At 42.1% G+C, this 65594-nt stretch overlaps 1 non-coding gene, 1 pseudogene and 8 gene segments (V, D, J or C); 6 read left to right on the top strand and 4 right to left on the bottom strand.

The window, feature by feature from the left end:
- The first annotated feature begins 6866 nt into the window (after positions 1–6866).
- On the top strand, positions 6867–7021 carry LOC115825806 (uncharacterized; annotated as a pseudogene).
- A 17166-nt stretch (positions 7022–24187) lies between these two features.
- LOC115825619 (Ig kappa chain V region GOM-like) lies at positions 24188–24727 on the bottom strand. The segment is given in 2 exon segments: positions 24188–24489; positions 24679–24727. Coding segments are annotated over 2 exon segments (351 nt in total).
- A 746-nt stretch (positions 24728–25473) lies between these two features.
- LOC115824896 (immunoglobulin kappa constant-like) lies at positions 25474–26009 on the top strand. The segment is given in 2 exon segments: positions 25474–25504; positions 25687–26009. Coding segments are annotated over 2 exon segments (354 nt in total).
- Positions 26010–32527: 6518 nt separating this feature from the next.
- On the top strand, positions 32528–36144 carry LOC115824897 (immunoglobulin kappa constant-like). The segment is given in 2 exon segments: positions 32528–32563; positions 35818–36144. Coding segments are annotated over 2 exon segments (363 nt in total).
- A 1073-nt stretch (positions 36145–37217) lies between these two features.
- LOC115824898 (immunoglobulin kappa variable 1-6-like) lies at positions 37218–37757 on the bottom strand. The segment is given in 2 exon segments: positions 37218–37519; positions 37709–37757. Coding segments are annotated over 2 exon segments (351 nt in total).
- A 682-nt stretch (positions 37758–38439) lies between these two features.
- LOC115824899 (immunoglobulin kappa constant-like) lies at positions 38440–38937 on the top strand. The segment is given in 2 exon segments: positions 38440–38458; positions 38631–38937. Coding segments are annotated over 2 exon segments (326 nt in total).
- Positions 38938–40329: 1392 nt separating this feature from the next.
- LOC115824900 (immunoglobulin kappa variable 1-6-like) lies at positions 40330–40866 on the bottom strand. The segment is given in 2 exon segments: positions 40330–40628; positions 40818–40866. Coding segments are annotated over 2 exon segments (348 nt in total).
- Positions 40867–42748: 1882 nt separating this feature from the next.
- LOC115824901 (immunoglobulin kappa constant-like) lies at positions 42749–55144 on the top strand. The segment is given in 3 exon segments: positions 42749–42849; positions 53890–53924; positions 54822–55144. Coding segments are annotated over 3 exon segments (459 nt in total).
- Positions 55145–56167: 1023 nt separating this feature from the next.
- On the bottom strand, positions 56168–56704 carry LOC115825733 (immunoglobulin kappa variable 1-6-like). The segment is given in 2 exon segments: positions 56168–56469; positions 56659–56704. Coding segments are annotated over 2 exon segments (348 nt in total).
- A 3575-nt stretch (positions 56705–60279) lies between these two features.
- Positions 60280–60351, top strand: trnap-agg (transfer RNA proline (anticodon AGG)). The gene has a single exon. It is a non-coding gene; the product is annotated as a tRNA-Pro (tRNA).
- Positions 60352–65594: the final 5243 nt, after the last annotated feature.

Here is a 65594-nt window from a genome sequence, read left to right on the forward strand (position 1 = left end):
CCTATTACTGGCCTCTGATCAGGGTTGTGTCTCCTTGTGCTTGTGTTGCTTGACCTTAGTGCAGCTTTTGACACCATTGATCAAACTATTCTCCTTGATAGACTAGAAAATGTTGTTAGAGTTAAGGGAACGGCCCTCTTGTGACTCAGGTCTTTCTTTACTGACTGCTATGAGTTTGTTGATGTGAATGGTGACTTCTCCACACATAAGAAGGTAAAGTTTGGAGTTTCGCAAGGTTCTGTTTAAGGCCCATCGCGTTTTTCTTTATGTATTCTACCCCTTGGTAATATTATTCATAAACATGGTATTAACGTCCACTGCTGTGCTGATGACATACAGTTGTATGTCTCAGCGAATCCAGACGAGAGACACCAGCTTAACAAAATTGAGGAATATGTAAAGGACATGAGACATTGGATGCTTATCTACTTCCTACTACTTAAGTCTGACAAGACAGGAGTGCTTATGCTAGAACCACACAGGGCTGGGCGGTATTTCGGTATTATAGCTGTCTACGGTATTATGTCATGCCACCACATGAATTTTGCAATACCGTCAATACCGGGATATTTTTTAAAAGCATGAAATAAAGCATAGGGACTTCCCAGAATTCTGGCTTTCAGAGAACTGATTGGTGTAATCAGCGATTGCATCGGAACATCTGTAAAGTGAAGGGATACTGTTATGACCCTGAGTCAGAAGTGTGTATTATTTTTGTGTGCTGTTGTTTTTCTCCCCCTGCCTGTGTGCGGTGCTGTTTCCTCCCCTGTCTGGTGTGTTTTCCCCGTATGTCTCTCTGTCCCTTTAATGTGTTGATTTGCAGGTGGCGATGGGGGACTGGCCCACAGCCTGACGGCGCCGGTTTTAAAAAGACGCTACCTCCAGATGCCGGTTGCCCTCGCTTTTCCTGGCCAATTTGACCTGGCCAAATGTCCGAATGCAGCTGTTAGACGGAGGTTTTCCGGCATCCGCGTGACCACAGTCGTTAGCTGATGGCTTGGTGCTAATAACAGTCAGTGGTCTGGGTGGGATTGGGTACAGAGGCCTGCCCCCCTTCCTCGCCGTAGGAAGTCTAAATGAAAGACTCATTAATTACATATTTGATGGTTATGCAACTGTACTTTACTTGGGGTCAAAGGTACAGGGTGACCAGATGCAAACAGACCAAATGGGGGACAAGTAGTAAGTTTGTGTGGGTCAATGTGGGACATGTTACTAATGCTGAGAGATAAGGTAAAACTTAGATATAATGTCAGTCTAACTGAATATGAAACACTTGTGTAAACTTGATATATTGATAGACACCCAACATGCATTGGCCATTACAGGCCAATTAATGGCAACTGTACTTAAGCAAAGCAGCAGGCATCATACAGCTCAAGTCTTTCAAGTTAAACCCCTGACCAAATCCAACTATAAGAATAAATAAGGCTCAAAATAAAATATTACATAAAATAAAACAATTTCAATGCAAATCTTTATATCAAGCCAAACTCTCTATTGGATGAGTAGCATGGTCAGAAGGGATAAAAGATCTTTTTCTTTTCTTTTTGACCATGACGTCGGCTGACAGCGTTTACCTTCATATCTGCAAAGTTTTACTAAGTTTGTTTTTTGTGACGTAGCAAAGAAATTCGTCGGCCCCACAGCTGCACAGTTTGATTGACGGGCGTCACAGCCTCTTGATGACCGCCCTCAATGCTCTCTTCTCAGCCACTGGGTAAAAGCAAGGCTTTTAAAAAAAGGGCTCCTCTATTAGGTTTACTGCTTACTCTGAGTTAACAAACTGAGTTTTCACTAAACCCGCTTTGTGGACCCCTGTACATAGGAGAAGCAAGTCACAGAAGGATTACAGAAGTTGTACTCCGCATCCTGTTGATAGTGCGTATTTTGAAGATGACTTGCAAAAGAACACTTGAGTTTTCGAACGGACAGCGGAGTGGAGAGGCTACTCGTGCGCCGGGAATATCCACTTTTTCTAACACCGAGTCTGAACGAAAACAAACAACTGCTGTCCCCGTTAAATGCATTTTTAAGAAGATGTCTGAACAGCAGTAAACGTTGGAGAATGGAGAATGTTATTCGGCGGTTGGACAGGATGGAGTCCAGTCTGTTACACACAGGACAATGTGATCTGTTACACACAGGACAATGTGATCTGTTACACACAGGACAAACTGGTCTGTTACACACAGGACAAACTGGTCTGTTAAACACAGGACAAGACATCAAAGAGGCGCAAGAGGAATCTGCCCAAAAAAGAAGACGAGTGGGAAATAACTCTTTCTGTCGCCCTCTGGCTTTTGTCTTTGACTTATTCTGATACGTTCGCATTTCTCTATCTGCTTTATACCTACAATCTCACCTGCCATCCCCACAGTGTGTGTAAACCTCAAGACAGAATAATCTCTCTATTTCTGTAATTCAGCAGGACTTCACAGCAACTCTGATTCTCTTACTGAAGACAGGGCTGAGCAACTCCAGCTTTTAACATCTTCAGCCTCTCTAGAGGAAATGCACAAACAGGCACAACAGTGATTATAGTTATAAGCACCTGGACACACAGAAGTGAGTGTCTGTGTGTGTGTGTGTGTGTGTGTGTGTAAGTTCAGTAGATCTCCTCAGTGATCCATATCATTATCTTCCCCCTCAGCACCTGCAGTAGGTTCCAGCTGCAGCAGTGCAGTCTCTGTACAGTCTGACTGAGGGAGGTTTTTGTACGACTCAGTATCACTGTGTGAACACAAGTGTCTCATGGATGGAAGGTGCTCTCATACAGTAATAATCCCCAGCATCATCAGCCTGAACTCCACTAATGGTCAGAGTGAAGTCAGTGTGGTCAGTGTTCTCACTGCCACTGAATCTTGAGGAAACTCCAGACGCTCTGTCTGATGTCAGTTTAATTAAAAGTTTTGGAACTTCTCCAGGTCTCTGATGGTACCAGGACACATAGTACTTACGTTCGCTATTGTAGCAAGAAACAGCAATTCTGCTTTTGCATTGAATAGAAACTGTTTGACCAGGCTGAACAAAGAGAGCTGATGACTGAGTCACTGCATCCTGCCCCAGTGAGCCTGCAGAGAGAGAAAGAGAGGTTGGAGGGGTAGTGAAACATACAACTCTGTAAGTTACACAACCACACATAAATTCAACATCAAAATTAAACCTTACGACAGAGGTATTTCTGAAAAGCAGAAATTTCATTCATAAGTTGTTTAACCCAAAGAAAGCTTCGCAGTTTAATGGTAAGTAATTAAGTAAACATGACAAGGTTAAATGCAGAATTACATTCACCATCACAAAATACATATTTAAATCTTTACCATGATTACACAGAAGTGTCCAGATAAATATTGCAGCCAGACTCATTGTTTCCGTGGGTTCTGTTGTCTTGGAGAACAGCTCTGGGTCTTTAAGTGTTGAACCTAGAGGGCTATAAACACTCATCTCTTTTCTCCTCTAAAAATAGTAAAGACACCCAGGAAATCTTTAGAATGTCATAATTAGGATCATATTCTTGAGAATTTGTTAAAAAACAGAGAAATTACTGGAACGATATTTTAATTAAAACACATTGCATACCCATGTTACATTTACATAGATGTTTATTCAATTTACAGACACTTTTATCCAAAGCAACTTCCTATACAGACAGAGAACAAAACCAAGCAAATAATTATTGAGGATTGTTGCATAAGTGCCACTGCTAAGTTCATTATTAGACTAGAGACATGCAAGTAAGATAAAGGAAAATAATAGAGTGAACTACAAGTGGGCCAAAAAGGCCCCAATACATGAACTTTCACATGCCGAGTACCAATTGAATGCTAGATTAATCTACATTGTAAAAAGAGTCAGTGCTCATTGGTCAGTATAGGTATAAGTGTGGTGTAGTTAGTTAGTTAGGGTGGTTAGTTAGTGGCTGGTCGAGGTAAGGGTTTCAGAGAAAAGGTGAGTCTTCAGGTGCTTCTTGAAGATTGCAAGGGAATTTGTAGACTGGATGGAGTTGAGCAGCTCAGGATGAGCTGAGATGATTGGAAGGACTGGCTGGGGTGACCAGGAGTTCTGTTTTAGACAGGCTGAGTTGGAGGCTGTGCTCCTTTATGCAGGCTGCAGTGTCAGTCAGGCATGCAGAGATCCGTGCTAAGATAGTGGTATCCTCTGGGAGGAAGGACAGGTATACCTGGGTGTCATCAGTGTTGCAGTAGTAAGGAGAAGCTGTGCAGCTGGATGACAGAGCCCAGTGAAGTGGTGTGCAGTGAGGTGGTGTGCAGTGAGGTGGTGTGCAGTGAGGTGGTGTACAGTGAGGTGGTGTGCAGTGAAGTGGTGTGCAGTGAGGTGGTGTACAGTGAGGTGGTGTACAGTGAAGTGGTGTACAGTGAGGTGGTGTACAGTGAGGTGGTGTGCAGTGAGGTGGTGTGCAGTGAGGTGGTGTACAGTGAGGTGGTGTACAGTGAAGTGGTGTGCAGTGAGGTGGTGTGCAGTGAGGTGGTGTACAGTGAGGTGGTGTGCAGTGAGGTGGTGTACAGTGAGGTGGTGTGCAGTGAGGTGGTGTGCAGTGAGGTGGTGTACAGTGTTGCCAGATGGGCTGTGGATACTGCACCTCTTCACAATACCATGTAAGATCTTCCTGAGAGTTAAGGCTCAAACCATCAGAGGGCCATTCCCTTTAAGACAAGCTGAGAGAGAGTGGACAGGAGTATCTGTTGATTAACAAGTAGAATGAGGACTGATAGCTTGAAGGCTGCCCTTGCAGCCTGCAGGTTGTCCACAACGATGAGCAGGACAGTCTCCACAGATTGAGCTGAATGATAAAAGCACAAAAAGAGGATAAAAGAGTTTGATACTTAAAATGGCATGTTTTCCTGATTTACGTCACCTCCTCTCAGCATCACAGAGCTTAGAGGGAGTTGTGCATGCTGGGCTGGACGCAAGTGGAGAGAGGCAATCCATGCACGAGGGAAGGGCTGAAATGACATGAGAGAAACAGCACTGTACGGACAAATGAATTTCATTACTCAAAAACAGCAATAAAGGAATGGAAATAATATACAAAAAGAAAGCAGGTCAAATGGAATCCTTCAGAGTGAATAAACAGGGCAATTAAGATAGAAGAAACACACCATAAAATGAACAACAGTGAACTGCAGAATGCTGAACAGACTTATACCGAGTATAAGTCGAGGTGATCAGAAATAACAATCAGTAAAAAAAAAAATGATGAAAAAACAGAGGTCTCTGGAAGGTTTGGTTTAACACGCTCCAAGCTTATTTGTGAGTTCAACCGAAATATAGCTGAAAGGATACAATCACCAGGAGAGCTAAATATTACTCATGTCAATGCAAAAGAGAAAAGGGGAGGTTGGCTTTTGCTCTGACTCATCACAATCAGGTCTCAAACTTCTCTGGAAAGGAGAAGATGATTGTTTACAACTCGAGATTCGAGATTTTTGAGGTTTTGGAGGATAAAGATACATGTAGAGTTCCGGGATAAAGATATGTCAATTTTAAAGTTACCACACAAGCAGGGCTTTTAGTTACCACACAAGCAGGGCTTGGATTTTTCCTTTTGTAATTTTGCCAGTGAATGATGATTTCTGTGTTGTGGCATGTAATTCTGGATGCTGTCTGTGCCATATGTGGTAGTGCCTTCAGTTTGTCCTCTGATTGCTCTTTAAAATGCATTTTAATGTTCTTTATTTGGCTTTTCTAGATATTTGTTTTTTTGGTTTTTCAATGGTTCTGCCAAATTTTGTCTCCATAAATCTTGTCCTTGAATGCCCAATAGGTAGACTTTTCAGAAACTCTTCATTTGAGTGAGGTTGTATCTGGAGAAGATCTGTTTGTTCTCAGTTTGTGACTGTCCTTGATTTTATTTTTCTTCCTCCAGTCCTTGCTTAAATTTTACAACTGAGCACACGGCAGCAGTGATAATGGATTAGACAGTGCAGTCATGTAATAACAAGTTTAAAATACATTTATTTTCATGATCGTTAAAAACTACATTTCAATACAGTAAAATATACATTTTTTAGATTATTATTTCAACAAACGATTGTCATCAATCCAAAAGGAGACTTTCAGGTCCTAATTACTTTGTACCATCACCAAATGACAGCAACTGTGTTGCTCTTGGTCCTGTGTAAACAAGAAGTGGGTCTCTCTCTCTTTTCGAAGGACTTTATAATCCTGCCCCCTATCAAGTAACTCAGTCTTTCTAGAGGAATACAGCAGCAGACCTGATGAAAAGGACACTAAGTTATCAATTCTCCGGTTTAACAATATACATTTCTTCCAGCTTTCCTCCATTTCAGATGTGACATTAAACAGATGATCCCAGAGATCCCTGGCCTGAGAACAAAGTTCTCACAAAAACAGGCAAGCAGATTCCTCAAATTCTCATATTTTTTGGTGGCATTTTGTCTCATTTTGTCAGTGTATGAAATAGAAACATGTTTTCTCCAGTCAAGTATTTCTATCACTTAATGTTCACAGAGAGCAAACTCTGTGTATGGTGGGAGAGCACCTACATGATTTTAATGTCTAACCAACAGCAATCGTCCCTCCTGGAGAACAATTTCTATATGTACTTTACATGGACAACCCAATTACAGTACTACATACTGGGTACTGCCAATCAATCACACTGAAGTTGAAAATGTAACTTTTATTCAACTCTTATTCAAGTTGTAGCCTATTACTGCGTTGGGCTTTCATGATCAAATTGAACGTTGGAGGCCGGTCAATATGACTGCTGAATTATTTCAGAGGCAACATGTTTATGAAATAAGGTCCATGTGGCATTATTGAAACCACCTCTCTTCAATTTTTTTTTCTTTTTTTTTCAAAAGTGTGTGTGCTCGCAGATAAAGGGGAGACACCATGATCACGAAGGTGGTTCACCCAGGGTGAGGCTTAGCCATTGCACTTTGGCTATGCTGACCTCTGCCAATTCCCCAAATGCGGGAATCTCGACTGCATAATTTGTGGTAGTGGGGGACTGCATTCACGCTCTCCCCTGATCTTGATCTCCCTGGTGGTCTAGTGGCTAGGATTCAGCGCTCTCACCACAGCGGCCTGAGTTTGATTCCCGGTCAGCAAAGCTGCTTTTTGGGCAGCCGTGGCCTAAAGGTTAGAGAACCAGACTTGGTTCGATTCCCAGAACCAACACCCACGGCTGTGTGCCCTTGAGCAAGGCACTTAACCCCAGTGCTCCCCGGGCGCTCCCCAAGGAATGCTGCCCACTGCTCCTGCGTCTGGAGTTCACTACTGGTGTGTTGGATGGGTTAAATGCAGAGGACAAATTTACTGTTCACAGTGTGTGTGTGCAATCACGGAGATTTACATTTTTACATTTAAATAAAATGGCCTGCATAGTTCTCAGCAAATTTGCAGCCTCCTGTAGAAAAAACGGAGGATTCATTTTAGGGTAACATATTGTGGTAGGAGTGTAGGCTGATCGTAATGTTATCCTTAAACCCTGTTTTTTATACTTATCTTTTCCCCTTAAATGTGCATCGAATTGCACATATACTCAAAACTTAAACTGGGATCATGTTGAAAATATTGCACTACATAAAGAAAATTTGAGTACTTTGTGACAGAGTTTACTGTACAGCCATGAAACCGTTTGACATCCCCGCGGTACACTCATTTGAGACTGCCGAATCTCAGTTGGAAGCAAGTTTCTTTTTTCTCTTTAAAAAATATTCACTTTACGTCAACTAAAGTGTCTTTTTCTGGTATTTTATTTAATTGTTTTTCTGAAGTACCCATATGAACTTAACTGGTAATGTGACTTGAATTCCGATCAGAACACTCATGTATTATGACAGCCTACAAAGTCTACAGGTGTATAAAAACCATGAGATCAAGTCTGGGTTTGAGTTTCAGTGCTGAACATTTCAAAAGTGTTTGGTCATAACTCAGTTTTCATGTAAGGATCCCCATGTAAGTTTCTCTCTATCCATCCTGCTGATTCCATATTGACAATTATTAAACAGAACCTAATCGGCCTAAAACTCTTGTTAAGGACCATGCTTTCCCACTCAGCACCTGCAATGGGTCCCAGCTGCAGCAGTGCAGTCTCTGTACAGTCTGACTGAGGGAGGTTTTTGTACGGCTCTCTATCACTGTGTGCGCCTATCATCACTGTACACACCCATACAATAATAATCTCCTGCATCTTCAGCTTGGACGTTACTGATGGTCAGAGTAAAATGAGGTTCAGATCCACTTCCACTGAAACGATCTGAAACTCCTGACTGACGTGTGTTTGCACTATAAATGAGGAGTTTAGGAGATTCTCCAGATTTCTGCAGCTACCAGCTGAGATCACTACCTACTCCACTACTCCCTGTACACTGAATAGAAGCCTTTTGTCCTGGAGTAACAGACAGATACTCAGGACTCTGGGTTTCCTGATAGGACACTGAAAATAAACAACACAGAGAAAATATCAATATATTTCACTGCATTATAAAACACATTTATTGAGTCTCCAACAGCACAACAGTGAACTGGACAACAGATATGAACCATTTAAAATGTTGTCTGAATAAAATCATATCCACACACAATGATAATAAAGGATCTGAGAAATGATTTTAGCTGATCTCACCCTGAGTGAGGAGTCCCAGTGTCCCCAGCAGTAGAATGAGTGACATCATCATTGTGCTGTGTGTCAGTGACTCTGAGAAAACTGAACAGTCACTGACCACCACTGGAGTCTTTAACCCTCATATGGTGTTCAGGGGGGTATTCCAGAAAGCAGGTTTAACAAACTCTGAGTTTAATCCTGAACTCTGAGTTGATGAATCCTGAGATGGGAAACTCCGAGTTTTTGGTTCCACAAAAGCTGATCTGAGTTAGTTCAATCAACTCTGAGTATGTTAACTCTGAGTTAAGCACGTCCATGATGATTATAAAAAGCCATCATCAATGGAGCTCCGATACTACGATTCCCCATGGCAACCGGCGAAAACGAAAAAAAAAAGGGGGGGGGGCAACACAACTGCATCGGCAAAGGCGAGATAATTGGCGTGGGAGAGAATTGCTGCCCAAGTCAATGCGTAAGTCTGAATGCAGAAGTCTATTCATTTAACATTTAACCACACTTTCTTTTAATATTACAGGTGAAAGTGGTAGATTGTAATTGAATAAAATTCTATTTTCTTTTAGGAGCAATCCCATTGGCACAAAGCGCACTTGGCAGCTGCTGAAAATGAAATATAAAAACATTGTTCAAACACGTAAGGCACATTTTGCTTAGGCCTATAGGCTCATGATTGTACCTCATTTTGGTTTTAATCATATTTGACATATTTAACAAAGTAAATGTCATTCAGTGGCTATTTCAGCTTTGAGTAGCTTTAACCCCCAACAGAATGCTGTTTTTAAGACACACAAATGTCCTCTCGCCTAATATCCTGCTTAGCAGCTTAACATTTGGGCTGTAAATACTCCCAGAGATTTTGCCAATTATAGTAGTTTAAAGTATACTGAAACAGAAAGCTCTTCATCAGAGGATAATGATGAGGACACGTTGTCTGCTGCCACAGAGAGGGATTCAGAAAGACCTACAGATGTAAATCTTAATATTAAGTATGGTAGCTACTGATATTTCTCTCCCCATTTAAATGTTTTTACATTCTTGTGTGGAATTTTGAGTTTAAAATGCACATTGAAGGGATGACACATTCTTATCCTTTTTAACAGAGCATGACTGGGCATCACGAGGAGGAGAGTCCATCAACCTCCACAGCACAGACTGACACAATGAGATGTTCAGTAAATGCCAGGTTAATTCTGCATGTGGAACTGTAGAATTTAATGTCATCCTTATTTTTTCTCAGTTACTGATTAAGGAGTTGTAAAAAATGCATCTCCTGAAGAAAATGGCTAAAACTGACTTAGAAGCGATGCACTTGCAGTGGCAGATTAAAAGGGCCTATCTTGAAATTGAATTACTGGAACACCAATTACAGGTGGGTGCATGGTCACAGGTGAATTGTTAATTGTTGGAACAATCTAAATACAGTAATTGTTGCATTTGTAGGAAATAAAGAAGACCAAATGAAATGTGACTGATTTTTCTTTATTTGACTGCTGGGGGTGGTGGTATCTTAATCTGTGAAATGATTTTGGCAAATTATGTCTCGGACGGCTCCTCTATCCAGGACATCTGCAGGGTGGATGGGACTGTCTTCCTCAGGATCGTTCATTTGTGCAGCAGGGTGCTGCTCTCCTCTAATTGTGGCAATATTATGGAGAACAACACATGGCAAAATAGTGTTGCACGCCTATTGTCATCTCAACCCGGTCTCTAGTCCTGCAGTGGGCCACACTGGAACGTTGTTGGGGGCCCAGCTCAGAGTCAGGGTAAGGGCTCAACAGAGAGGGCTGGCATGGGTACTCTCGGTCACCCAGCAGGTGGCCATCAAACCCTCCTGTAATTATACAGTGGATACATTTTAAGGGTGTTAAAAGAGGGAGACAAAGGAATGATATTTGTGCAAGGCTTTACTTCCCATGTACAAATCTGTTGCTCAGGGTACACTAATGATACATTCATACATCATGCACAGAGCCAGGCCAATTGGCTTCAACATTTGTGATAAAGTGCACTGCATCACATATGATCTTGACAGTGCAGAGAATGAGATATATTACTTGCAGTATATTGTGATGTATAGTCTTTGTTATTGTAAGACAATAGTCAGTGTACCTGCACATTAATGCTGTGGAAAGACTTCCTATTCACATAGTCAACTTCATTAACTGAAGGAGCAGTGATAGGGATCTGTGTGCCATCGATGCAGCCCATGACACTGGGAAACGCTGCAACATAAAAACTAACGACTGATCCCAGTCTGAGGTCGCAGCAGAATGTCATGAACACGATGTAATTTAAAATATCATCATTAACTTCAACTGAATGATTCTACACCAGTCACCTGATGATCCTTAGAGGTCTGTGCCCAGGAGACACCACAAAAATGTGCAGTAGCCGTTTAAGTACAAGGGACACTTTTTTACGGCTCTACAAACAGTTGCTTTCCCGATATACTCAGCGCAGCCAGTGCTATAAAGTAAACTCCTGTCGGCAAAAAAAATGAAGAGCAACGCAAAGAATTTGTTCTGATCTGAGAGCAAGAAGTCCACTGTGTCTAATATTAGAGATGTAGGCTGGAGTTGTTCGGATAAATGATAGATTGTGATGAAAAACGGTAACACTCGATTACGTAGTCATCCGAGAATGATAATACATCTAATCGGGGTCTCAAAAACCTCTCCCGACATAAGGCTATGTGAATTAATTTGGCTTCAATGCCGATCGGGTTAGCGACGAAAGGAGACGCCATGTTTGACAGCTGCTTCAGGTTCAGCCGGAGGGAGGAGTTAGGGAGAAACTCAGGGTTTGTTGAAGAAAACCTGCCAGTGAGCAGGTTAGGTTCACAGAGTCAGTTACCATGGTAACTGAGCCAGAGTTTGAGTTAGCTCGCTTTCTGAAATGGAAAACCCAGAGTTTCCTTCATCTCAGGGTTAACAAACTCAGAGTTTTCACTAAACCTGCTTTCTGGAATACCCCCCAGGTCTGTGGGACCCATTTTCAATGTATACTCAACCATAAATGATGCAATGAATTATTTTTTCAACCTAAGACTCATTGGCCTTGGCTCATTTTCTGTGAAGAACATGTAAAAGAACGCATTTTTACTGAGTTCACACTGGGCACCCCCCTACACATTTATATTACATTCGTGGTGTACAGGTCCCTTGGACCCAAGGGTAGTAAAACTGGGGCAATTGTAGATGAAAAGTAAAGAAATGATTGTAGAGGAGAGGAAAGCTTTCGAAGATGAGGATGAAGAGTTTTCAGAATATAAGGTTCATGTTTCTGTCATGTTTCTGTCATGTTACTGTCATGTTTCTGTCCTGTTTCTGTCAGTTCAGAAGAGGATGATATTGAGCCTCAGCCAGCCTCAGGACCAGCACAAGATCACAATTTATGACAAAATACTAATAGCGCCCTTACTGATATAGATAATCAAGCAGAAGTAAATGGCAAATATTAACTATATATGCTGTTTATATTGCTTGTAATTGTGATAAAGTCAACATCTGTATATCAGTATTTTAACACAAATTTTGTGGCTGTATTGTTTTACAAACCTGTATGCCTCAACTCTAGTCCATGACATATCAGTGATCAGTGTGTGACATGTTCACCCAATTTATTACTGACACTTTGTGTGGCGTGTAATGGCATTCTGGGATCATCTGTGGCTGTGTGTGTATGTGTGTGTGTGTGTGTGTGTGTTAGTTCAGTGGATCTCCTCAGTAACCAGTATCATTATTTTCTCTCTCAGCACCTGCAGTAGGTCCCAGCTGCAGCAGTGCAGTCTCTGTACAGTCTGACTGAGGGAGGTTTTTGTACGACTCTCTATCACTGTGTGAACACTGCTGTTGAATTGATAAAGTGCTGACTCTGACAATAGTAAACTCCTGCATCTTCACCCTGCACCTCACTGATGGTCAGAGTGAAGTCAATGTGGTTTCCTGCCTCATGTCCACTGAATCTGGAGGAAACTCCTGACGCTCTGTCTGATGAGTAGTATATGAGGAGTTTAGGAGTTTCTCCAGGTCTCTGATGGTACCAGGACATACAGTACTTCTTTTTAGTTGCTGAATCAAAGCAGTTTATTGCAGGGCTGTGTTTACACTTAATAGTGACTGTTTGACCTGGTTGGACATTTTGGTTGTCAGACTGTGTCAAAACAACCTGCCCCAAAGACCCTGCAAAGAAAACCAATAAAAAGTTAGAGAGAAAAACTTTAAAAATAGTGAATAATATTAATGTAGAGGAGGTGTGAGAAAAATCTATATTCTCTAGTCCATGGTTTATCAAACCTATACTTGATTAAATGAATCTGAAATTATTGAATTCTAAAAGAAATTATTTGAAACAACATATTCCACTGGTGGTGATGATGGTCATTATTGTAATTATTATTATTCTTTTTATTATATTGTTATTTTTGTATTATTCTTATTTGTACTCATAGAAACACCCATTTACCATGTGAGCAGCAGACCAGAGTCCAGATGAAGACAGTGGTCAATGTCATGGTTGACATGGTTTCTGTTGTCATGGAGAACAGCTCTGAGTCATGAAGTGTTGAACTCACAGGGCTATAAACACTGTCAGAGCACTGAAGCATGTGCTGCCAATGCAAAATGACATTTATTCAAATTCTAAACTTCTATGAAAAACTTACATTACCAGGAGACAATGGGTTTTGAGAAATAGTTGCATAATACATTAACACATGCTTGTCTTTCCCTCCTGTTCTCTGTTATACTCACTAATTTACACACAGACTATAACAGTAGAGGGCACATTCTTTACTGATATTAATTATCTATTTACATTTATACAATAAAATGTATAGATATATAAAAACAAATGGTTAAGCATTTTCATTCTTGTGTTTTTTGGTTCTTTTGAGCATGATATAAATCTTTGAATGCTTATGTGATAAGAGTGATTTGGTGGCATGTGTGCTCTCATTTCAGACGTCCCACTCATACTGAAATGGGACCACACAAAGAAATCCAGACCCATACCACCCAGATTAATTTGTCATATTGTCAGTAGGGCTTCACAGTTTTTACCATTGATTCGCTATTTAAATAATAGTTCTCCTCCGTGGTTTTATGAACAGCCCAGTAGATGTGTGAAACTGACAAAGGCAGGGGGGTGCTCCAGAAAGCGGGTTTAGTGAAAATTCAGTTAGTTAACTCAGATTAAGTAGTAAACCTCCTAATAGAAGAGCCCTAGGCTTCATTCTCCTAGCAAAAAATAGCCATAGGGCTCCTCTAGGAGGTTTACTACTTCCTCTAATACCCCTTTTCCACCTACAGGGCACGGGTTCTGGAACCGGTTCCATTCAGGATTCTTTGAGCCTTTCTGCCTTTTAGCGAACCAGCCCGCATTTCGACCAGTTTTGAGTTGAACCATTGTAATCCAGGATGTCATCAACGAGGGCCTTGCACAATGCACAACGGAAATAAACAGCAGTAGCAAGATGGCGGATTGCATTGATTACCTGCAAGCTTTTGTTATTACAGATATTTGTTTTCATCCAAAAAACAAGCATGGACCAACTATTAATGATAAAAAGGTGTAGAAGACTATTACATGCAAGACAAAAGGTAGGTATGTGAAAAAGTTTTCTTTGCAGATGTATTGCCTTCACAAGCAGTGTTTCTCAACTATAGTGCTGGGGGCCCACTGTCCTGCACGTCTATGTTTTAACTCAGGACTGACACACCTGATTCCACTGATCAGTTAATCATCAAGCCCTAGATTAGCTCAATTAACTGTGATAACGAAGAGTTAAAACAAAGACATGCAGTACAGTGGGCCCCCAGGACTGGAGTTGAGAAACACCGGCCTACATGAGTGTAAATGAATGACACGCCCACTGATGTCATCACAATTCGCCTTGGAAAAAACTATTTTTTGGGTCCAGCTCGGAACCAACATTTCAGGTTCTGAACCAATTTATTTTAAGTCAAAATGCTCCAAATGGTTCAAAATTTGATGCGCAAACCAGAACGGAACTGCTCCCTATGGATGGAGAAGGGGTAACAATTAACTAACTCAGAGTTTTCAAACCTGCTTTCTGGAATACCCCCAGGGGACTCTACTACTTACTGCCAGTGTTTTCTGTGGCCACTATCACCACAGAAAATTTTGAATACAACATTTGGAAGTGTGTTAGACTCGAAGACATGAAGTGTGCGTGAATGAGACAATGAGGAATGTAAATGCCATAATCATGTTTTACACTTTAAATGTTTGTCACAGTTTACCCTCTTCAACACTCCCCTGACCCCCTTGTGCATTTCCTCCGATCTCCACTGAGGGGCGACCAACAATCTTTTGTCAAGTTCTCAAGTCTCAGAGGCCGGCGCTTGGGGAGGGTGTGTATAGTGAGTTAATTGGCTTGTATCACTGTGATGGACTTTCGGCGGAAGGACCAAAATGAGCGTTAAAATGTAAGTCAGCATAATTAATGAAGATGATTGTTTATTATCAGCCATGTGTAGCATGTTTTTTTTTAAATTCAAGATATGGTCAACATGTCCATGCTACGATAATAAATTTAACTTTTAATGTAGCTCCCCTGTGTGTATCTCCTTGAGAACTCTTATATTGTCTTCCTCACATTTTTAAAATCAGTTTGTTGTCTGGTTAAATATGTGCTGAAAATATAATCAACACCGTAACGCTGACAAAAACGAAGAGTTGAAGGAAAAAAGAAAAAAAGGAAAACATCAGTAGGGGCTTCGATTCAAGAGTTTTTACCGACCGACACAGTATCACATATAGGCCTAAATCAAATTTATATTTTACATTAATCATGTTTATATCCATAAATTGTATTTATACAGTTAAAACAGACGTATATTAGGTGTTTAAAGGGAAAACATCAAACACAATTCGACAGAAAACGCGCGTAATTTGCGACAGAGGTTTTTGTACGGCCGTTGTATGGGTTTGTATCACTGTGGTACACTTTCGGTGGAGGCACCCGACTTTCAGTTGGAAGTAAGTCTCTTTTTCCCCTTTCTTCTTAGTTTTCTGTTTAAATCGGCTAATTTTGTGGAAAATGTGGAAAATGATTTCTATACTAATTATTTTTATTTATGAACCCACCTGGTGATATGACTCGTGTTCTCGGTTCAGAACTGTCATATGTTATAAATGCCTGTGGTTTTCCACTGGCTTATGATGACGATATTAACCAGGTCCGTCGATTTGTCAGGCTTTCGGCGTTGAATGCTGTAAAAATGTTTTTAAATTCGGAAACCGTTTTACTTCCCTACGATGAATGATATGGTTTTTGATGGCATTGACCCGGTCCTTAATGTACTGTTAACAATAAAATTAAACATATTAAAAACCAAACATGGAAGTTACATGAAAAAATACTAATGTTTCAAATAATTTAAAACTATGGAAAAGAGTTGTCGATCTGAAAATCTGTTTAAACGGTCTGTTGTATTTAAATCAGCTGATTTTGTGGAAAATGAGAATGTGTTGATTTTGTAATAATTATTTTTGAGAAATATTATATTTATGAACCAAGTTGGTGATGTGACTCGTGTTCTCGGATCAGAGCTGTCGTATGTAATTAAGCTTATGGTTCTCCATTGGTTTATGATGACGATACAAACCAAGTCTGTGTATTTGTTAATGTTTCGGCGTTGAACGTTTTCAAAATGATTTTAAATAATTAAAAACTTCGGAAATCGTTTTCCTTCCCTTCGATGAATGATATGTTTTTTGATGTCATTGGCCCGGTCCTTAATGTACTGTTAAACAATAGAATTAAACATGTTAAAATCAAACATGAAAGTTAGATAAATTTTAAAAAACTTATGTTTCAAATCAATTAAAACAACAGGAAACGACTTGTCGATCTGAAAATCTGTTTTAACGGTCTGTTGCGCGTAGTTCTGCCTTGTGAGCAGAGAAGTTTTTGTTCTTAAAAATAAAACTCTCAACTTCCACCTGTCACTGAGTCAGTTCTGAGTGTATGACACCAAATTCGCGGCTGTGTTTTCGTCTTGTTGATGATGTTGATGTTGTTTAAGTGAAACTGCCCATTTTACCGTATGTCACGTAGTAATGCTGAAATATTTTATTATGACCATAATTAAAGGTGTAACAATACGAAAAAAAGCCGAGTGAGCTTATCAAGACTTATTAAGACATCTCCCATTCGGTACACTGACAGTTTGATGAGCAAAAACGGAAGTGAAAGATGCAAAACGGTGCAAACTCTCTGCTTGAGTGGAACTTTCTGACATCTCCATCTCTCTCTGTCTCCCTCTCTCCTTCTCTCTCTCTTTCCCTCTTTCTCTGTCTTTCTCTCTCCATCTTGCCCAGGTAACACTCAGCCCACCCTGACAATCCTGCCCCCCTCCAGTGAGGAGCTGCAGCAGGGGAAGGCCACACTCATGTGCCTGGCCAATAAGGGTTTCCCCTCAGACTGGAAGCTGAGCTGGGAGGTGGATGGTAGCAGCAGGAGTTCAGAGGTCACTGTGATCCCTGGGGTCCTGCTGAAGGACGGCACCTACAGCTGGACCAGCACCCTGACCCTCAGCGCTGACCAGTGGAGGAAGGCAGGGTCAGTGACCTGCCAGGCCACCCAGAGCTCTCAGAGTCCAGTCAGCAAGACACTGAAGACAGACCAGTGCTCTGAGGAGTGATATGTCCCTCTGTGTCTCTGTTTCTCACTCACACATATACCCACATTTCATTTCACTTTTTGCAGAATTAACTCTGTCCAAATAATTTGATACTTTTTTCCTGAACTGATAACCTGAAGACAATTACATTTTCAATCTGTATTATTGATGTAATTTCACATTTATGAAAAATAAAGACTTATTTTCATTGACATTGTTTTTGTTTTCCTTTGATGACATTTATACACCTACATTACATTTTCTGATGCAGACAAGAGTGAACTAGATATTATAGACATGAATGCAACATCGAGGTTAAATATGAATTTTCTCTGTATTTAGTGTTAGGATCTAACTATTAGTGGGTAAACCACTATAGTGTGTACAGGCTGATTTTAAAAAGCATTTGTTTATGCTCAAAAAAAAAAAAGAAGATTCAAAATGTTTATATGGATTCCGTGTAATACATCCACTCTGATTTGCTCAAATAAAGACCAGAGCAAATGACACATAATTTATATGATTTCAACTGATCACAGAGGTAAAATATAAAACCTGTTCTGAATTTCTTTTAAATGGCTTGAATATTTGGGGTTGAAGCACGACAAAGCTGATTAAACTCAATAAAAAAAAATTCTGTCTATATGTGGAAAGTGTTTGTATCGGTTCAGTAAAACTGAGGAGACCTGAGAATGACACAGCACAGCATCACATTCTATGTATCTTCAGCACAGACCACAGCTTTTGTATAATGAAGTTTAAACGATTAAATGATTCTTTTGACAGAGAATGTCAGGGAAAACAGGGGACTCAGTTGCAGACTCACTGATGAATAAATAAAATGTTTATTGTGCCAGGCAGAAGTCTTTCAATACACTAGGCAGAAAGCGGAATCCAAAAAACAAGCAGAGGTCGTACCACAGAGCAGTCAGAGGGAGGCAAACAATCCAAAACGGCAGGCAAAGGCAAAATCCAGAGACAGGCAAAAGTTCAAAAGCAGATACAGGGCAAGGCAGGCAGGCAGGCAGAAGAGGCAAAATCCAACAGGCAAAAAGTCAAAAAAACAGGCAGAGGTCAAGAACAGAAGACAATCAGGATAACAAAAGGCTAGGACGACACACTGTGGAAGGCGGTACGAACTGACAAACAAAGGGTAGAACAGGCAGGGTTTAAATAGACAGACTAATTACTACTTCAACGAGACACAGGTGAGCACAATAAGTGAGGGGCGGGGCCAGGGCACATGGAAGACCAAAATAAACAAAAGCACATGACAAAACCAAAAACAAATGACAGCTGTCACCAGACCTGACCAGCAGGGGCACAATAGAGAGCAGGTCACGCAGGAACCCTGACAGTACCCCCCCTCCTACGGGCGCCTCCTGGCGTCCCAACTGGTGGTGTGGGATGGAGACGGTGGAACTCCTGGATGAGTGTGGGGTCAAGGATGTCCCGAGCTGGGACCCAACACCTCTCTTCAGGACCATAGCCCTCCCAGTCCACGAGGTATTGAAGTCCGCGACCCCGGCGCCGCACATCCAATAAACGGCGCACCGTGAAGGCCTCTGAGCCATCAATGAGGCGGGGGGGAGGAGGGGGCTTGGGGACAGGGCAGAGGGGGCTGCGGATGAAGGGCTTAACTTGTGAGACATGAAATGTGGGGTGGATACGACGGAGAGTGGAGGGCAGTCTCAGCCTCACAGCGACAGGACTGATCACCTTGGCGATGGGGAAGGGACCAATGAAACGAGGGGCCAACTTGCGGGAATCCACCCTCAGGGGAATGTCGCGGGCGGAAAGCCACACGCGCTGACCTTGCCGATAGCGTGGAGCCGTGCTGCGATGACGATCAGCATGTAGTTTTATCCTGGCTGTGGAACGAAGCAGGGCCCTCCGAGCGCGCCTCCAGGTCCGTAGACATCTCCGGATGAATGCTTGTGCTGAAGGGACTCCGACCTCCTCCTCCTGGGCAGGGAACAGAGGGGGCTGATAGCCCAGGCAACACTGAAAAGGGGACAGACCAGAGGAGGAAGAGGGTAGGGAGTTAATAGCATATTCAACCCAGGGAAGTTGTTGGCTCCAGGAAGAGGGTTCTTGGGAGGACAGGCAGCGGAGCATCACTTCCAGTTGTTGGTTGGCCCGTTCAGTCTGGCCATTAGTCTGTGGGTGAAAACCAGAGGAGAGATTGACCTTTGCTCCAAGCAACTTACAAAAAGCCTTCCAGAAGTGAGAGGTGAACTGTGGTCCTCTGTCCGACACTACTTCCGTGGGTAAACCATGAAGCCTGAAAACATGATGAATGAGGAGGAGGGCAGTCTCCTTAGCAGAGGGTAGCTTGGGAAGAGGGACCAGATGCACAGATTTAGAAAAACGGTCCACGATAGTTAATATGGTGGTGTTACCATTAGATTGAGGCAATCCAGTCACAAAGTCCAGTGCTATGTGGGACCAGGGTCTCTTGGGAACTGTCAGAGGCTGTAGTAGGCCTGAAGGGGGTCGGTTGGAGGACTTGTTTTGGGCGCAGACTGGGCAGGCTGAGACAAAGCTATGAACATCGTCCCTCATGGAAGGCCACCAGAACATCCGACTGATGAAGGCAGCCGTACGTCGGATCCCAGGATGACAGGAAAGTCTTGATGAGTGTCCCCACTGGAGAACCTGGGAGCGGACAGATTGAGGAACATACGAAAGGTTAGGAGGACAAGAGCTGGGTCCAGACTCACCCTGCTGTGCAGATCGGACCACCGACTCGATATCCCATCGAGCAGCTGCGACCAGACATCGCTTGGGGAGAATTGTAGTGACCTCCGGGGTGTCCTCAGATGCCTGAAACTGACGAGAGAGGGCATCTGGTTTGCTGTTCTTGGAACCAGGGCGATAAGACAGGGTAAAGTTAAACCGAGCAAAAAAGAGAGACCAGCGGGCCTGACGGGAATTGAGACGTCTTGCAGACCTGATATATTCAAGGTTCTTATGATCAGTCCAAACCAAGAAAGGAGAACTTGCCCCCTCGAGCCAGTGCCTCCATTCCTCCAGAGCAAGTTTGACAGCCAGTAACTCCCGGTCTCCGATGTCATAATTACTTTCCGTGGGGGTTAATCTGTGGGAGTAGAAGGCACAGGGGTGTAGCTTACCATCCACAGCAGAAAACTGAGACAAAACGGCACCCACTCCCACGTCAGATGCGTCAGTCTCAACAATGAATTGGCGGGCAGGATCAGGCTGGATGAGGATGGGAGCCGAGGTGAACCGCCTCTTCAACTCAGAGAATGCCCTCTCGGCAGTTGGGCTCCAACAAAATCTCAGTTTGGATGAAGTCAGGGAGGTGAGGGGGGCTGCCAGGGTACTGAAATTGCGAATGAAGCGGCGATAAAAATTGGCAAACCCTAAGAACCGTTGCAAGTCGCGACGGGAAGTGGGCTGGGGCCAATTCTCTACCGCCCTTATCTTTTGCTGATCCATTTGAATCCCTCCTGCCGTGATCACATAGCCCAGGAACGAGATGGTGCTCTTGTGGAATTCGCACTTCTCCGCCTTCACAAATAACTGATTCTCCAAGAGACGCTGGAGCACCCGTCGGACATGTTGGATGTGTTCAGGGAGTGATCTGGAAAATATTAAGATGTCATCCAGGTAGACAAAGACAAACAGATTTAGCATATCTCTAAGGATGTCATTAACAAAGGATTGGAAGACGGCAGGGGCATTAGTGAGACCAAATGGCATAACCAAATACTCATAGTGGCCTGATGGTGTATTGAAGGCAGTCTTCCACTCATCTCCCTCCCTTATGCGGACTAAATGGTAGGCGTTACGGAGATCAAGCTTGGAGAAGACTGTGGCACCTTGCAGCAGCTCAAGAGCGGATGACATCAGGGGTAGCGGGTAGCGGTTCTTCACAGTGATATCATTGAGGCCTCTGTAATCAATGCAGGGACGGAGAGACCCATCCTTCTTGCCGACAAAGAAGAACCCCGCCCCAGCTGGGGAAGAAGAGGGGCGAATTATGCCAGCTGCTAGGGAGTCCTGTATGTACCTGTTCATGGCTTCCGTCTCTGGTGGCGACAGGGAGTACAAGCGGCCTCTGGGTGGTGAAGTCCCTGGAAGGAGCTCTATGACGCAATCATATGGACGGTGAGGCGGCAGAGAAGTGGCTCGTGCTTTGCTAAATACCATGCTGAGATCCCGATATTCAGGGGGAACTGAGGACAGGTCAGGGTGCTCCTCTGGAGACGAGGGAACCGGGGTTGAAGGAGCCTGAGCAGCACGGAGGCAGTGATTCGAACAGAAGGAGCTCCATTCTAAAACCTTATTGTGGGACCAGTCAATGTGGGGATTGTGCTGAGCTAGCCAGGGATGGCCTAAAACAACAGATGCCTGGGGTGAATCAATCAAATGAAATACAATGTTCTCCCAGTGATTGCCAGAGATGAGAAGCCTCACCGGAGCTGTTGTGTGAGTGATCCGAGCAAGCCTTACTCCCGTTAGTGCGTTAGCCTCCACAGGGAACTGTAGCGGAGTGGAAGGGATGCCAAGTTGGGCGGCCAGACCTGCATTCATAAAGTTCCCCTCTGCCCCAGAGTCGATGAGTACTGAAATAATGTGTCTATGGCCGTCAGTGACAAGGTAAGCTGGTAAGAGAGTACGTGTGGTAGAGGGCCGGGAAAGCGGAGTATTGCTCACCTGTAGTCCCGTGTTCAAAGGTGAGCGTTTAGCTTTTACTGGACAGGTGGACACAAAGTGGCCGGGCCGGCCACAGTACAAGCAGGAATTGGTGCTGATCCTCCTTTGTCTCTCTGAGACGGACAGACGGGCATGGTCGACCTGCATGGGTTCTGGGGTGACAGTCGATGGTGACGGATGACTTGGCGAAGACGACCCTGATTCAGGCTGGCGAGTGAACATATGAAACCTGGAGGGACCCCGTGCTCCTTCAGTAATCCACTCCTGACGACGTTGCTTCATGCGGTTGTCGATTCGTATGGCCAAATCTATCAGATGCTGAAAGCCAGTTGGTAGCTCACAGGTGGCTAGCTCGTCCTTAATGGCCTCGGACAAACCGTTCAGAAAGGCATCATATTGGGCCTCTGTATTCCAGTCGGTCGTGGTGGCAAGAGTGCGGAACTGGATAGCATAATCTGAAACTGAGCGGACTCCCTGCCGGATTCTCAGCAATTCTCTGGCGGCCTCTCTCCCATGCTGGGAACGATCAAAGACCCTCCTCATCTCATCACAAAATGCCTGGTAGCTGTCACAGAATGGAGCCCGAGTCTCCCACACTGCCGTTCCCCACTCTCTTGCTCGACCAGACAGCAAAGTGATGACATATGCAATACGGGCTCGATCAGTGGGGAAGGTGGTGGGCTGGAGCTCGAAAACCAGAGAGCACTGAGAGAGGAAGGACCTGCAGGTTCCTGGTTCGCCGTTGTATGACTCAGGTGGTGGCAGACGGGGCTCTCGGGCCAGCTGAGCTGGAGGGGTTTGCTGGGGGGCAGATGACGTTACTGGTGGTGAATGGCTAGGTTTCAGTGCCAGCTGGATCTGTTGTAACTGGGAAGTGATACTGGTCAGGGTGGCAGAGAAGGCCTCCATTGTCTGGTTAACGTTGGCAAAATGGCCCTCATGTCTTCCCAACATAGCACCCTGTCGAGAGAGAGCCTCTCGAAGCTGGCTGGAGTCTGCTGAGTCCATTATGGTCAGTTCGTGTTGTCAGGGAAAACAGGGGACTCAGTTGCAGACTCACTGATGAATAAATAAAATGTTTATTGTGCCAGGCAGAAGTCTTTCAATACACTAGGCAGAAAGCGGAATCCAAAAAACAAGCAGAGGTCGTACCACAGAGCAGTCAGAGGGAGGCAAACAATCCAAAACGGCAGGCAAAGGCAAAATCCAGAGACAGGCAAAAGTTCAAAAGCAGATACAGGGCAAGGCAGGCAGGCAGGCAGAAGAGGCAAAATCCAACAGGCAAAAAGTCAAAAAAAACAGGCAGAGGTCAAGAACAGAAGACAATCAGGATAACAAAAGGCTAGGACGACACACTGTGGAAGGCGGTACGAACTGACAAACAAAGGGTAGAACAGGCAGGGTTTAAATAGACAGACTAATTACTACTTCAACGAGACACAGGTGAGCACAATAAGTGAGGGGCGGGGCCAGGGCACATGGAAGACCAAAATAAACAAAAGCACATGACAAAACCAAAAACAAATGACAGCTGTCACCAGACCTGACCAGCAGGGGCACAATAGAGAGCAGGTCACGCAGGAACCCTGACAGAGAATGACAGTGATGAGGACATGAGGAATGATGTGTGAGGTCAGAGGTCAGAGGTCAGAAGTGCTGGACTTGTGAATCTGGAATATTCAGATTTAATGGTGACTGGATGCTGAAATGGGTCTGGTTGTAGAAGACATGTAGAAAAAAGAGAGTGCAGTACAAATCATTACTCTGATAACCAATGGAAAACTCTGTGTGTGTTTGTGTGTGTGTATGTTTGTGTGTGTTGGCGTTGCCGTCATGGTCTTATTCCTGAATATGAATCATAAATATACGCACTCTCTATAGTGTATGAATAGAGGAACAGATGAGAAGATGTCAGTGAAAGTCTGTTGCTGAGCTGTTAATGCACTAGTCTCCTGAGTGATGGGTGAACATCTGAGGACAGTGCTGCTCTATTCTGGGAGTGTGGTGAAGCTGCACATGCAAATCTGAGTTTCACTCTCAACATCTCCCTCTGTCACAGCCCCAAATCCTCTAACACTAACACAGCTGTGTGTGTATGTGTGTGTGTGTGTGTGTGTTCAGTACATCTCTTCAGTAACCCGTATCATTATCTTCCCCCTCAGCACCTGCAGTGAGTCCCAGCTGCAGCAGTGCAGTCTCTGTACAGTCTGACTGAAGGAGGTTTTTGTACGACTCTCTATCACTGTGTGAACACCGGACCACTGTAGACTCCCATACAGTAATAATCTCCTGCATCTTCAGCCTGGACGTTACTGATGGTCAGAGTAAAATGAGGTTCAGATCCACTTCCACTGAAACGATCTGAAACTCCTGACTCACGTCTGTTTACTTTATAAATGAGGAGTTTAGGAGATTCTCCAGATTTCTGCAGGTACCAGCTGAGATCATCATCTACTCCACTACTCCCTGTACACTGAATAGAAACCTGCTGTCCTGGAGCAACAGACAGATACTCAGGACTCTGGGTTTCCTGATAGGACACTGAAAATAAACAACACAGAGAAAATATCAATATATGTCACTGCATTATAAAACACATTTATTGAGTCTCCAACAGCACAACAGTAAACTGGACAACAGATATGAACCCTGTAAAATGTTGTCTGAATAAAATCATATCCACATACAATGATAATAAAGGATCTGAGAAATGATTTCAGCTGATCTCACCCTGAGTGAGGAGTCCCAGTGTCCCCAGCAGTAGAATGAGTGACATCATCATTGTGCTGTGTGTCAGTGACTCTGAGAAAACTGAACAGTCACTGACCACCACTGGAGTCTTTAAGTGTGTGGAGCAGTGAGACAGAACAGCTATGCAAAACACCCTCCTCTTCCCAGACACTCACACACACATGCACATGCAAGCACACACACACACACACACACACACACACACACACACACACACACACACTCAGCTCTGTGATAGTGAACTATACTGCTTCCTTCAGTCAGAGTTTCTAATTTATTAATTCAAAGTTCAATTTCAGTGATCTTTTTGTTTCGTGACGATATCATAGATTTAATACCCAAAAGTATATTTTAATGTTGTTGTTCAAGTTGATGTCCTGTAGATCTGAGTCTCTTTTTTGGCGACATGTATCTTTATTTTAGAGTTAGATCTCAAATTCCAGTATGACCACACACAACTGAAAGCCATACTCACAGCACCAGGATCAGTTCGCTACATCTCATATAGGACATGATGGAGGCAACCACATCTTAACTGTTGGTTCATTATTTAACGAATACTTCTCCTCTGTGGTTCAATGAAGCGCCCAGTAGACATGTAAAGCTGGCTGTGGCTCTTTAAAACATACTGCTGGTGTTTTCTCTGGTCACGAGGCAGCACCCAGGTAATAGACACTGTTGGCTATGATCATTTAAACACCTCCAGAATTTCATGAACTTCAGAAACGTATTACTTGTAGAAGTCCAGCTGGCGTGGTTCATTGGTACAGGGGTATGATTCTTACTTTAGGTGGTACTTTGGATGGTACTTTGATAGTCTTTAAGTCAAGAGACAGTGGAGTACATTTGTGACCCCACATGTTCAACCATATATATAGTGTCTGGAGAAGCATAGCTGAATAATCAGGTTTCACTCAAAGATTTAATGGACGTTTTACTCTCTCTCTCTCTCTCTCTCTCTCTCTCCCTCTCCCTCTCTCTGTCTAGGAAACACTCAGCCCACCCTGACAGTCCTGCCCCCCTCCAGTGAGGAGCTGCAGCAGGGGAAGGCCACACTCATGTGCCTGGCCAATAAGGGTTTCCCCTCAGACTGGAAGCTGAGCTGGGAGGTGGATGGTAGCAGCAGGAGTTCAGAGGTCACTGTGATCCCTGGGGTCCTGCTGAAGGACGGCACCTACAGCTGGACCAGCGCCCTGACCCTCAGCGCTGACCAGTGGAGGAAGGCAGGGTCAGTGACCTGCCAGGCCACCCAGAGCTCTCAGAGTCCAGTCAGCAAGACACTGAAGACAGACCAGTGCTCTGAGGAGTGATATGTCCCTCTGTGTCTCTGTTTCTCACACACACATATACCCACATTTCATTTCACTTTTTGCAGAATTAACTCTGTCCAAATGATTTGATACTTTTTTTCTGAACTGGTAACTTGACGATTCTTACATTTTCAAATATTATTACTGATGTAATTTTACATTCATGAAAAATAAGGACTTATTTTCATCGACATTGTTTATGCTTTTAATGACATTTATACACCCATACTGAATTTTCCATGTTTGTTCTATATGTCAACTGCATAGGGTCCTGAAGGGAGTTTGTCATGGCTTTGAGGTGCTGTAGTAAAAGTCTCTCAGAACACTTCATGACTACAGACATTAGGGCCACTGGTCTGTAGTCATTCAGACAGGAAATCTTCTGCTTTTTTGGAACTGGTATGATGACAGTATGACAGACCCAGACAGGTACTGGTTGAAGAGATGTGTTAATACTAACAAACAAAAATTAACGTTCAAAATGTTTATGTGGATTAAGTAAAATGACTGAAAAAAATTAGTAATGACATTTACATCCCAGTCTAAATTTTTAAATAAAGACCGGACCAAAAAGAAAATTTGGAGTTGAAGCACTACAATGTTGAAAGAATTCATCTGAAAATGAAAACTTTATTATACATATATGGAATCTTTTTTGTGGATTCAGTAAAGCGGAGGAGGTTAATAAGGAGTAAGACTGAGGAGTTCCAATAATTTATTGTTTCACTGCAGGTTATTTTGCTAATTTCACATCCTCTTAGCAACATGGTGTTCCAAAAAAAATAAATTAAACTTTATTTGGCCTTAAATTTACTTTCAGCACCTCCACTACAAAACCAGGGTTATCACCTTCAGCAAAGACAAGTAGGGGACACATAGCCCTGAAACATCCATTACAAGATCCTAAAAAACTCTGACACAACAGAGAACTGAACTGGGCAGGGTTGGGTTTCATGGTCTTATTCCTGAATGTGAATCATAAATATACACACTCTCTGTAGTGTATGAATAGAGGAACAGATGAGAAGATGTCAGTGAAAGTCTGTTGCTGATCTGTTAATGCACTAGTCTCCTGAGTGATGGGTGAACATCTGAGGACAGTGCTGCTCTATTCTGGGAGTGTGGTGAAGCTGCACATGCAAATCTGAGTTTCACTCTCAACATCTCCCTCTGTCACAGCCCCAAATCCTCTAACACTAACACAGCTGTGTGTGTGTGTGTGTGTGTGTGTGTTCAGTACATCTCTTCAGTAACCCGTGTCATTATCTTCCTCCTCAGCACCTGCAGTAGGTCCCAGCTGCAGCAGTGCAGTCTCTGTACAGTCTGATTAAAGGAGGTTTTTGTACAACTTTCTATCACTGTGTGAACACTGGGCCACTATAATAACCCATACAGTAATAATCTCCTGCATCTTCAGCCTGGACGTTACTGATGGTCAGAGTAAAATGGGGTTCAGATCCACTTCCACTAAAACGATCTGAAACTCCTGACTCACGTGTGTTTACTCTATAAATGAGGAGTTTAGGAGATTCTCCAGATTTCTGCAGGTACCAGCTGAGATCACTACCAACTCCTCTACTCCCCGTACACTGAATAGAAACCCTCTGTCCTGGAGCAACAGACAGATACTCAGGACTCTGGGTTTCCTGATAGGACACTGAAAATAAACAACACAGAGAAAATGTGAATATATTTCACTGCATTATAAAACACATTTATTGAGTCTTCAACAGCACAGCAGTGAACTGGACAACAGATATGAACCCTGTAAAGTGTTGTCTGAATAAAATCATATCCACACACAATGATAATAAAGGATCTGAGAAATGATTTCAGCTGATCTCACCCTGAGTGAGGAGTCCCAGTGTCCCCAGCAGTAGAATGAGTGACATCATCATTGTGCTGTGTGTCAGTGACTCTGAGAAAACTGAACAGTCACTGACCACCACTGGAGTCTTTAAGTGTGTGGAGCAGTGAGACAGAACAGCTATGCAAAACACCCTCCTCTTCCCAGACACACATACACACATGCACGTGCATGCACACACACACACGCGCGCGTGCGCGCACACACACACACTCTGGTCTGTTTCTCTGTGATAGTGACCCATACTGCCTCCTTCAGTTAGTTTCTACAATTGAATTTTGAATGAACAAATTAATGATTGTTTTTGTTCAATGACTACTTAATACATTTATTAACATATCTGAATTTTGGTTAAGCGTAAAGTTAATTTATACTGGAAGCAGTGACTTGTAAATGTTTATGTAAATGATCTGCTGGTTTATGATGTTTTGAAATTGTGAAAGAGGAGGACACCCTGTTTTATCAATGTTCCTTTATTATCAAATGACAACTGCATTATTCTCTCAAAAAGTGTGCTGGAGTTTAATTGATCTTAAAGTGTCAGCCCCAAAGAACTGTTTTTCTCAACAGTCTCACTGTGATGTCAGGATGATGTCACACTGCCCAGAGCTCAGATACAGCTTATGCAGCAGGCGATTTGTAGGGGGATGAGGGGGGATCCCCCTTGTTAGCAAAATGACCAAACCTCATCCCCCTTGTTAACCTGCCATCCCCCCTCTCCATCCCCTTGTAGGCCTAGTCCGTGGTGCTGAAGTAGCAGATGAATTTACAATTGCACCTTTTTCTGTCTGTCCCGCCCTTCTGTCAGTTTCATCTTAGATCTATAATATTCTCTTTATTAAATGATTCTCTTAACTTAATTACACGGCTTTGTTGAATACTCGATTCTGATTGGTCAGCTATGGCATTCTACAGTCCATTATTCCTGAATAGCAGACCACTGCTATGAATAACAGACCGTTGCTATGGACTATTTTTTTAGTGGAAGCAATAAAATCATTTTTAAATCAATATTTTGTGTCAAATTATTGATTTGTTTTGTGAGTAGTCGTGTAATAAGAGGGATAATGTGCAGCGAGCTGGTCATTGTTGCGAAATGAACCCCGACAGGGTGATGCAGGACCCCGACGCGAAGCAGAATGCAAGCAGCATCACCAGCTTTGTGACTTTGTTGCTAGAATGGCATCAAAAAGAACAGGAGGACAGCTTGGCCTTCGTTTATATTTACAAAAAGAAACAGACAGGTAAAAAATGAGTTTGAATTCGATTGCTGTCCAGACAACTAAATATGCATGAGAATTGTCTTGTGTTACACAGGTACAGATGTAAGCTAGGTAGCTAGCGTGTAGTTTACAGTCCACCAGCAGCATTATTTACATAGTCGTGCAGGTCTCTTTACCTCCATTCCTGTCTATGGATATTGAAAGGGCGGCTCTCAAACAGGTCTCAGAATTCCTCACTCAGAATGACCTCCTTGATACAAATCAGTGAGGCTTTAAAAGTGGCCAATCCACTGAAATAGCTCTGTGGTCTGTGACGGAAGCCCTAAAGGCAACCAGAGCTGCAGGTCAGTCCTCAGCGCTTATTTCTGTCAGCAGCCTTTGACACAGTCAGCCACTTGATCCTGCTACCCGTTCTCTCTGATATGGGCATCTTGGGCAAAGCGCATTCTTGGTTTGAATTGTACTTCACTGGGCATACCTTCAATGTATCATGGCACGGACAAATGTCCACATCCCATCACCTCTCCACAGGGGTGCCCCAAGGCTCAGTGCTGGGGCCCCTTCTCTTTGCAACATACACCACCTCCCTGGGTCCGGTTATCCACTCGCATGGGTTCTGATATCACTGCTATGCAGATGACACCCAGTTGTACCTGTGATTCCTGCCGGATGACCCCACAGTCTCAGCGCTGATCTCTGCTTGTCTCTCAGACATATGCACATGGATGAAGGATCTCAAGTCACTGCTCGCTTACAGAATGACTTCTGGGTCTGCACTCATCTACCTCAACTCGCTAATACAGGCTTATGCTCCCTCTTGCCCACTGTGTTCCAAGGAACATCGTCTGGCATTGCCATCCCTACGCACAAAGCAATCTCAGTCCAGACTGTTTTTGTTTATGGTTCCCTGATGGCGGAACAAGCTACCAACTGCCATCAGAGCAGGTGCATCCCTCTCTATCTTCAAGAACCTCTTGAAGACTCACCTTTTCCGAGAGCATCTCCTCTCCTAACACCTAACACCTCTAACACCCTAACACCAAACACCTCTAACACCTCAACATGCCTTAATCTCCTGCCTCTTTCTTGAGAGAAACCAGCACTTATTGCTTGCATTTTAAACAGATGTAATACATTAGACTTTCTCACAGGTCTCTTACTATACTGGAGCTTGAATTGTTTCCCTGCTTGTAAGTCGCTTTGGATAAAAGCATCAGCTAAATAAATGAAATGTAATGTGATGTAATGTAAGTATGCCTGCCTATGTGTGTGGGAGTATTTAACTAAAGAGATGCTTGAAGGACTGCATGGCAAAACCTGGGGAATGCCGGTGGTGTTTCCAAAACGCTGTTCCAAGGTCTCATGATGTTTGTTCGTCACCTGGCGGGCCCAAGCTGTACCTTTGCAGTTCAATTGTGGTGAAGGCAATCCAAGTAGAGAGCAAAAAAACACAAAAGACCTCAGCAAAACAAAATCGTCCGCCCAGAGGGGAATAACGAAAAAGGATAGGGATAAGACACAGACCGATATGGTGCCCGTATAAGCTCACAGTAAACCATTTAAAGAGTTCTTGTCAAGTCCTTTCTTAAAGAGACAGCAAAACCCAGGTGGGCAGCACCCTCCAGCATCTCATGTGTTTGTCAGTGCCTTTCCCTGCACCACTACCATATTGTCTCCAACTCTGGAATCGAGATGTTAGAGGTTGATGAGACTCTGAAGCCACAGAAAGTCCTGTCTCCGGAGTTGCAGCAGACTTTGTTGGATGGTGTCTAAGATTCGTTTGGGATCAGACATCTATCTTGGTGAAGCAAACAATGAGTTTCACTTTGGGCATAGTTCTTAACCAGACAAATGTTCAAAGATGAATGCAAAGCTGAATTGTTCTACTTCATGAATTGTCGTACATTCTGGCTAAATGTGGGGGTGTTCAACAACCATCAAAGCTGTTGGCACATTTGTTGTTAAGCTGATGGGCTAGGGTGGCATCACCATCCTTTGCTGTCATCCATATGTTTATAACAGAATAAACAGTCAATCTATTCAATTACTTACAAATTGAAAAACAAACTGTAAGCTTTACCAAACACATACTATGATTAATGTCATGAATCTTACTTTTAGATGACACTAAACTAGCCATGGTGTGTAAGAAACTGTTCCTGTTCCAAAGTGAAGTGAAGATACACAGCACAGAATAACGACACGTAATACATTTGACACATGACGGAATAAGGTTCACTGTCAGACTGGATCTATGTCTGTACAACCTAGATCCAGCCATGCAGGATAGATAAGCTGCCTGTGGGGCTCATTACCCAGCAGGACAGGAACCTAATGATCACATGTAGATGCAGTTACGATCACATGTCGATGCAGTTACAATCACGTGTAGATGCCAGTTCAGCCTTCTGTTAGTTGAATATTATCCGACAATTTTGAAATACATTTCAACCAAAGGTTTGACTCTTGTGAGCAAATTGAACATATTTGATTTTATTGGTTTATCTGATTTAGTTATGCCAGCTTAGGTTGAGAATTTTTTTTTTTCCTAAAAGAAGGTTCAATACACTTCCATACTTTTTTTAACCCTCAGGCTCCAGCTGTTGATTGGGAGCACCCCAAAGCCTTGCTGTTTCAGAGATGCTCTAACCTAGTTGTTATGCCGTTACAATTTGGCCCTTGTCAAAGTCGCTCAGGTCTTTACTCCTGCCCATTTCTCCTGCATCCAACACGTTGACTGCGAGAACTGACTGTTCACTTACCATCTAGTCTACCCAGACCTTTACATGTGCCCTTGTTTGGAGATGATCAACATTATTCAGTTCACCCATGCCTGGTCATAATGTTTTGGCTCATCAATGTATATACCCACATTTCATCTCACTTTTTACAGAAGAAACTCTGTCCAGATCATCTCATACTTTTTCCTGAACTGATATCTTGAAGACTATATTTCCAAACTGCATTACTGATGTAATTTTACATTTATGAAAAATGAAGACATTTCATTGACATTGTTTATGCTTTTTTTAGTGACATTTATACCTGCATTGAATTTTCTGATTTTCTGACTAGAGTGAACTAGAGATTACAGATATGAATTCAATTAAACATGGAGGTGTGGACATGGCTGACTTTAAAAGCATTTGTTTATGCTAAAAAAAAATTATGCCCAAATACACCCACTCTAATTTTTTAAAAAGAGACCAGACCAAGCGAGACTAATCTAACCACGCACGTTATGTGCATAACTTTTTTTACGCTCTGATGGTCTGTCAACCGAAACGTTAGCGAATAAAGTGATACTTCACATGATACCGTGTGCCCTCTCCTCTACATTTCTGTGTGTGGAACTAAAATTAAAAACTCGGTTTCCTCTCCGATTCCAAAACAGTGAATTGGCACATGTTCAGTGATGCAGCATTAGTATGGCGACTGCAAAGCCAGAGCGACTAGACGTGGACGTAAGTACCGGTATGTTTTTTTAACAAAAAAGAAAGGTATGTGCCTTTATGTGCTTTCCTTATGTGTTCAGGAAATTATGGCCAGTTTGCCACTGTTTACAAGTTTGTACAAATTTATATGTTGACAAGTTAAATTCATATTTTGCATGTCTCACGTACCGAACGTTGACTTCAAAACTGAGGTATATACAGAACCACGACTTTTACGTATCATTACACCCCAAGTGTGTGCTAGGGTTGGCAACTTTGATTTGTGGGGTTTTTGGGTTGGGGTCAGGGCGGGGGGAATGCATTTTGCATATTTGCAAGTATACTACATTCACAGTTGTAGGACTCCCTATTGCCTCTCTTACCTATATTTGTCCACACAAAACACAGGTGGCAGAGAATGGATCTCCCTGGGTTGGCCTTACCCATTCAGAAAAGTTTTCTCTTTTTCATCCAGTCTGAGTTGTACGGTGTAGATCGTTTTTTTCTTTGATGCTGGTGGCTCGTCCGATTTTGTATTGGTGTCCTTTTCGTCCGTCTCTCTCCCCCATTTCACAAAACTGGCAAAAGAAATAGAATTTAAAAAAAAAAAAAAAAACTAAGCTAACTTCTGGCTTGGAACTGAATTCACAGTGGGGTCGTGGATGTGGATGTGGGCAGCAGACCTCCAGCCTGGGCAGTTGCTAGGCAATAAGGTACGTTTTCATATTTCTGCTTCCCATCAAATAAAAGTATAGACATGGCCAATCGTCGCTATGTTTTACCTGTTTGTACTAATTTACGGACACAGGATTGGATGTATAAACATATCCAGGAAGAAAACAGAATAGCAGTAGAAAGCAGCCACTGCTGATGGGCTAGTCATGTCACATCCCACCAGAGCTCATGACAGTGCACAACAGTGGGAAAACCATGCATATGTCAAGAGGACGGACATACAGACAAAATCTAAATAGTCAGTTAAACGGAAACGGTAAAAATTGAACTAGCCTATTGAAAACCAGGACATCAAGTGTCCCGGGAGAGAGAATACATTTTCCGGGACTGACTATTAGAAAGAGGGACAATCCCGGGAAAACCCGGACAGGTGACAATGTAGTGTGTGTCCATTTGCCCACCGTGTGTGTGTGTGTGTGTGTGTGTGTGTGTGTGTGTTCACTTTCCCACGGCTCTCAGTGTGTGTGTATAGGATGAGTCAAAAGCAGAGGATGAATTTCTCCACAGTGATCAATAAAAGTACTTCTTCTTGTTCATCTTCTTCTAACTGTTGGAATATTTGGGGTTGAAGCACTACTCAGTTGATAAATTTCAGTAAAAAAAAAAAAATTCTTTCTATTTTTCACAAGTACAGATGAGAAATTTTGAATAACAAAGTTTAAATGATTCTTTTAACAGAGAAGGACAGTGAGGAATGATGTGTGAAGATAGGCAGAGGTCAGAGGTCATAGGTCAGAGATGTTAGAGTTGTGAATCTGGAACATTCTGATTTAATGGTGATTGGACGATGAGACAGGTTTGCCTGTTGAAGGTGTGTAGAGGAAACAGAAAATGGACTGGGAAGAGGTGGAGTACAAATCATTACTCTGATGACCAGTGGAAAATTGATATGTGTGTGTATGACTGTATGTGTACGTGTGTGTGTGTGTGTGTGTGTGTTAGTTCAGTGGATCTCCTCAGTAACCAGTATCATTATTTTCCCCCTCAGCATCTGCAGTAGGTCCCAGCTGCAGCAGTGCAGTCTCTGTACAGTCTGACTGAGGGAGGTTTTTGTACGACTCTCTTTCGCTGTGTGAGCCTACCACTACCATAATAACCCATACAGTAATAATCTCCTGCATCTTCAGCCTGGACGTTACTGATGGTCAGAGTAAAATGGGGTTGAGATCCACTTCCACTGAAACGAGCTGAAACTCCTGACTGACGTGTGTTTGCTTCATAAATGAGGAGTTTAGGAGAATCTCCAGATTTAAACAGGTACCAGCTGAGATCATCACCTACTCCACTACTCCCTGTACACTGAATAGAAACCTGCTGTCCTGGAGCAACAGACAGATACTCAGGACTCTGGGTTTCCTGATAGGACACTGAAAATAAACAACACAGAGAAAATATTCACTGCATTATAAAACACATTTATTGAGTCTCCAACAGCACAACAGTGAACTGGAGAGCAGATATGAACCCTGTAAAGTGTTGTCTGAATAAAATCATATCCACATACAATGATAATAAAGGATCTGAGAAATGATTTCAGCTGATCTCACCCTGAGTGAGGAGTCCCAGTGTCCCCAGCAGTAGAATGAGTGACATCATCATTGTGCTGTGTGTCAGTGACTCTGAGAAAACTGAACAGTCACTGACCACCACTGGAGTCTTTAAGTGTGTGGAGCAGTGAGACAGAACAGCTATGCAAAACACCCTCCTCTTCCCAGACACGCACACACACATGCACGTGCAAGGACACACACACACACACACACATGCACACACACACACTCTGGTCTGTGTCTCTGTGATAGTGAACTGTACTGTCAGAGTTTCTAATTTATTAATTCAAAGTTCAATTTCAGTGATCTTTTTGTTTCGTGACGATATCATAGATTTAATACCCAAAAGTATATTTTAATGTTGTTGTTCAAGTTGATGTCCTTTAGATCTGAGTCTCTTTTTTGGCGACATGTGTCTTGATTTTAGAGTTAGAATTCAAATTCCAATATGACCACACACAACTGAAAGCCGTACTCACAGCACCAGGATCAGTTTGCTACATCTCATATAGGACATGATGGAGGCAACCACATCTTAACTGTTGGTTCATTATTTAACGAATACTTCTCCTCTGTGGTTCTATGAAGCGCCCAGTAGACATGTAAAGCTGGATGTGGCTCTTTAAAACATACTGCTGGTGTTTTCTCTGGTCACGAGGCAACAACCAGGCAATCGACACTTTTGGCTATGATCATTTAAACACCTCCAGAATTTCATGAACTTCAGAAACGTATTACTTGTAGAAGTCCAGCTGGCGTGGTTCATTGGTCCAGGGGTATGATTCTTAGTTTGGATGGTACTTTCATATCAAGAGACAGTGGAGTACATTGGCTGCCCCACGTGTTCAACTAGACATACTGTCTGGAGAAGCATAGCTGAATAATCAGGTTTCACTCAAAGATGTAATGGACCTTTTACTCTCTCTCTCTCTCTCTCGCTGTCTCTCTCTCCCTCTCTCTTCCCTCTCTCTCTCCCTCTCTCTCTCTCTCTCTGTCTAGGAAGGAAACACTCAGCCCACCCTGACAGTCCTGCCCCCCTCCAGTGAGGAGCTGCAGCAGGGGAAGGCCACACTCATGTGCCTGGCCAATAAGGGTTTCCCCTCAGACTGGAAGCTGAACTGGGAGGTGGATGGTAGCAGCAGGAGTTCAGAGGTCACTGTGATCCCTGGGGTCCTGCTGAAGGATGGCACCTACAGCTGGACCAGCACCCTGACCCTCAGCGCTGACCAGTGGAGGAAGGCAGGGTCAGTGACCTGCCAGGCCACCCAGAGCTCTCAGAGTCCAGTCAGCAAGACACTGAAGACAGACCAGTGCTCTGAGGAGTGATATGTCCCTCTGTGTCTCTGTTTCTCACTCACACATATACCCACATTTCATTTCAGTTTTTGCAGAACTAACTTTGTCCAAATAATTTGATACTTTTTTTCTGAACTGTTAACTTGACGATTCTTACTTTTTCAGATATTATTACTGATGTAATTTTACATTTATGAAAATTAAGGACTTATTTTTATCGACATTGTTTATGCTTTTAATGACATTTATACACCCATACTGAATTTTCCATGTTTGTTCTATATGCCAACTGCATAAGGTCCTGAAGGGAGTTTGAGGTGCTGTAGTAAAAGTCTCTCATATGGAATCTTTTTTGTGGATTCAGTAAAGCGGAGGAGGTTAATAAGGAGTAAGACTGAGGAGTTCCAATAATTTATTGTTTCACTGCAGGTTATTTTGCTAATTTAACACCCTATCGACATGGTGTTCCAAAAAAAAAAATTTAACTTTGTTATTCGGCCTTAAATCTACTCACCTCCACTATAAAACCAGGATTATCACCTTAAACAAAGACAAGTAAGGGACACATAGCCCTGAAACATCCTAACAAGATCCTGACAAACTCTGACACAACAGAGAACTGAACTGGGCAGGGTTGGGTCTCACGGTCTTATTCCTGAATGTGAATCATAAATATACACACTCTCTATAGTGTATGAATAGAGGAACAGATGAGAAGATGTCAGTGAAAGTCTGTTGCTGATCTGTTAATTCACTAGTCTCCTGAGTGACGGGTGAGCATCTGAGGACAGTGCTGCTCTATTCTGGGAGTGTGGTGAAGCTGCACATGCAAATCTGAGTTTCACTTTCAACATCTCCCTCTGTCACAGCCCCAAATCCTCTGACACTAACACAGCTGTGTGTGTGTGTGTGTGTGTGTGTGTGTGTGTGTGTGTGTGTGTGTGTGTGTGTGAGTGCGTGTGTGTGTGTGTGTGTGTGTGTTCAGTACATCTCTTCAGTAACCCGTGTCATTGTCTTCCCCCTCAGCACCTGCAGAAGGTCCCAGTTGCAGCAGTGCAGTCTCTGTACTGTCTGACTGAAGGAGGTTTTAATACGACTCTCTTTCACTGTGTGAGCCTACCACCACTGTATGCACCCATACAGTAATAATCTCCTGCATCTTCAGCCTGGACGTTACTGATGGTCAGAGTAAAATGGGGTTCAGATCCACTTCCACTGAAACGATCTGAAACTCCTGACTGACGTGTGTTTGCACTATAAATGAGGAGTTTAGGAGATTCTCCAGATTTAAGCAGGTACCAGCTGAGATCATCATCTACTCCACTACTCCCTGTACACTGAATAGAAACCTGCTGTCCTGGAGCAACAGACAGATACTCAGGACTCTGGGTTTCCTGATAGGACACTGAAAATAAACAACACAGAGAAAATATCAATATATTTCACTGCATTATAAAACACATTTATTGAGTCTCCAACAGCACAACAGTGAACTGGACAACAGATATGAACCCTGTAAAATGTTGTCTGAATAAAATCATATTCACACACAATGATAATAAAGGATCTGAGAAATGATTTTAGCTGATCTCACCCTGAGTGAGGAGTCCCAGTGTCCCCAGCAGTAGAATGAGTGACATCATCATTGTGCTGTGTGTCAGTGACTCTGAGAAAACTGAACAGTCACTGACCACCACTGGAGTCTTTAAGTGTGTGGAGCAGTGAGACAGAACAGCTATGCAAAACACTCTCCTCTTCCCAGACACACACACACACACATACACACACACTCAGGTCTATGATAGTGAACTATACTGCTTCCTTCAGTCAGAGTTTCGAATGTATTAATTCAAAGTTCAGTTTAAGTAATCTTTTTGTTTCGTGACAATATCATAGATTTATTACCCAAAAGTATATTTTAATGTTGTTGTTGTTGTTGTTGTTGTTGTTGTTGTTGATGTTCTTTAGATCTGTTAGAGTCTCTTGTGTTTTTCCAATATGACCACACACAACTGAAAGCCATACTCACAGCACCAGGATCAGTTTGCTACATCTCATATAGGACATGATGGAAGCAACCACATCTTAACTGTTGGTTCATTATTTAACGAATACTTCTCTGTGGTTCTATGAAGCGCCCAGTAGACATGTAAAGCTGGATGTGGCACTTTAAAACATACTGCTGGTGTTTTCTCTGGTCACGAGGTAGCACCCAGGTAATAGACACCATTGGCTATGATCATTTAAACACCTCCAGAATTTCATGAACTTCAGAAACGTATTACTTGTAGAAGTCCAGCTGGCGTGGTTCACTGGTCCAGGGGTATGATTCTTACTTTGGGTGGTACTTTGATAGTCTTTAAGTCAAGAGACAGTGGAGTACATTTGTGACCCCACATGTTCAACCATATATATAGTGTCTGGAGAAGCATAGCTGAATAATCAGGTTTCACTCAAAGATTTAATGGACGTTTTACTCTCTCTCTCTCTCTCTCTCTCTCTCTCTCTCTGTCTAGGAAACACTCAGCCCATCCTGACAGTCCTGCCCCCCTCCAGTGAGGAGCTGCAGCAGGGGAAGGCCACACTCATGTGCCTGGCCAATAAGGGTTTCCCCTCAGACTGGAAGCTGAGCTGGGAGGTGGATGGTAGCAGCAGGAGTTCCCTGGGGTCCTGCTGAAGGACGGCACCTACAGCTGGACCAGCACCCTGACCCTCAGCGCTGACCAGTGGAGGAAGGCAGGGTCAGTGACCTGCCAGGCCACCCAGAGCTCTCAGAGTCCAGTCAGCAAGACACTGAAGACAGACCAGTGCTCTGAGGAGTGATATGTCCCTCTGTGTCTCTGTTTCTCACACACACATATACCCACATTTCATTTCACTTTTTGCAGAATTAACTCTGTCCAAATAAGTTGATACTTTTTTTCTGAACTGTTAACTTGACGATTCTTACATTTTCAGATATTATTACTGATGTACTTTTACATTTATGAAAAATAAGGACTTATTTTCATCGACATTGTTTATGCTTTTAATGACATTTATACACCCATACTGAATTTTCCATGTTTGTTCTATATGTCAACTGCATAGGGTCCTGAAGGGAGTTTGTCATGGCTTTGAGGTGCTGTAGTAAAAGTCTCTCAGAACACTTCATGACTACAGACATTAGGGCCACTGGTCTGTAGTCATTCAGACAGGAAATCTTCTGCTTTTTTGGAACTGGTATGATGACAGTATGACAGACCCAGACAGGTACTGGTTGAAGAGATGTGTTAATACTAACAAACAAAAATTAACGTTCAAAATGTTTATGTGGATTAAGTAAAATGACTGAAAAAATTTAGTAATGACATTTACATCCCAGTCTAAATTTTTAAATAAGGACCGGACCAAAAAGAAAATTTGGAGTTGAAGCACTACAATGTTGAAAGAATTCATCTGAAAAAAAAACTTTATTATATATATATGGAATCTTTTTTGTGGATTCAGTAAAGCGGAGGAGGTTAATAAGGAGTAAGACTGAGGAGTTCCAATAATTTATTGTTTCACTGCAGGTTATTTTGCTAATTTCACATCCTCTTAGCAACATGGTGTTCCAAAAAAAATAAATTAAACTTTATTTGGCCTTAAATTTACTTTCAGCACCTACACTACAAAACCAGGGTTATCACCATCAGCAAAGACAAGTAGGGGACACATAGCCCTGAAACATCCATTACAAGATCCTAAAAAACTCTGACACAACAGAGAACTGAACTGGGCAGGGTTGGGTTTCATGGTCTTATTCCTGAATGTGAATCATAAATATACACACTCTCTATAGTGTATGAATAGAGGAACAGATGAGAAGATGTCAGTGAAAGTCTGTTGCTGATCTGTTAATGCACTAGTCTCCTGAGTGATGGGTGAACATCTGAGGACAGTGCTGCTCTATTCTGGGAGTGTGGTGAAGCTGCACATGCAAATCTGAGTTTCACTCTCAACATCTCCCTCTGTCACAGCCCCAAATCCTCTGACACTAACACAGCTGTGTGTGTGTGTACGTGTCTGTGTGTGTGTGTGTGTGTGTGTGTGTGTGTGTGTGTGTGTGTGTTCAGTACATCTCTTCAGTAACCCGTGTCATTATCTTCCCCCTCAGCACCTGCAGTAGGTCCCAGCTGCAGCAGTGCAGTCTCTGTACAGTCTGATTAAAGGAGGTTTTTGTACGACTCTCTATCACTGTGTGTGCCTATCACTGTATTCACCCAGACAGTAATAATCTCCTGCATCTTCAGCCTGGACGTTACTGATGGTCAGAGTAAAATGGGGTTCAGATCCACTTCCACTGAAACGATCTGAAACTCCTGACTGACGTTTGTTTGCTTTATAAATGAGGAGTTTAGGAGAATCTCCAGATTTAAGCAGGTACCAGCTCAGATCATCATCTACTCCTCTACTCCCCGTACACTGAATAGAAACCTGCTGTCCTGGAGCAACAGACAGATACTCAGGACTCTGGGTTTCCTGATAGGACACTGAAAATAAACAACACAGAGAAAATATCAATATATTTCACTGCATTATAAAACACATTTATTGAGTCTCCAACAGCACAACAGTGAACTGGACAACAGATATGAACCCTGTAAAATGTTGTCTGAATAAAATCATATTCACACACAATGATAATAAAGGATCTGAGAAATGATTTTAGCTGATCTCACCCTGAGTGAGGAGTCCCAGTGTCCCCAGCAGTAGAATGAGTGACATCATCATTGTGCTGTGTGTCAGTGACTCTGAGAAAACTGAACAGTCACTGACCACCACTGGAGTCTTTAAGTGTGTGGAGCAGTGAGACAGAACAGCTATGCAAAACACTCTCCTCTTCCCAGACACTCACACACACATGCACATGCACGCACACACACACACGCACACACACACACTCTGGTCTGTGTCTCTGTGATAGTGAACTGTACACACACTCTGGTCTGTTTCTCTGTGACTGTAAATTATACTGCCTCCTTCAGTTACTTTCTAATTTAATTTTAATGATTGTTTTTGTTAAATTACTACTCAATACATTTATTAACATACACACATCTGAATTTTGGTAGAGCATAAAGTTAATTCATTTTGGTCGTGTCCTGTAAATGTTTATATAAATGATGTATTGTTTAATGATATTATGAACTTGTGAAAGAAGAGGACACTCTGTTTTATCAATGTACCTGGCCCGTGAGGTCCAAGATGAACCACACCATTTTACTTATGAAGCTAAAAATTGAATGAAATGACCTAAATTGGCTTTTATTTTGAAACGCTTGTTTGTCATGAGTGTGCATGCTTTCTTACTGTCACAGTTGACGTGAATAATCTTTGAAATTGACTGGGAGTCACAGCGACATCCGCTGAGGCTCGTCAGGTTGTGTGAGTGCACTGGGATTCTCATTTTGTTCGTGCAACGCAGTCGATGGAGGAACAATTCAGAGTCGTCTGCTCCACAAAACGAGCGCTAAAAAGCGAACGGTTGATGCCGAATGTAGAGTGTTTAATAAATCATGGACGGCTAAGTGTTTTTTTCACTGAGGTTGGCGGTAAACCTGTGTGCTCAGTTTCTAACGAACATGTGGCTGTATTCAGAGACTACAGCTTGAGCCATCACTTCGAGACAAAACATGTGGAAAAATACAGAAATCTATCCTAAGATTAGAAGGTGAGGACAGCCGAGGGATTGCTAGCTAAGCTATAAAAGCAGTACGGTAATAGTTCTTGTCAAAGATACAAATAGGAATACGGGATGGGTTGTGCCCACGAGGGCTGATTGGTGTAGTGTGTGGCCAGGGCTGGGCCAGGCCTTTATCGGGCTCTAAGCAGAAGTTGATTGGGGGGCCCCCACCGCCACCAATATTATTGACTATTGTCAATGCTTGATCATTCGTGCACCTACTGTAAATCTAACACACCCATTATCAGTTTTATTTGTTGTAGCTGTTTGCTTACATCATATCAATGTCAGCCTGGCATGTGTTTACCCTTATATGGTCTTTAATCTTAAAAAGTAGCAAACTCACAAGAGTGATCTGGTGTTAATTTGCACTTTAATATTTAAAATGATACAGTACTAAGTGACATACTGACTGATGGTGTACTGAAAAGTATCAAAATAACCAGCAGACCATGTATTTACTGTAAACAAGCTTAACCATTTTAATTGCTTTTGGTTTAAAAAATTTGCAATGTGCAAAAGTGTAAAAAGTATTTGGGCCACAGTGAGGAAAAGAAATTCTGAGATTTCGAGAATAAGGTTGCAATATTACGAAAATAAAATCATAATTGAGAAAAAAAAGTCACAATACTGCGATAACAAAGTTGTAATTTCATGAGAATAAAGTCATAATATTTCAAGAAAAAATCCTAATATTATGAGAATAAAGTCATAATTTTATGAGAAAAAAAAATTTTTTTTTGAAAATATTACCAGCAACCAACAAAACGGGTGAGAGGACAGTCAGTGGCAGCCTGTGGCTGTGTCTGGCCGCTGCTGTTTGTCTCAGGCATCGTGTCCTGCCACACACACCAGTCAGCAGGTCACTTTACTTAATCATCTAAACATTTGATAAATGCAGATCACGTCAGCAAAGCTGGGGTGCAAATGGCTTTGCTTTGTGCGAAAACCAGCATCCCCTTTAGCTTCACTGACGACTCCAGTCGTAGTGTGGCGGACATGTTCCCCAATTCTGCCAGCGCTTTAAAGTACTCAGTGGGAAAATGAAGGCCACACAACTCATCAAAGGTCAGATATGTTACAATGAGTAGCAGCGTGTGGTCAGGCTCCTCTAACCTCTGTGTTATCAGTCAGTTCGTACGGGTCATTCCATGCCAACTCACCCGGAATTCAGAGCTTTTCCCAGATCATGTCATGGATTTTCTTGAAAAATTCATTTGTCCAGACACATGGAACAAGATGACAACATCTAATATGCCACTAACCAACCCATTACAAGCTGTAAATGTCCTGAACCCAATGGAAAACAGGCTCAATAGGTATCACACAGAGATAGAAAACCTTGAAGTCAACATAGTACAAATATCTACCTATAAAACAGAATGTCTGAATGTAATATTACCGCCAGTGAAAAGTATGAAAAATGAGCTATTTTCGTAAAATTATTAAATGATTGTGAAGGATGACCTCGCAGTCACAGAATAAAAGGCAGGACAGAATGTAGATTTCATTTTTCCAAATGATGGTTCTCCAAGTGTTGGGTGTCCAAAAGCCGGTGGTAACAAGTGCAACCCAACCAAAACCGAAAACCAGACACAATTTTCCCAAAAAAGAAAAAAAAAATCAATGAAAAAAGAAAAATCCAACTAAAGAAAAAATCCAACTGAATTTCACACAAAATGTATGCCTCAACTACAACTCAACTACAGTTAATAGAACTTTTCACATGATGTTTTTCAAGGAAATCCATGACATGAACTGGGAGGTCCTGGGTGAGTTGGTATGGAATGATACGTGTGCTAGTGATTAACTGCAGCAGTTCAGTGATAAAGACATTGTAGCATTCCCCAAAATACAAGATAACTGGACTCTTACAGAAAATACAATGGCACTGGACAACAGTACTGTTTGTTCTTTAAAATCAACTACACTGGTCAGGCTCACCAGTACACTCCCTCACGGAAGGTGTTGAGGAATGCAGAGTCTGCAACAGGTCCCTCGTCACTCCTCACCAAGAGGAGTGAAGGTAGTCTCTCTCTCTCTCTCTCTCTCTCTCTCTATCTCCTCCGCCCATTCTCTCACTCACCCTCTCTCTCCCAACCATTCCCACCCGTTGGTAATAAACGTCTAAGTGCTGAATCTGTTTGCCCTTTTGTGTTTTCATTCATGTACTGCAGGGGTCGTTCACACCATTTCACCTCCAGCCAGGTATCTGACTGCCTACCTAACTGCAGTCACTTAACTAACGTAGGAACTAGTTCATCCTTGTTGATATTTTAAAGCGAGTGGTTGCGTAGTGGTGATTTCAGGGTTCACTATGTGCGCTCTTGTCTTAATGTAAGGGGTAAGGCTGGTGGGAAGGCTCAGGGCAGGGAGCCAGAAAATCTCCCTTATTTTCAAAGCCCAATTTTGAAAGCTACGGTTGGGATTGATTTTCAGTATAACAAACGCTGAAGAATAAGAGCACAGTATGTGTTCTATAATTTAATCTAGTGATAAACTTAGAGGTTATGGCATGACAAAATTTGTTTGTCCCCCGGCAACAATTTGGGTTTCTCACGTGGTCCTCCAGGAAACATAACGGCTCACCCCTGTGTTAGGAGATCATCCTTCTGTTCTCGGTTTCTGACTGGTTACTGCCTCATGGTAATGTTCTGAGACCATTTCTCTTTCTCTGATTTTTCAGGTCTTAGTGACTCTATACTATCACCAAATGACAACAACTGTGTTGCTCTTTGCCCTGTGTGACCAAGAGCTAGGCCCCATACTTTGTAGGACTTAATTTAGGACACACAAAGTAGGACCCCTGTAGGACCTAATCCAGTCATCTAACAACTAACAGTCTTTCTAGAGGAAAATAGCGTCAGGGTTGTCTGTATTAGTGCACATTTGAAATATCCAGGACCCCATGTGTAACCTCGCCTGAATTATTAAATAAATAAATAAGGCTGATTTCATTAGACTACTGTGTCTTTTACCATAACTCCAAGTTGTAATGCTGATTTCATAATCTAAATAAAAATTTTAAAATGTTAAACTAAGAGACAGTGCACTCATGAGGCAACTGAGAAGTGTTATGGTTAGTTAGCGGTAGCACTATGGCAATAACTTCTGTCTACCTCAGTATTCTCGCTTCACGGCTACTTATTACGTTACCAATTACGACACTTTGTACCAAAACAACCTGTATTTTCTCATTTTAATTTCATCTTCCTATTCCTATTTAAATTCTAACCCTAACCCTCTTGTTTTAATTTTATTCCTATTTATCTCATATTCCACTATTTTATTCTGTTGTGTTTGGTGTGTGCTGACGGTGTTGTTGCAACACTTGAATTTCCCTCGTGATTAATAAAGTATTTCGTATTCGTATTTGTTACCTTGACCGAAATAGTACCGTTACGCAACCTTACGCCCCTCCCATGGTAATGATCGGCGTGCGCTGCATGGGTAGTCTTAGTGTTCCCCAGCCTCATTTCAGCCCCGCTCTGTGTGTCCGTATCTTATTTAGACTTCACAATATTACCAAATGTATTTGGCAAAGATTCACTCCATACTTAAGTGACTGTCAGTGGTGTTTGTGTGAAGTCATCCAAGCATTAAATGCGTATATACACTATTCACTTTTAAAATGTTTGACCATAACTACCTTGTCTACACCCCCCTCTGCTCCAACCATTCAGTGCTCAGTGTGGCTGGTCTACTGATCACCCGTCTGGTCACTTCCATTATTCAGTTATGTTTTGTATTTGCTTTTGTTAATCTGCTTTTCAGGTTGTATAAACACCCTTGGTTTTGTCCTGTTCCATTTCTGTAGAATTGACCCTACATGACGTTAGTACCGCTTTCCTGAAGCTCTGTAAGTTTAAGAAGCTGCTACTACATCTGTTCTGCATGCTGTGCATTAACTTATCACATGTCCTAATGTGGCAAGCGGGGCAGGGAACCAAGGGAGTTTGTATGGAGAGTTTGGGGCAAAACTGAAAGAAAGATAAAATATGTATATATTTTTTTAATTTTTTTAACTTGGAGGGGTTGACACTCGACTGGGGACATGAAGACAATAGGCGCTTTCGCACCGGAGGAACTTTTCCATAGTTATTAGAGCTATTGGAGAAAGTACCCCTTTTTTGCGTGTTCACACCGCAGGAAATTAGAACGATCATAGTTCTCCGAATGCCATTTTGAGGGGCTTTTTTGAGCTCCTACCTCAGGGTAGGTACTTTCGCAGCATTTTATTTTTTTCAATGGACTGGGTCTATCACCATACAATTTTATTTTTGTTAATGAGAAGGCAGTTACATTATCTAATGTGCACTGAATATTTCTGTCATTCAAATTCAATAAAACTCAATAACTGTGAAAACTGTACTCTAGTTTGTCAATTTCTTTTGCCGCAGTAATGGTATTATTATTTTCCTTTTAGAGGTATTTAAAAGGTCTTAAAAGTCATTAAATTTGTACTTAAACATTAGCAACTACCCTGGTTAGCCACGTAAACAACAGCTCTTAGCGTGACGTTGTTATACCATCGTCGGCCAGCTTACGTCACTGCAGCGTTCCTACTGGCGTTGCAAATGCAAACAGAAAAGCAGCCTGATAACGTATGTAGTTCTCGGGGGACCTCCCCAGGGGATAGTTCCTCTTGAATGGCACCCCAGAACTGTTTGGTCCAAAAGTGCCTAATGTATAGATGGAGGTTTTTTAAACCAGGCTCTGGTCCCCTCAAAAAGAGTTCAGACACCTGTTATGAAATCACGTGACGTCTGGGATCCACAGTTTCCCTCAGAACCTGCAGTGAAAGAGTCTGTTGTAAAATCACACTAAACGTTCTGTTTGAGAGGAGTGTTGACCACAGCTCTGTATTCTGAGTGGTGTTGGTGTGTGATCAGGGGGCAGGGGGGGACAGTTACCCCCCCCCCCCCCACACACACACACACACACACACTTTCGGCTCTCAGAATATCTACGTTAATCAACACCGTCCACATTGTGCCAAAAAACAGAGAGAGAAGTTAACCATTGCAGCAGTAACCGTGCTTGCATGTAATGTACAGTCTCGTTGATTTGTGCAGGTAGATATATTTCTTTCTTTAGTTCTGGCTTGAAAGTGAGGGAGTTCATAGCCAGCCCAGTCCACACTGTTTTAGGATTAACAGCTACAGTGCTGTTCCAGTCTGGTATCAGGATGAGAGTCCCTTGTTTATGCCCCGGTCCAGTCACCAGAACCACACTACCAGATACGCTTCCCTTAAAACAGCTCCCAGGAAGATGTGCCGAGATGTGCATTAGTTTTTCATGAGGTTTTCATATCTAATGAATAGATGAAATAATAGGAACTCCCAGTCAATGTGTTCCTCAACTCATATCACCAAAACTGACGCTCATCACTCAGGTATGTTCTGAACAACATTTACACTGAATGACATTAATGCATCAGTTCTCTTACAATATTACACGTCACTGTGTGTGTGTGTGTGTGTGTGTGTGTGTGTGTGTGTGTGCGCGTGTGTGTGTGTGTGTGCGTGTTTTATTCAGTATATATTCTTAGTCAACCATGTCTTTGTCTTCCCCCTCAGCACCTGCAGTAGGTCCCAGCTGCAGCAGTGCAGTCTCTGTACACTCTGACTGAGGGAGGTTTTTGTATGAGCCTGTGTCACTGTGTGAACACCCATGTACCACTGTTATCATGTTTAGAAAAACAATAATAATCTCCAGCATCTTCAGCCTGGACTCCACTGATGGTCAGAGTGAAGTCAATGTGGTTTCCTGCCTCATGTCCACTGAATCTGGAGGAAACTCCTGACGCTCTGTCTGATGTGTAGTATATGAGGAGTTTAGGAGTTTCTCCAGGTCTCTGATGATACCAGGACATACAGTACTTCTTTTTAGTTGCTGTATCAAAGCAGTTTATTGCAGGGCTGTGTTTACACTTAATAGAGACTGTTTGACCTGGTTGGAGAGTTTGGTCTTCAGACTGAGTCAAAACAACCTGCCCCCAAGACCCTGCAGAGAGATCCAGAAAAAGGTTAAACTGAAATATTGAAGAAATATCTTATTTACCAGTAAAATCAAACACCTTCTTATTCTTATTCTTATTCTTATGATTATTTGCATTCATAAATCAGAACATCTATTTACCTTGCATGCAGTGGAGAAGAGTCCAGATGAAGACAGAGGTCAGTGTCAGTGTCATGGTTGACATGGTTTCTGTTGTCATGGACAACAGCTCTGAGTTATGAAGCGTTAAACTCACAGGCCTATAAACACTGTCAGAGCACTCAAGCGTGTGCTGTCAATGCAAAAGGACATCTATGCAAATTCTTAACTTCTATGAAAAACTCATATTCTCAGGCGATAAGGGGACATGAGGAAAAGTACCATATCACAGTGTCAGAGTACAAACTATGTTAATACAGGAGTGATTTCTTTGCTGATATAACTGATCTGCATGTGTTAATACAACTACACGTCCAGTTCTACAATCACAGCACTTGAGGCAGATTTCATGTAACAGGTTGTTAAACAACATTATTGGTTTCAGATCAGATCCAATCCAGTACACGTGTTACAAAAATCTCTGAATAATATGATGCAAATATATTATCTTCTTTTTTTATGTTATCGTTTCACAGAAAGTACTTATTGTCTAGAATTATCAGTCAAACTCCTCCAGAACATGCAATTTTTCGGTACAGAGTCTGGACAGCCCTGGATTTCCTCTTGTGTTTTGCATAAAATGTAACAGTAGCAGATACTGGGCACATTAATGATGAAGCATTGACCCTCTTGCCTTTTTGTTTAAGTGCGTTATATTCATACTAGGGTTTTTGTATTTTCTTGATTTGTATTCATGTTTTTCTTCTGTATTTCTCTTTATTATTTGTTGAGACAGGTATAACTGCACATATAGATTCTCCCTCTAAACATTTACATATTAAATCTGAGTTTATTCAGAGATACTAAATATCTATAGCAACTTCAGCTCTGGGCAAATGGAAACATTTTCATGTAAACATGGAGAAAAAGAAAAGAAACAACACATTACTCTTGTCCTTAATTCTCTTGGTTGTTTGCCAGAGCATATCAGAACTGACTGAATGTGGTCAGAGATGTCACACGTAGGCTTACCAGAGTCTGATCGTAACGAAAACTGATGGAACGAAAATGGCGGGTCACTAAACTGGAGGGTTTCCGCCTCGCCTGGCACGACAGCCTGATAGATTACCAACACGCCCTCTGCACAGCAAGATCCGTTTATTACTCAAAAATCATTAATCTTAACAAAAATAACCCCAGGTTCCTTTTTGATACAGTATCTAAACTTACCCAGAATCACTCCCCTCAATCTAGCCCTTTTACCACAAACCATTTTGTCAATTGTTTCTCCCAGAAAATAGACTTAATTCGTGGTGATATTCAAATTAGTTTATCAAATCAGCCTGCCTGCATGCTCTCTGTCACTATGCCTGAAATTAATTAGGATGTGCACCCTTTAACCCAATTTCAACCCAAACCCAGAACGAGGAAGTTTGATCACATTACCCCTGTCCTGGCTTCCCTTCATTGGCTGCCAATTCATGCAAGGGCAGATTTTAAGGTCCTCTTATTAACATATAAAATTTTACATGGGCTTGTACCTTCCTACCTGTCTGGCTTAATTACACCCTATAACCTCCTTCACACCCTGCGCTCTCAAGATTCTGGACTAATAGTTGTTCCAAGAGTTAAAAAGAAATCTGCTGGCCACTGAACCTTTTCCTACCACCCTCCCTTCCTCTGGAATGGTCTCCCTACAGAATTAGGGAGGCAAACTCTCTTCATAACTTTAAAGCCAAAATAAAGACTTATCTATTTTCTCTAACTTATGGATAATATAATTTTGATTTAACTTTGTTGTGGACATGTAAAGCCCTTTGAGACTATAATTAATGATATTGGACTCTAAATAAACTTGTATTATTATTATCGTTGTTGTTATTATTATTATTATTATTATTATCATTTATTGGTGTCTTCTGCCACACTGTGGATATATTTAGTACCACTACAGGAACTTCAGATTTTATTTTGTAACATTACTGTCTTTATGCGTCACAATTCTTATTCTCTAGGTCCTCACGCTGTTGTGCCAATGGTACAGGGAAAGCTGTGACCATAACCTTATTTCAGAACCTGAACCCAGTTGAAAAACTCCATTTATAGCTCAGCGCTCTGAACACTGAACCTAGAAATTATTCAGAATAACTCCTCATCAGCCTTAATATATTTTAAATAATAGCATTTAAGAAGCAAGTACAACAATACTCCTCGAATTCAATACTTCTGGCTAATTAAGTTCCTGGATCACCACATTCAGCAACTTGAAAATATTTTATCTCGTACTCAGAGAGTACGACTGCGGACTTGTTCGTTACAATGATAAAATTCAAACGGTGCAGAGTGTAATGTTGACACACATACAACCACCAGAGGGCCCCCAAGAGCGCTTGAAATGTCGCACAAGGGAGCTTGAACGTTTTTTGTGTGTGTGTGTGTGTGTGTGTGTGTGTGTGTGTGTGATATCGATTGTAATTATAGAAAAACGCAATATTATGTTGACAGGCTGGCTAGCTGATACTACTCTGGTTTAATCAATTCCCACTGCTTCTGTCAGAGCTGGTGTCACGTTCATTCACACTGTGACGGACGTTAACTGCATTTTGATGTAAGCACAGTCAGTCAGATTAACCCCAGGTTACACTCCTCTCCTCTGCGTCGATGGAAAAAACAGCAAAAAAGTAATGTCGCAAAAGGACATTTCCTTCTGTTTATCTAGGTTATTGGATTTTAATTGTAGCTGACGTTCTTATGACGGAGTATTAAGGTCACACTTTGGTAAAAAAAAAAAAAAAAAAATCTAAGATTTCGAGAACAAGGTCGTAATATTGCGAGAATAAAGTCATAATTTTACAAGAAAACAAGTCATAATATTAGGAGAACAAAGTCGTAAGTTTAGACTACATGTTATTTTATAGGGGAAACATCAGAAGAGCAGCCCGCTGCCTACGTTAAAATTAGGAAATAAACTGTAAATCTGTGTTTGCTCAACAAGCAAAACCGCAGTTATCAAACGTTTAATGTTTAGATGATTAAGTAAAGTGACCTGCTGACTGACGTGTGTGTCACGGCACAACACCTGAGACAAACAGCAGTTGCCAGATGGCTCAGGCTGCCATTGGCTGTCCTCTCGCCCGTTTTGTTGGGTGCTGGTAATACGTTTTCCTAAAAAAAAAATCTCATAAAATGACCGCTTTACTCTCGTAATATCAGGGTTTTTCTTGAAATATTATGACTTTATTCTCATTGATTTACAACTTTGCTCTTGTAGTATTGTGACTTTTTTTTCTCAGTTACGACTTTATTCTCGTAATATTGCGACCTTTTCAAAATCTCAGAATTTCTTTTCCGCAGTGTGGCCCAAATACTCTGTCATATGTTCTGCACTTTTGCACATTGCAAATTTTTTAAACCAAAAGCAATTAAAGTGGTTAAACCTGTTTACAGTAAATGCATGGTCTGCTGGTTATTTTGATACTTTTCAGTACACCATGTTCAGTATGTCACTTAGTACTGTATCATTTTAAATATTAAAGTACAAATTAACACCAGATCACTCTTGTGAGTTTGCTACTTTTTAAGATCAAAGACCATATAAGGGTAATGGTCAAGACATGATCCAATTTCCATTCACAGGGTGAACTAATCACTGCGGTTATCTAATATTCATTGTTGAGTCGTCAACTCTGGCGCCTGTTGGCTGCTACATCTGAGTTATGGCATTGTCTGTGAACACAGGAGGGCTTGGGCCATGATCAAGGGGACAGGGACAGGGACAGGGACAGAGACAGGGAGGAGGAATGAGAGTAGGAAAGGTGAGAAAAGGGGGGTTAGGGGGAGAGTCTGTGCAATTCCTGATATACAAGCAAGTACATTTTTATTTGCCCATGCATTACAATGTAAAAAATCTCTCCTCCAGTTGCGGCCGACATGCTTCTATTGGCCTGGTGGGTTAGCGACAAGCTGACTTGCCAGGGCAAGGAGTTGTCAGTGGAGACAACTTATTCAAAATCTTAAAGGTTGCTGTATAACAAATGTATTGTAAATTGGGGTGGTCAAATTTATTAGCCCCCATGTGAGTTCTTCAAGAAAATGTAGCAAGTTGAAATTTTGAGCTTTCAAACCACGCCTGAACCCCATCTGACTTGAATGGCGCAATCAATTGGCATTGAACTCTACCAAATGGACTCCAATAAACAGGGCTAGTGGCACGTGAAGGCTAGATTGAGAGGCGCTGCTCTTACATTCTTTGTAACAAGTAATCTCTGTTGGTCATTCCGACTTCCCAGATCAACAAAATACATGGCACACAGCCAGTGTACGCTTCACCTTTCTTCTTAATCATTATCACATTACATACCTTGAGATCTAGACATGAGATTGGCTGCTGGTACGGAGTGACTGGCATCATAACCGGGAGGCAAACATTAATCCTAAAGTAATGTATGTTGGGCTGGCTATGAGCTCCCCCGCTTACGAGCGTGAACGTGTTTGTGCTTATTCTTGTCCAGAGCTTATAGGGATCAGCGTAAGAAAGGCGGGCGACCCCCACCCCAACATAGAAACAAATCTACCCGCACATATCAGCGATTCTCTACATTGGAAGGGAGCTAGGTCACCGCTTTATCTCCGTCTTTTAGCATATCGTGGATAGTGTTGATTAACATGGAAATTCTGAGCGCCAAGAGTCCAGCTTCCGGCGCCCCAGGTGCAGACTGGTTTTATATTATTCTTAACGATTTTGCACAAACCAGAGAAAAAATGCAACAACATGTCTGTGAAACTATATATTCACAGAATTATCAATGAATTGTGCTTTATTTGGTAGCATTTCGAAGTGTGACTGATTGTACTAATTGCATTAGTACTGTACAAAGTTAGAGGCGCGCTATTTGATAGATTCCTCCGCCCCCCTCCCAATCTGGTACTTCTGAGTGGGAGACCTTCCCAGGCCTCCACTCCTACAAGGTTAACTGACCCACACGGTGACATTATATCATTTTAAGTGATGTGCAAACGAGTGATAGAAAACCGATCGCGCAAATGTCACCATTCCGATTTTTTTTGTGGGTGCACCGTGTCGCCCATGCCTAAATCCGCCCCTGCTTTAACTGATACCAAATAAAATAGTTAAAAGTTAATATTATGGTTCTACTGCTTCTGCAGGACAACAGAACATCTGGAGGAGTGTTAGTCTGCCGGACATGAAGTGTGCGTGAATGAGACAATGAGCAACGTAAATGCCATAATCATGTTTTACACCTGTTTGTCGTAGTTTACCTTTTCAACACCTCCGTGTCCTCCTTGTGCATTTCCTCCGATCTCCACTGAGGGGCGACCAACAATCTTTTGTCAAGTTCTCAAGTCTCAGAGGCCGGGGCTTGGGGAGGGTGTGTACAGTGAGTTAATTGGCTTGTATCACTGTGATGGACTTTCGGCGGAAGGACCAAACTGAGCGTTGGAAGTGTAAGTCAGCATAATTAATGAAGATAATTGCTTATTATCAGCCATGTGTAGCATGTTTTTTTTTAATTCAAGATATGGTCAACATGTCCGTGCTACGATAATAAATTTAAATTTTAATGTAGCTCCCCTGTGTGTATCTCCTTGAGAACTCTTATATTGTGTTCCTCACATTTTTAAAATCAGTTTGTTGTCTGGTTAAATATGTGCGGAAAATATAATCAACACCGTAACGCTGATAAAAACGAAGAGTTGAAGGAAAAAAGAAAAAAAGCAAAATCATCAGTAGGGGCTTCGATTCAAGAGTTTTTACCGACCGACACAGTATCACATATAGGCCTAAATCAAATTTATATTTTACATGAATCATATTTATGTCCATAAATTGTATTTATAAAACAGACTTATATTAGGTATTTAAAGTTTACACAGTTCAACAGAGAACGCGCGTAATTTGCGACAGAGGTTTTTGTGCGGCCATTGTATGGGTTTGTATCACTGTGGAGGACTTTCGGTGGAGGCACCCGACTCTCCGTTGGAAGTAAGTCTCTTTTTCCCCTTTCTTCTTCATAATTTTCGATTTAAATCGGCTAATGTTGTGGATAATGTGGGAAATGATTTCTATACTTATTATTTTTAAGAAATAGGCCTGTATATATTTATGAACTCACCTGGTGATATGACACGTGTTCTCGGTTCAGAACTGTCATATGTTATCAATGCCTGTGGTTTTCCAATGGTTTATGATGACGATACTAACCAAGTACGTCGATTTGCCAAACCTTTGGGGTTGAACGTTTTAAAAATGTTTTTAAATAACTGAAAAATTCGGAAAATCGTTTTCCTTCCCTACGATGAATGATATGGTTTTTGATGTCATTGACCCGGTCCTTAATGTACTGTTAAACAATAAAATTAAACATGTTAAAAACCAAACATGGAAGTTACATGAAAAAATGCTTATGTTTCAAATAATTTAAAACAATGGAAAAGAGTTGTCGATTTGAAAATCTGTTTTAACGGTCTGTTGCGCGTAGTTCTGCCTTGTGAGCAGAGAGGTTTTTGTTCTTAAAAATAAAGCTCTTAACCTACACCTGTCACTAAGTCAGTTCTGAGTGTATGACACCAAATTCGCGGCTGTGTTTTCGTCTTGTTGATGATGTTGATGTTGTTTAAGTGAAACTGCCCATTTTACCGTATGTAACGCAGTAATACTGAAATATTTTATTATGACCATAATTAAAGGTGTAACAATACGAAAAAAAGCTGAGAGAGTTGTTACTTATCGAGACATCTTCCACTCGGTACACTGACAGTTTGATGAGCAAAAACGGAAGTGAAAGATGCAAAACGGTGCAAACTCTCTGTTTGAGTGGGACTTTCTGACATCTCTCTCCCTCTCTCTGTCTGTCTCTCTCTCTCTCTCCATCTTGCCCAGGTAACAGTCAGCCCACCCTGACAATCCTGCCCCCCTCCAGTGAGGAGCTGCAGCAGGGGAAGGCCACACTCATGTGCCTGGCCAATAAGGGTTTCCCCTCAGACTGGAAGCTGAGCTGGGAGGTGGATGGTAGCAGCAGGAGTTCAGAGGTCACTGTGATCCCTGGGGTCCTGCTGAAGGACGGCACCTACAGCTGGACCAGCACCCTGACCCTCAGCACTGACCAGTGGAGGAAGGCAGGGTCAGTGACCTGCCAGGCCACCCAGAGCTCTCAGAGTCCAGTCAGCAAGACACTGAAGACAGACCAGTGCTCTGAGGAGTGATATGTCCCTCTGTGTCTCTGTTTCTCACACACACATATACCCACATTTCATTTCACTTTTTGCAGAATTAACTCTGTCCAAATAATTTGAGACTTTTTTTCCTGAACTGGTAACTTGACGATTCTTACATTTTCAATCTGTATTATTGATGTAATTTTACATTTATGAAAAATAAAGACTTATTTTCATTGACATTGTTTTTGTTTTCCTTTGATGACATTTATACACCTACATTGAATTTTCTGATGCAGACAAGAGTGAACTAGATATTACAAACATGAATGCAACATTGAGGTTAAATATGAATTTTCTCTGTATTTAGTGTTAGGATCTAACTATTAGTGGGTAAACCACTATAGTGTGTATATGGCTGATTTTAAAAAGCATTTGTTTATGCTCAAAAAAAAAAAGAAGATTCAAAATGTTTATATGGATTCCGTGTAATACATCCGCTCTGATTTGCTCAAATAAAGACCAGAGCAAATGACATGATTTCAACTGATCACTGAGGTAAAACCTGTGAAAACTGCAAAATGTGTTCTCATTTTATTTTAATGGCTTGAATATTTGGGGTCGAGGCACTACAAAGCTGATGAAACTGTGTGTGTGTTGGGGTTGGTCTTATTCCCGTAAATCATAAATATACACACACTCTGTAGTGTATGAATAGAGGAACAAATGAGAAGATGTCAGTGGAGGTCTGTTGCTGATCTGTTAATGCACTAGTCTCCTGAGTGATGGGTGAACATCTGAGGACAGCACTGCTCTATTCTGGGAGTGTGGTGAAGCTGCACATGCAAATCTGAGTTTCACTCTCAACATCTCCCTCTGTCACAGCCCCAAATCCTCTGACACTAACACAGCTGTGTGTGTGTGTGTGTGTGTGTGTGTGTGTGTTAGTTCAGTGGATCTCCTCAGTCACCAGTATCATTATTTTCCCCCTCAGCACCTGCAGTAGGTCCCAGCTGCAGCAGTGCAGTCTCTGTACAGTCTGATTAAAGGAGGTTTTTGTACGACTCTCTATCACTGTGTGAACACTCCACCACTGTATGCACCCATACAGTAATAATCTCCTGCATCTTCAGCCTGGACACTACTGATGGTCAGAGTAAAATGGGGTTCAGATCCACTTCCACTGAAACGATCTGAAACTCCTGACTGACGTGTGTTTGCTTTATAAATGAGGAGTTTAGGAGATTCTCCAGATTTCTGCAGGTACCAGCTGAGATCATCATCTACTCCACTACTCCCTGTACACTGAATAGAAGCCCTCTGTCCTGGAGTAACAGACAGATACTCAGGACTCTGGGTTTCCTGATAGGACACTGAAAATAAACAACACAGAGAAAATATCAATATATCTCACTGCATTATAAAACACATTTATTGAGTCTCCAACAGCACAACAGTGAACTGGACAACAGATATGAACCCTGTAAAGTGTTGGCTGAATAAAATCATATCCACACACAATAATAACAAAGGATCTGAGAAATGATTTCAGCTGATCTCACCCTGAGTGAGGAGTCCCAGTGTCCCCAGCAGTAGAATGAGTGACATCATCATTGTGCTGTGTGTCAGTGACTCTGAGAAAACTGAACAGTCACTGACCACCACTGGAGTCTTTAAGTGTGTGGAGCAGTGAGACAGAACAGCTATGCAAAACACTCTCCTTGTTACACACGTACACGTACACACACACACACACACACACACACACACACACATGCACACACAAACACACACGCCCGCGTGCTCTCTGGTCTGTATTTTTTTGATAGTGAACTATACTGCCCCCTTCAGTTAGAATTTCTCATTTGTTAACTCAAATTTTAATTTAAGTGGTCTTTTTGGCTCATGATGAATTCATACATTTATTACCCAAACGTATATTTTAATGTTGTAGCTGTTGTCTCTTAGATCCAATGGAGTCTCTTGTGTGTTTTTAAAAACAGTGCACCAGTGGACTCTGTTTTGATGTCTTGTATTTTGTTATACGGAACAAATGACAAGCCAGTTTTGGCTCCCAGTTAACAGTGGACAGTAGCAATCCCAGCACAGGTGGCTGTGTGCCTGTCTCATCAGACCATAGAGTCAGTCTTTCATCAACTGACAGATAAAAGAACACACACCTGTAGTCTACCAGTCAAGCAATGTTTTACTATCCACGTGTTTAGGGTGGTGAGAGTAATTTAGCGACATGTGTTTTAATTGTAGAATCAGAACTCAAATTCCAGTAGGACCACACACAACTGAAAGCCATACTCACAGTACCAGGATCAGTTTGCCATATCATATGTAGAACATGACAGAGGCTACCACATCTTAACCGTTGGTTCAGTATTTGATAGATGCTTCTCCGTGATTCCATAAAGCGCCCAGTCAACGTGTAAAGCCATGGCGCTTTAAACCTTACTGCAGGTTTAGGTAGCACCTGTACAATAGACACTCTTCAGTACAGTCATTTCAGTATCTCCAGAATTTCATGAACTTCTGAAACTTATTACTTGTAGAAGTCCAGCTGGCATGGTTCGCTGGTCCAGGGGTATGACTCTTACTTTGGATGGTACTTTGATAGTCTATAAGTATAATTCATATCAAGAGACAGTGGAGTACATTTGCCACCCCACATGTTCAACCATATATATAGTGTCTGGACAAGCATAGCTGAACAATCAGTTTTCACTCAAAGGTACATAGTCTCTCCAGCTGATTAGAGGTTTTTCTTTCTGTAGGTAGGTAGAGCGAGAGAGAGAGCGGGAGATGAAGGGTTAGACAACTGCTACTTAAAGCGGTCAGTTCTCTAAGAATTTCCAAAGACTTACTGTTTCAATTTCAATTTTATTTTATTTGTATAGCACTTTTGACAATGGACATTGTCAGAAAGCAGCTATTTAGAAATATAACCGGTTAGAAATTTTAAACATATAAATTCATCCCTAATGAGCAAGCTGAAGAAGGCGGTGGCAAGGAAAAACTCCCTGAGATGCTATGAGCAGGAAACCTTGAGAGGAACCAGAGTGAAAAGGGAACCCATCCTCATTTGGATTACACCAGACAGTGCATTTATAAATAATTCCATTCTATAACTGTGTGCTATATAGCCAAAAAGTGTACTTATGTAACCGGGAAATTCATTACAGTTTTAGAATGAAGTCTATTTTGTTAATGTTATCACCTGTTCACTGATGGAAACTTGAGTACAAAACTGTTCGTGGCAGTTGCAGTCCTAAAGCTATCATGGTAAAACTGTTCGTCTAAATTTCAGTCCAAAGTCATCTTCACGGTTTCTAAGTGTGTTTTTGGGCTGTCCATACGGGGCCATCTTCAGCAGCAGTGAGTGGTTTCCAAGTGATGAGAATACCAACCAGAAGTAGGGCATCAGGATGGATCAGGTCCGGTGAGCAGGAGAGGCCAGGATCACTAGCTACGGTTAAATGCACACATTTTTATCATTCGGACTGAAATCATTCCGATTGCTGATTTCGAATGTACTGTGTACATGAAAGCGATCGGATAGTTTGTGCGCATTTACATGTCACAACCAGAAAATCGGAATTCATTGCAACTGCGAAGAAATTACCTTGCGCCGACATGTACGATGTAGTCGAAGGCTATATAAAAATCTCTTATCCGGTCATACGCAGAAATAAATAGTGGTACAGTGGTCAAAAGAACGCTTACTTTCAAGTGTTGTAAAGAGCCAGGGCAGCGATAGCTTTACTTCAGGTTGGTGATTTGATCAGTGAATTACTTACGACAATTGTAACTTTATAATTATAATAACAATTACATCATCTCTGCATGGAATATTCTCCCAAACTTGCTTAAACAGATCGTTGTTGCGGGATTTGCGCCCATCTAGACGCTGGACTATCCTTAACTCTTTGAGAATATTTAACACAAACTTGTTACATCTCTCGTACTGTCCGATATGTTTTTTTTTTTTAACTCTGTCATGCATAGTGAAACGTGAATACATCCTCACTCGCGTATTGAACGTGCGCGAAAAATTCGAAGTGCAGAAGATAATCCGATTTAGCGTTTACATGGTTAATATTTTCCTGTCGAACGAATTATCAGGAATCTACACCACCTCTTTCAATCCGATTGAATTCTCGATCGGATTGGAGTATTTCATTCCGATCGAAGTGTTTACATGAAGCATTTTCATTCTGAATGAGCTTGAATCCGATCATTAACGGAATATTAGCTTCCATGTAAACTCACCTAGTGTTTCACTGTGCGTTCTCTCGCCATAGGGCTTTCCAAAATAACATCTCAGCTTCGTTATTCGGCCAAGTGCTTTCAGCACTTCCACTACAAAACTAGTGTTACCACCTTTAGCAAAGGCAAGTAAGGGACACACGGCCTCAAAACAACAATTTTTTTTTTTAAATCATAGACTACACAGCTACGTGTATTGATTTAGCCTAGTTCCTAACAGGATAAACTCTGACACAGCAGAGAAGTGAAATGGCGCTGTTAAATGTATTTCTGATTACTGGACATTACGCGAGAAAAACTCAGGCTGCAACAATGGGATAATTCGGGTTCGACTGACTTTTGTCTTGGGCACACCTGTTTAAGGCAAAGTTGGGCAAACCTGTTTGAGGCAAAGGATTTTGGTTTACGAACGAAAGAAATGTTTATTTAGCAAATGTATACGACATATGTCCACGTAATGTGCAGTGACATTTAAAATGACTTGAGATCATGACGTTTACCGCTGTCACGATGGACCCATCGCAGATGAGTGTGTGCATCTTTTTTTTAATCATTGACTCAGTACTAAAATGGAATTCGATAGTAAGGCACGGAGGAGAAAGCGAGGTTTCCACATTCCTGGATGAGTACGCCGTAGTGTAAATGTAGGCAGCGGTTTCTGAGTGTCTGCGGTTAGTTTGTTCTTTCAGCACACCTTTACGTCCGTGATTTTATGCGCTTCCAAACGGACGCGCCACGCGAAGCAGAGTACTTTTTTGTGGCGGTGTTTTATGTGGTCGCTAGGTGTCACCCGAGTAACAGAGACCACTGGTCATGCCATCCTATCGACAAAAAGAAAGGTCCTTAAAGTTTGCACATGCCTGTCATGAATTTCTTTAAGTTGTTACCACTCACCAATACTTTACATCGGCTCGTTGGTCTAGGGGTATGATTCTCGCTTAGGGTGCGAGAGGTCCCGGGTTCAAATCCCGGACGAGCCCATTGTTATGGGAATCCAGTGTTAGGAGTAAACAACAAGGCAATGAATTTCGTTACATGCAGCTTTTATTACTTTAAAACTGAGGGTCAGGTTTTGTCTTCTTTTGTCTTCACTCATCACAACTTAATATAACATGCAGTACAGTGCCTCCAACACCCCCCCCCCCCCCCCCCACCAGAACTGGGCTTGAGAACCACTCCCTTAAGAGCTTGTGCTTTCTTTGCAGCTACTTGACCAGGTGGGTGTGTTCGGCTAAACCAAGCTGATCGGCAGTGAATGCTCCCTTCATCCTGAGGGTCCTCTGCGGTTGGCTGGCTGAGGAGATGGTGAATGAGACTGATGTTCTGCAGATAACTCTAAGATCCTGTTGGACCGTTTTCGCTGCAAAGTCCTCTGGCTGTCGCTTGGAGCATCAGTTTCTGAGCTGCAACTTGAGGGAGTACAGTGCGCTCTGAGCCATCATCAAGCATGTATAAGTCTCCAGACTGTGCTCCCCGTTGCACAATATTACTGTACTGACCTCCAGCAGCACCTGACTGCACCCTGCCTGTCTATATGAACAGAGGAGTTCATTTACTGTGCTGACAAAACGGAAGGTAATCTCTGCTGTTGACTTCACACTGAGGTCATGGAGGGTCTCAGAGTGTCTCCCATGGCACTTGTTACATGGGGTCTTTAGTCGGCACTGTGAAAGAAGTCATATCCATTCTCTGTGATCTTTAATTTATGTTGCGGCCAATCTGCAAAATCCAAGAGCATAGAGATGTGAATGCACGGTGGAAACACATCTTTTCAATTCAGCCCACGTCTTAAGGGAGTTTGAACAGCAGCCTGGTGGTATGTGACCCACCCCTTAGCTCAATATGCCCACTTTTCCCAAGCTGGTCAAGCATGTCAACCAGCTCGCTGATCTGAAGAGCAAACCTCATGTTTGGTGCTTTCATCTAGTCAGTAATCCATCTCAGGGCCAGGTGATGAGACTGCCCATAGAGCTCAGTGAGACAGGCCATGGTGTCTCAGTAGAGGTGCTTGGAGTTTGTATGAGTCTGCGATGAGAGGTACTTCCTCAAAATTGAGGTGATTCACAAGAACCTGATATTAAAACCTCACGGTCGCATTGTCAAGTGAGGGCTTTAATCTTGCAAAATCTCTTGGGTCCCCCTTTGTGAAGTCTGGAATTCTGGGACTAGGGTGATGGCAGGGGCTAATCCTCCTCCTCCGCAGGGAGTGCAGCCTGACTGACACTGTACACTTGTTCCATGCATGACTGAGAGTCTTCTGGACTATCCTACTGCTCTTGTGGTGACGAGCCACCAGCTGGCAACAGCATTGAGCAGGCTGTCTGTGAGGACAGTGGATCTATCCCTGTTGCACTGGCCTTAAGCTGTCTCTGCATCTGAAAAATTGTGCAATGGAGTCTCTGATTATCCACCCAGGGCCTCTGAATCTTGGGAGATGCCTCTGTCGCAGGCTGCCGATGCAGTGAAGCAGGTGTGCTCTCATATACTGGCTCTCCATGAACCGGCTGGCTAATACACTTCAGTCTAACTCCAGCCGCTGCGGTCCACTGCTCATGCAGTGGCTGGTAAGTGAGAGGAGTCATCTGGGCTATTCTCTCTGCACTGGCTCTTGCATCTCCGCAGCACAAGGCACAGACAGAGTGAACAGGCTTGTCTTAAGTCGGCAGGGAGACAGCATTACCATTAAAACCAGGCTGGTGGCCATATCACATTCTATCACTGCCTGAAATTAAAGTAAAAAAAAAGCAACTGTGAATAATTAAATCATATAAATCTGGGGAAAAAAACGATGTCACGCTGGCCCACTGATGGAATGACCAGTCCTGTATCATAGTTGTATTGTAAGGTTTAAAAAAAACAGGTAATGAAATCACTGTGTAAAAGAAACTTTTATTGGTACGTTGGTGTGTGGAGGTTTGTTCAGTCATGTTAAGTGGCTGTGTGGTGGCCTGTATCAGTTTGGTCTCACATGTGCATGGACACTTCCAACACTGAAGAGAACTGAGAGATATGATGGATCAATAGTATTGGAGTTTAGTGGTGTTTACAAAAGGACCTCATCAAAAGAAGGAAAGGGGAGTAAAAGAGGCTGTAGCGCTACAACGGCCTCTCGACATTTTGAACTTTTTTTTCAGGAACTGTTGGATGCTTTTGTGCAATTCATCTCTGAAACGTCACCTTTGGGAGGGTCGAATATGCCATTGACTGGCCAAGGCGTTTACTGTCTCCATAGAATTTTTCAAGAGCTGCTAGTGTTGATAATGCAGTTCCTTGTTAGATCAGTTACATGCTCCATTATCAAAGCGTGATGTTTCAGAGACGTATCGTAGATGAGCACTCTTAATTACGTATTTTGGTAAACATTGCGATACACGTCTCTGAGATGTGTGCGTGCCTACATGGAAGTCGTGGCATTTTGTCGTTGTGGTCCCTATGGAATAAGAGAAAGTCTCATGGAAAGTCCTAGCTGATAACTCGGCTACATGTGTTTTCTGTTGAGCACTACTACTACTACGCCCTTTTAGCGTTTTACTGTGGTCCTGTGCACGTGCGTGTCCGCGTGTGGCTGACTGGGGGTGGGGTGGCCCATGGGACCATGACCCCTCACTGATGGTGCTAACAAAGTGACAGCAAAACGTGTTTAATAAGCCACTGGCACAACATACTGGGAGGTTATTCTTCTGTAATTCTGGGAGAGTTTTTAGCACCGTGTCAGTGGGCACCGTGTCAGTAAACTGTGCTAACCGATCCTGTTTAAACCAGTGGGGGAACATGTTATTTACAGTTTTCAAAACTTCTACTAAACAGAGAGGAAATGGAGGTGCTGTGGAATCAGGATGCTGGACAATAATTGTTCAGGAATTGGTCACAGGGAGTTGGTTCTAAGGGAGTGGACTTTCCTGTTATGCAAAGGGTCAGGAAGCAGAGATTGTGTTACTTTTGAGGTTAAAAAAAAAAAAAATCAAGCATTCATGTTATCAACGGCTCATGTAAAGTCAGGCAACCTGAGGCGAAAAATGCTGAAAGGTCCGTCATGCTTCCTCGTGTTTAAAATGTTGTGTTAAATTCCTTGTGTTTAAAATGTTGTCTTAAATTCCTGTTTAAAATGTTGTGTTAAATTCCTGTTTGAAATGTTGTGTTAAATTCCTTGTGTTTAAAATGTTGTGTTAAATTCCTTGTGTTTAAAATGGTGTCTTAAATTCCTGTTTAAAATGTTGTGTTAAATTCCTGTTTGAAATGTTGTGTTAAATTCCTTGTGTTTAAAATGTGTTAAATTCCTTGTGTTTAAAATGGTGTCTTAAATTCCTGTTTAAAATGTTGTGTTAAATTCCTGTTTGAAATGTTGTCTTAAATTCCAGTTTAAAATGTTGTCTTAAATTCCTGTTTAAAATGTTGTGTTAAATTTTCCTGTTTCAAGTACTGTTGTCCTCTTTTGCGAGTGTCTTTCTATGTCACGTTTGCTTTGAGGAAAAAGGATTAGTTTATGCTTTGATTGTTTGGTGTTGGGTCACAGGAAGTTCTCGGACTTTCCTGTCATTTGTCAAATAAATATTAAGATATAATAATATAATAATATAATATGGTGTATGTACATAAAACTTATATGTGTGATATGCGTTACATATTATATATACGAAATGGAATAAAATGAGATTTTGTAAATGAAAGTTTTTTAACATCTGCTTGCTTTGGGTTGTTTTGTAGTCAGTGTTTCGTGTACTTCCGCAACAGAGACACGAGGTGGCAGCACAGTATCGCATTGATTGAGAGAGACACGTCACCAAACTAATTTGGAGACGACTAAATGAATTCAGATAGAGCGGTCGGAGTGTGCCTCACAGTTACATACAGGAAAAGCACGAGAGCTGTATTTCAAGAAATAGCGCGATTAATGGAATACTATTGTCAGTTCCATCTCTCAGTAGAGTTGCAATTAATCACCTGGCACGAGAATTAAACTGTTAAGTGGCAATCAGCCGTATTTTGATCCAGTTCTAACAGCAAGCAGCAGTGGGCTGCGTAGTACAGGGGTCTGCAACCTTTATTATCAAAAGAGCCATATTTGCCCCCTCCCACCAAATAAAATTCATCTGGAGCCGCTAAACCTATTTCAATAAAGATAACACAGTTTATACAATTTTGTATATAGTTATACTCTATATACAAAAACTATCCTTTATAATGCATTTATGAAATTGTAGAAATACAATAGGCCTACAGCACTAGATTTTTTTGTTGTTTTTTGCTAATTTCTCGCCACATATCAACCATACAGGTAAGCCAGCATCGTTGGTAGTGAAAGCAAAATTAAACATTCTATTTTCCTCCAACACCTTTCTTTTCTCGGATTTATCCATGATAGCTTAACGAGGGTGGGGTCAGATCTGCATATTAGCCACCTGCTTGGAAAAGCGCCCAGAAGTACACAGGATGTGACGCATACTTTAGTGGACGAAGTATTAAAACATTTTTTTTTTTAATTTTCACAGAAATTAGGAAGTGTTCCCTATGAAAAGATTAACCACCGCGCAACAAAAATGAGTAAACATAAAACAAAAATAACCATTATTTATTTCGGTCTAATCTGTGGTCAAAACTACAGAGAGCCATTGCAGAGGTGCTGACGAGCCGCATGCGGGTCCAGAGCTGCGGGTTGCCGACCCCTGGCGTAGGCTATTCACTCACTATTGTTAATTTGTTAAGTTTAGAAAGGAAGTGACTAACGTATTGTCCTTATTGCTACAGAAATGGGGAACAGAGAATCAGGGAAAGCAGCAAAGAGAAGAACTGCTAATGTTGATGTAAATTTAAACCAATAATTAGTTCTAACGACCGCTGGTGTCTTTGCGGTTAGTGAGACAAACAGGAGTGTGGGACGGATCACTGTCTTAGCGGGAATTAGTTTTATTTCCTAAAAGCATGGCGCTCCCCCTCTCAAGCCTCAAAATTACATGAAAATTAGATCACTCTGATAATTAGAAGAAACACCAGCCACTACGCATCACAGATCTAAATAACAACAAACGGAATTCCCATAAAATCCTCAGATTTGATTACACTTAGAGAATGCAGAGGGGTATTCCAGAAACCAGGATTAGTAGTAAACCTTCTAATAGAAGAGCCCTATGGCCTCGTTCTCCTTGCAAAACAAAGCCATAGGGCTCTTCTATTAGGAGGTTTCTACTTGCTCTGAGTTTACTGACTCAAGAGTTTTAACTAAACC

This window comes from Chanos chanos, chromosome 12 (assembly GCF_902362185.1).
Source record: "Chanos chanos chromosome 12, fChaCha1.1, whole genome shotgun sequence".
Lineage (NCBI taxonomy): Eukaryota > Metazoa > Chordata > Actinopteri > Gonorynchiformes > Chanidae > Chanos > Chanos chanos.